The sequence below is a fragment of the Herpailurus yagouaroundi genome, unplaced genomic scaffold, assembly GCF_014898765.1.
Source record: "Herpailurus yagouaroundi ecotype Mexico unplaced genomic scaffold, PumYag 182, whole genome shotgun sequence".
NCBI classification, from domain to species: Eukaryota; Metazoa; Chordata; class Mammalia; order Carnivora; family Felidae; genus Herpailurus; species Herpailurus yagouaroundi.
In genome coordinates, this window is record NW_024412413.1 from 6,371,113 (window position 1) to 6,441,505 (window position 70,393).

Sequence of the window (70,393 nt, forward strand, 5' to 3'; positions counted from 1 at the left end):
GCCGCCTTTCTCCTACGCTTTGCCAAAGGTGAAGGAGCTCTTGTGTTCCTTTGCTCTTTGGGGAGGCTCGTTTCTCTTTGGAATTCAGTTTACTTGGTGGCTTTGCAACCTCAGCCATCCGACTGGCTTGAGAAAAGGTATGCTTTTGTCGATTATCCAGTCTTTTCTCATGATCGTGTTGGGAGTGGCGCTCTTTTCAGCTTCCTACCTTCGAAGTCTATTCCGCACATATTTCGTGAATGTACACAATGTGCCAGGCACGTTCTAGGTGCGGGGGACAGAGGCAGAGACAAAACAGATCTGACCTCAGTAAACTTATATGCAGTCGAAGAGAGGCAATCTGTAGTATTACAGACCGTAGTGTTAGGTGCTAGTAAGTTCTATGAAGGACACTTAAGCAGATGAAGACTAAGAGAATGATGCGTGTACAAATGGTGGTTTTCCTTCCTTTATACCCCTGCCTATCAGCGTAGACACGGCACTTCACTGAATGGCTTTTTCTTCTCCTGGGGGATCTCTATGCCGTAGAGCAGATAATACTCCGAGTCTGATATGTAACTTGGTAAGTAAGATTTCAGTTCCAAAGAGTAAACAGTCCCATCAGAAAAGATAGGACAGCTCCTCATAAACGTGCCGGGTGTTGTGTGTAGGGCCAAACAGGTATTGAGACAGGGACCTGTCTCAATTGAAACAGGAAACTGAAGGGACCTCGTTAAAGCAAAAAACACAGGGCGCCTGGGTGGCGCAGTCGGTTAAGCATCCGACTTCAGCCAGGTCACGATCTCGCGGTTCGTGAGTTTGAGCCCCGCGTCGGGCTCTGGGCTGATGGCTCGGAGCCTGGAGCCTGTTTCCGATTCTGTGTCTCCCTCTCTCTCTGCCCCTCCCCCGTTCATGCTCTGTCTCGCTCTGTCCCAAAAATAAATAAAAAACGTTGAAAAAAAAATTAAAAAAAAAAACAACGAAAAGCACAAAAACGCTTTTCTGCTCCTTTTCCTACCGGAACCTGCACCCCTGTCTTGCGCATGCCTTCATGTACATCCTCTTTGTAAAGGTCAAGGAGTTAATGATTTATTGAGAGCCTTCCAGCATGATAGAAACATCCAAGGAGTGACCAAGCAGGATCGTCAGGTACATTTTCCAAGACCACAGACTCCAGATACCTCGATGCCAAGACCCGGGGCTCCAGGGCTTCTGGAGGACACCTGAGCACCTGTCCTTGTTTTGACCAGTCCTGAGATGCCTAAGTCATGTACACCAGACCACGACCCTCCATTAAAACCCCAGACCCTCCGGGTGCCCAGGTGGCTCAGTTAAGTTAAGCGGTTAAGTGTCTGACCCTTGATTTGGGCTCAGGTCATGATCTCACGGTTGGTGGGATTGAGTCTGTTGGGCTCTGTGTTGACAGCATGGCTCCTGCTTGGGATTCTCGCTCTCTCTTTCTCTCTCTCTCTCTCAAAAAAAAAAAAAAAAAACAAAAAAAACACGTTAAAACAACAACAACCCAGACCCCAAGCAAAGGAGAGACTCTCTTCTTTCCTTTCCGAGTCTCCCAGACGTTCCGTCTGCTATGTTGTATCACTTACGCTATGTAATAACCTTTGCTCTCACTTCCTCTCCCACTAGGTTGGGTTTCTGTCCTGTGCAAAGCCAAGGGCCCTCTTGGCTGGTCCTGCAGGACTCCCTCCAGGTCCTCTGAAGGGCCAGCCTGCATCAATACCAAGGGACAAAGAGTACAGGAATATCTACTTGGACTCAATAGAAGGAAGAACTTTCAGTCACAGCTATCTGCAAAAGTAACTCACTGTTCTGGAAGGTCATGTTTTCCTTCCTTGCGGAAAAGTTCCAGCCCTGGGTTTATCTGAGTCCACATCCCAGCAAGCTGCCAACTTCCCCCGAGGGCATCTAACCACACAGGTTGAGTGAGCACTCCTGGCTTCTAAAAGCAGAAAGGAACTGCCAGAGCCTTTTCCAGGGATCCCGGGGGGGAAGCTGCTTCCGGGGGTGCCCTGATTCTTCATCTCCGGCCCCATTGTACAGATGAGCAAGCCAGGAGTCAAGGCGACCTGACCAAGGCCACAGAAGAGGAAGTAGCGGCCGAATCAGGCTTGGAGCTAAGGTTGCCCCGTTTTCCCTGCACGTGCATGCACCACCCAGGTGCACCCCAGCCTCAGGTGACAATTTCCCAGCGGCTCGACACCCAGACGGTGAAAGAGGCACCTTTCTCCACGAGTTTATTTATATTTTTAAAAATTTACTAATTTCTGTGTCTCCCTCTCTCTCTGCCCCTCCCCCATTCATGCTCTTTCTCTCTCTGTCCCAAAAATAAATAAACATTGAAAAAAATTAAAAAAAAATTTACTAATTTATTGAGAGAGTGGGGTAGGGGGTGGGGGGGGGGTGGTGGAAAGCATCCCAAGCAGGCTCCTCGCCATCAGTGCAGAGCCGGATCCCGGGCTCGATCCCATGAACCGTGACATCGTGACCTGAGCGGAACCCAGATGCTTAACTGACCGAGCCACCCAGGCGCCCCTCCTCGAGTTCAAACCCTCTGTAACGTCAGCCAAAGGGTGGGCTGCAGCCCGGGGCGCTGGGGAAAGTCGCGCTGCTTTTCTGGTCTATTCACCAGTTGGGGCTGAGCCTCAAGAGAACGGCCCTCTCTCGCTGACCCGATACCCAAACAGATCCTCTAAGAAATCCAATTTTCGGGCGATGAAAGCTTCCCCACCCCAGGGGTCGGCTTCACCTTAATGAAAAAAAAAGATTTTTTTTTAAAGGAAGGAAGGTGACAAGCGACAAGCGTCGGGAGGTGGAGGGTCGGCCCTTTGCCATCACGTCTCCTCCTCTGCCACCTGGAGGGACTGGTCCTGCGCCCTCACGAGGACGAGGTGAGAAGACCTCGGCCAAGCACGCAGTCGGCCGTCGGTGGACGTGGCGATCCACCAGCCCGAGTGGCGGCGGGTCCCAAGCGCCAGCGCGCGGGAACCAAACCCATCCGCGCCCAGCTTCGCCTCGCACGGCCCCGAGCAGACGGCGGCCGGAAGAAGGCGCCCGAGACTCCTGCGCACGCGCGGACAGCGCCGGGGCGGGGCCCGAGCGGGCGGAGCCAGCGGCGCTGCCGAGCGAGGCCGCGAGAAGAGAGCGGCGCGTGAGCTCCGGTTGTGGGCGGGACAGGGGGCGTGGCCTGGGGGCGGGGCCTAGCCGTCACGCTCAGCCCCGCCCCCCTCGGCCACCGTCTGTCTCCCGGAGGCGGCAACCGCTCCTGCTTGGTCCTTCCCGGTTGGCCGGGCCGGCGGCGCCTCGCTTCTGTGGTGACCATGGGGGACCCCAGCAAGCAAGACATCCTGACCATCTTCAAGCGCCTCCGCTCGGTGCCCACCAATAAGGTAACGGCTGCCGGGCGTGTTGAGGCTTGCTGGCCATCGGCGCCGAACCCCGCGGGCGGCCCCTGCTGCGGCAGTGGCCGCGGCCGCGGGAGGAGGGGCCGGCCCGGCCTGTGACACGTCGCACTTGCGGCGGCGCCTGGGCCTCGCTTGAGTCCGGGCCGCGCGCCGCCCCCAGCCTCAGCAAGGGAGAGGGGGAGGGGGCGCACACCGGGGCCCCGGGCGGGGCGGGCACTTAGGGGTCTCGGGGGCCGGGGGGGGGGGCACAGACCTTGTGGTTCCTGACACCGAGCGGGGGAGCACACACGGGGGCCAGGGTGGCGGAGTGGACCCCGTGAGTTCTGGAGAGAGCTGCGGGCGAGCTCGGGGCCCCGAGAGAGGGCTGGGGGGCATACACAGGGGCTCCTGTGAGCGGGGCGGACACCGCAGGCCACCTGTGACCCAGCTGGGACGCATGCACCGGTTCGGAAACTCCAGCTGGCAGCGCTGGGCGCGTGGGGAAGCTCGTGCGACCCCACTCCCCACCCCGCACCCCCCACCCCCAGCCCCGCACACTGGAGCTGACCGCTGAAGTTCCTGGGGTGCCTGTTGGAGCCTGCTTGGTTGCCCGTGGGTTTTGATGGCAGCCTCAGTTTCCCTGTCTGCTAAAGCGGCCAAGTGGTGTGTGTTCAATGGCCTCTTTTCTCTTGCTAAGAAGGCCCACCATACACCCCCTTCTCTTTCTTCCCTTTGGGTCTCTCCAAAATCTTTGGAGAGTTTGGAGATTGGGGTTTTCCTTTTTTTTTTTTTTTTTTTTTTTTTTGGTCTCAGAGGTGGTTTTCTCCTCTGACTTTTACAACTTTTCGCAACCGGCCGGAGATGTTGTGATGACACATCGCGCTCACGTGACACCCTCCCCTGAGGATCACAGGTCAGCGTGGAACCTGGAGAGTGCAAAGGGCTGTCGGGGCGTCAGCGTGGACTGTCCCCTCCCTTCCCGTGGCAGCAGTTTGTCGGGCTCCCCACTGTCACCTCCAAAGTGAACAGCTGTTAACGATCATGGTCGTGAGCTGGGGCGTTCCAGCATGGAAAGATCCCGAGTTTCGCAAAATTAAGACGTCTTTGTCCTAAGCCTTGGAAGGGAGCCTGTATTTTTACAGACTAGGAAGATGAGAAAGGAAACGGCTTATTGGAGGGATTGTCTGATGAATGTAGGGAAGTCGGAGGAGGAGAAAGGCTCCGGGAATTCTCGAGTGCCCATTTCTTGGCCGTTTTCTTGATTTTCAAATTTAGATTCATCTGTTATTACAAAGAGTGGTTGCCCTAGAGCTAGACAAGGTTAGGGTCTGCGCCTGGCAGTGTAGAAGTTACACTTTTTGTCTGCTCTATCTCCGAAACAGTGTGTCTTCTCTTTGAATTCATTGAAGGGAAGGTGCCTTCTTCTTTTTTTTTTTTTTTTAATTTTTTTTTTTTAACATTTATTTATTTTTGAGACAGAGAGAGACAGAGCATGAACAGGGGAGGGTCCAAGAGAGAGGGAGACACAGAATTTGAAACAGGCTCCAGGCTCTGGGCTGTCAGCACAGAGCCCGACGCAGGGCTCGAACTCACGAATCGTGAGATCGTGACCTGAGCCGAAGTCAGACGCTTCACCGACTGAGCCGCTCAGGCGCCCTAACCGTAAGCATTTTTAAGAAGGGGCTGTAATAGAGAGAGCTGTAAGATATACAGACGGAAGAGGTACTTCAAAAGAAACCACGTGGTTTACTTTAAGACTATGTTATCCGATGTCTCCTGCTCGTGTGCGACGAATATTTACCGTGGATCAAGGTTTTAACTCAGAAGGGTCTGTTTTCTAGTTTGAGAAGTCCTTCCCGGTCTCTCTGTGTTTTACTGCTCAAGTTTTACTGCTCGATTGCTTGAGTTGTTCCGCCAACAAGTGTCCGCTGGGCGGCTGCGGTCCACAGAGCGGTGGGGCACACTGAGGGATCCAGAGACAGGCTCCTGCCCTCAGGAAGCTTCCAGTCTGGCGGGTGGAAGACAGATAAAGGACAGCCTGGCCTGTGAGAGGGCAGTGTGGTGAGGGGTGAAGAGTGAGCCCTGGGGCAGACTGCTGGGGGTGTAGAGTCCCCAAGATCCCGCTTCTCAGCTGTGATACTTCACTTCGTAATTCCTTAGTTTTCTCTAAAATGGGGGTGAAAACCCACACCAAGTGCTTTGCGGAGAATACGAAATGTGCAAGATGAAAATGCAGGGCCCTTGTTTAAAAAGCGTTGGAAATTTCAGGGCCCCTGGGTGGCTCAGTCGGTTGAGCGTCCAACTCTTGATTTCCACTCAGCTCATGATGTCACAGTTGGGGTTCGTGAGATCGAGCCCCGAGTTGGGCTCTGTGCTGACAGCGAGGGACCTGCTTGAGATTCTCTCTCCCTCCCTCTCTGCCCTTCCCCCACTCGTTCTTTCTTTCTCTCTCTCTCCTGAAATAAACAAATAAACTAAAAAAAAAAAAAGAAAAAAAAAAAGAAAGGAAAAGAAAAAGAAAACTATATCTCAGTTTTGCTGTGGGACTGCATATCACAACCAAGTGCAATCCCGCTCTCAAAGCCGCCTCCCGCTCCAGCATGTGTGAGAGCCAGACTTGCATCGCTAACTGCCTGCTGGTCTCACACCCCGCAGTACCTGATCTCAACCGCCCCTACACACTGTCCAACAACCTGTGTTTGCATTCAGTAGGTGCCTACTTGGTGCCAGGCTCCGTGCTCAGCTCGGGTGCACAAGATAGGACGCCTGCCCTCACGGAGCTACGTTCTGGCAATTTCTCATCTTAGCTGCTGGTCACGAGGGTGCTGAGACCAGCCTGTTAGAAGCCAGTCTGCGCTCTCCCCAGCCACGCGACAAGCCCACATCGGGAAGATTCTCAGTCTTGCCCGTTCTGGGCCGTGCACCATCTCCCTTGTCACCTCCCTCGCGGGGCGTCTCCTCCGCAGGCTGTTGCCGCTTATTGTGCCTTAAGATTCTGTTCTTGAGAGTCCAGTTGCCTCTTGGGCGCTGTCTAGAAAACTTTTTCTCTCTTGTCCTTGCTTACTAAGATTCCGCCTGTAACTAACTGTCTTGCCTGCTGACTGTGGGTGCATGTGCGGGCTCCACGCGAGCAGACTCTTCCTGAACCCCCTTCGGATGTCTGCTTCCCGTGTTTCTGGTCCTTATTTGGTAGTAAGTGCACAACTATTGGTTGAGTCAGTGGGGGACTACGGGTGGCCTCTTGCAGAGGGACAGCGCCATTGGCAGAATTGGTCACACTGTTTGGGGTCCCACGGAAGGGGATTCCTTACTCGACTGGCTGTTACCACGGGGCATCTTAATTTCTGTGTCCTACCCTCCCCCTGCGCAGTGAGCTCCAGAAAGGCCAGCAGGTGGCCTGGCAGGGGACAGGGACCCAGCAGGTGTTTGTGGAATCCGTTCCCAAATACCTTAGTGCCTACCATGGTGTCTGGCATACAGCAGGTAGTCAGTAAACACTGGAGCGGACCGGCACCTTCCACGTCAGTTGTCACTCTAACCCCATACTTCGTGTGAGCCCGTCGTGCTGAGGGCCTTTGGAAAATCCGCTCGTGTTCTCACTCTCGCGTTGCCCTCAGAAGGCCAGAAGCCAGATCTTTCTTGATGACTGTAGTTGGGACAAACTTCCCATAGGCGTCTCTGTCTATCAAGTGTATTTAAAACCTGGGACTCTTATTCTGGAAGAAAAAAAATTTTTTTCTCTTATTAGTGGAGTTTTTGCCATTCTGTGGTTCTTTTTTTAATTTTTTAAAAATGTTTTTATTTTTATTTTTGAGACAGAGAGAGACAGCATGAGCAGGGGAGGGGCAGAGAGAGAGGGAGACACAGAATCCGAAGCAGGCTCCAGGCTCTGAGCCGTCAGCACAGGGCCGGACGCGGGGCTCGAACTTATGAGCTGTGAGATCACGACCTGAGCCGAAGTCGGACGCTCAACCGACTGAACCACCCAGGCGCCCCGTGCCCTTCTGTTGTTCTGACTTTAATTAATTATAAATATTAAATCCCGTGACAAACTCTGGATATTTTAAAGTCGTTTGTATGCTCCTGTTGCCAGATGCTCTCAGATGAAGACTGTTTGACCTCAGTCAGTGTTGAGGAAGGAGGGCCCTGGCTCTCTCATAAGGGTGCCGTCAGGCCATCTGCTGGGGCTGCCGTCTCTCCAGGCTGGGATTCCCCACTCTCAAGCTCGGTCCTGAGGTGCTCCGCCGGCCCCTGCTCCTCACCGGCTCGTTGCACTCGGGGCGTCCGTCCCTCACCACTTTGAGCCTCTCCCCTGGGCCGCTCGAGTGTCCCCGAGACCTGCCAGCTAGCCTCCCCCAGAGCCAGTGCTCCAGGGGAGAGAGGTGGCAAGAGACAGAAAGGAAGCCACGGCATCTTTTATTATCTAATCTTGGAAACTTCTGCCTTCTTACTGGTCACAGGTCACCCCGCGCAAGTGAGGGTGGCTCCCGTCCCCTCCGCCTCAGCTGGCTGGGGGCCGGTGGAGAGCCACTGGCTGGAAGGCCACGAGGCCACAAGGCCTTGAGTGTTCCCACCAGGGGGACGTCCCTGGTTAGTGTTCATTCGCGTGACTGGTAGGGAGCCCTGCTGATGCCTAATTAATACATAATTATCTGTAACGTAATAATAAAGAGATTGAAAGTTCAGGGTTTTTTAAAAAAAATTTTTAGTTGACTTATTTATTGTGAGAGAGACAGTGATAGGGTGAGTCAGGGAGTGGCAGAGAGAGGGGGAGAGAGAGAATCCCAAGCAGGTTCCCCACAGAGCCTGACGCGAGGCTCGAACTCCCGAAACTGTGAGATCGCGACCTGAGCCGAAACCAAGAGTTGGACACTTCACCAACTGAGCCTCCCAGGCGCCCCAAATGTTGAGGTTTTTTTTAAAAAAAAAAAACCAGGTGAGATATTTTGTACTAACCCGTTTCAAATTGTGAACGTTAAGCAGCTTTCAAGCTCGATCATGTATCGCAGCCTGTGAGATGGCTCATTTAGCTGATAGGGATGAATTAATAACTGAGTTTTGAAATTGTCTTCCAGGTGTGTTTTGACTGTGGGGCCAAGAACCCCAGCTGGGCGAGTATAACCTACGGGGTGTTCCTTTGCATCGACTGCTCAGGGTCACACAGGTCACTCGGGGTCCACTTGAGCTTTATCAGGTGAGTGAGTCTGTTTTCGTCATGGGCGGGAGAGGCTCTTTTCCCCTTTTCTGCTTTACGTTTGCTTTGCCGTCAGGTAGAATGAGAGGCCGACGAGGAGTCGCGGGGATCGAAATCTTTATAGTTAGGTAACCTGGAAGACGACTTATTTTCCGTTCGCTGACTGTTCCGTAGAGCTCTGTGTCAGAGATCTGAGGCTGTGGTGCTGCAGACAGAGTCAGGAGGGAGGATCTGAGACCCTCTCCCCTTCCCTTTATCACCTTCTAATAACCAGCAGATCAGCGACAGCAGGGGGTTGGGGTGCTACGGGCCTGGAGGAGAGCTGATACAAAGGGCGAGAAGCAGGGCGCCTGGGTGGCTCAGTCGGTTGAGCGTCCGACTTCGGCTCAGGTCATGATCTCCTGGTTGTGAGTTCGAGTCCCGCGTCGGGCTCTGTGCTGACAGCTCGGAGCCTGGAGCCTGCTTCCGGTTCTGTGTCTCCCTCTCTCTCTGACCCTCCCCCCATTCATGCTCTGTCTCTCTCTCTCTCTCAAAAATAAATAAAGATTGAAAAAGGCGAGAAGGCTCGTTATAGCACAGGCCTACAGCTCTGGCTCCCAGGGCCGCTGACCTCACGAAGCCTGAGTGAATGATTGTGTTGGGAGTTTGAGTGGCAATTTCATGTGCTTGTAAAAAGAAAGTCTTTTTTTTTTTAATCTGCAGACGTGGGCTGCCATTGGCTCCCTCTGGGGAGTACATATCTTCTACTCTGGACAGTCTGGTTGCAGCCTAGATGGGGCTTTTGCGTGTGGCCCCCTTGGACACAGCCCCACAGTCCGGTGGGAGGCTGAAGTGCCCTTGTGTGAAATAAAATAATCTGAAATAATAAAAGGATCCCCAGGCAGGCTCAGCACTTGGAACTGAGCGAGGCTTGCTCGTCAGCAACCCCCCCTCCATTCCTTATGACTTAAGGAACATCGATATAATACTATTACTATGAAGAACATTGGTTCCTATAAGATAAATCGATTATTATTTGTAATGAGACATTTTCTATGATGGCACAAAAACTACATAGTAAAAATAATATAATTTTCTTTTAAAAATATATTCACTTAAAAAAAAAAAAAAAACAAACATTCCTGATGTACTTTCGTGAGTTCTTTTTTCCGGAAATCAGTTTGTAGAGGCTGATGGGCTAAATATTTATAGCCACGTAACTCCGTAGGCAATTACTTAGAAAAGGGAGTTCTTTTGTGTTCTTCCTGGTTTCAGAGTATCTATCCATTTCTTGTCTTTTTGTCTTAGATGCTGCTCCCAGAATATTTTGAATACACTGTCCTGTTCTTGTCCTTTTCTTTAAATGTTGAGGGATTTACTTGCCCGGGCAGGTTTCTTTTTGGGGTACTTCCCTCCTCTCCACCGGGGGTCGGGGGTCGCACGTCCCGGATTGGTTGTTACCGGTTACCATAAGGTGAGCTGCTCTGCCCAGAGCTCATGAAGTCTGGACTCCATTGGTCTTCCTTTCTGTCTTCACTGTGTTCTGTCCCTCTTCCTCTGTGCCAAGTCCCGCCCTTGTAATCTGGCCCTCCCTTTGCCTCTCCCGCAAAGCACACCTCCAGTATAAACCATTCCAGGCAATCAGGCGGTCTTCTGACGCGTTCCCTGGTGAGGGGAGGACTGACCCAGATCATAATGAGGCTAGACAGCAGGGTCTGTCTGGGCTGCTGTAGGTTTAATGAGTAGCCTTTTAAAAGTCAGATAAATAGAACTATGAATCGCAGTGTTTATAAATGATTCAGAAACAACTGTCCAAAAGTCCTATACAACTGGAGGGCAGCAGTCTAGGATTTGGGCAAGATGAAGTCAAGGAAGGTGAGAGTACTCAGCAGGGTTTTTGTTTTTAAGAGGCGGAGGTTTGCTCGTTAAAATTTTTTCTTGGTGGGAAGAAATTACAAACACTAGGTCATTGGGAAAAAAAAAAAAATCCAAGCAGTCCCAAAGTTCATAAAGTAAGTGAAAAGTCCTTCCTCTAGAATCCCTTGCCCCTCTACACCCTCTTCCCCTGCCAGACGCACGCACCGCCCCACCCCCCCAACAGTCCCACCTCCCAGTCACGAACAGATGAACAATTTGGCATGGATGGAATGTTTATTTAAATGGAGGGTTTTTTTTGTTTGTTTTTTTTTAAGTAGAATTTCAAGTCAACAATTTTACAAAGGAAAAAACCTATGAACTCTTGCCAACCAAAAAGGGAAAGGCGGGTTAGGCATCCACGGAAATGGCCAGCTGCCTCGGAGCTGACTGCAGAGGATGTAACTGTATTGGCCCCTGCCCACCACCTCCCGGCTTGAACTCCGGGCCTCAGCTCCTGGGGCATCTGCGCCTCCCCGTGCTCCTCTCCCTCCAGCTCTGTTTCCTCTCAGGTTCACTGTTAAGTATTTCATGAGCTTATGAAAGGTGAATGGAATCCAGTAGGAGGGTAGGGACAGGCTTCAGTACAGCATGAATAAGAAGATAGACTGTAGGGGCCTGGGTGGCTCAGTTGGTTAAGCATCCTACTTCGACTCAGGTCACAATCTCACGGGTTGTGGGTTCGAGCCCCACGGAGTCTGTGTCTCCCTCTCTCTCTCTGCCCGTCCGCCGCTCACACTCTGTTTCTCTCTCCTTCACAAGTAAATAAACACTAAAAAAGTAAAATTAAAAAAAAACCAAAAAACAAAAAGATAGACTGCAAAGTGCCCCATAGGACGTGAAAACAGCACTGCCTCTACTTCCGGTTGGAAAGTCAGTCCAAGTGGACCACGGGGTGGTAACATTTGCGATGAATTTCGAAGTTTTGGTGAGATTTTGATCATGGAAACAAGGCAGGGGCCTGGGTGGCTCAGCCGGTTGAGCTACTGACTCTTGATATCGGCTCAGGTCATGATCTCAAGGATGTGAGATCGAACCCAGCATCCCTGCTTGGATTCTCTCCCCGCCCCCGGCCCGCGCCCCCCCCCCCCCCCCCCCCGCCCCCGGCTTACGCATGCGCGCATGCTCTCTCTCCCTCTAAATAAATAAATAAATAAATATATATATATTTTTTTAATTTTTTTTTCAACTTTTTATTTATTTTTGGGACAGAGAGAGACAGAGCATGAACGGGGGAGGGGCAGAGAGAGAGGGAGACACAGAATCGGAAACAGGCTCCAGGCTCCGAGCCATCAGCCCAGAGCCCGACGCGGGGCTCAAACCCACGGACCGCGAGATCGCGACCTGAGCTGAAGTCGGACGCTTAACCGACTGCGCCACCCAGGCGCCCCTATAAATAAATAAATATTTTAAAAAAGTATAGAGGCTGGAAAAAGTGAACTGTTTAGTAACTACTTTTTTTTTTTTTTTTTAACATTTATTCATTTTTGAGACAGAGAGAGGCAGAGCATGAACGGGGGAAGGTCAGAGAGAGAGGGAGACACAGAATCTGAAACAGGCTCCAGGCTCTGAGCTGTCAGCACAGAGCCTGACGCGGGGCTCGAACTCACAGACCGCGAGATCATGACCTGAGCTGAAGTCGGACGCCCAACCGACTGAGCCACCAGGCGCCCCAAGTAACCACCTTTTTAAAAAAATTTATTTATTGTGAGAGAGAGAGAGCGCAGGAGGACTAGAGAGAGGGAGAGAGAGAATCTCAAGCAGGTTCCTTGTTGTCAGCACAGAGCCCGATGCAGGGCTTGAACTCACGAACCTGGAGATCATGACCTGAGCTGAAACCAAGAGTCGCGTGTTTAACTGACTGAGCCACCCGGGGGGCCCCTAGTAGCTCATTTGTCTAGGCAGAGGAAAATGAAGAGACAAAGGATTTCAAGGGGAAGATTTGGGGGACATTGTGGAGGGTCTTGACTGCCAGGCCAAGAGCCTGTACTTAACTGCTGAGACCTTGAGGGGCGAACGCAGGAAGGCTGACCTGGGCCCCCGGCGCAGAAGGTGCCCACAGACATTGGCCAGGCGGTGCTGGGCAGGCGTGAGGAGAGAGGGCACTGTGCCTGGCTGCTGGGGGCTGAAGCCCAGCACCACCCCGACTGTTTCTGGGTGTGCTGCTTCCCTCTCGGTGTCTCTGTTTCCTTCCCTTGGACGTGGGGATGAGAAGCCGGGGAGTCACCGTAGAGGCTTTGGGAGAGGAAGGCGGATGAACCCACATAAAGCCTGGCACATGGTGAGTCCCCAGCAGAGGCCGCCAGCGATCAGGTCTGAGTCGTGTGTGTGCCCGCCCAGCGGATGCCGGAGGAGAAACGTTTGTGACGTTCGTGTAGGAAGGCAACGCCTTGCGTGGTGGCCTTCAATCGAGCAGCCAAGCCAGTTAGCAACAGGCGGCTCCTGAAGCTGTTCCCGGGCTTGTCTGTGAGCCAAAGTCTAGATTAACGGTGCTGGATGGATGAAATTCCATTTAAAATTTTTGATTACGTGATAGCTTTGTCATGTTTATTTGGTGAGATTCCTTCTGATTTCTAAAATCTATTTAAATGTGCTGCTTACTGACTCTGGCAGCCACTAGGGAAGCTCATTCATGCAGTTTTGGGGAGGTTATGCTGGACTCATGTAAGGATTACAGAGGTTGTGGGAAACGTCTTTTCTCATTGACTTGGCTGTTAACAGGAGCCACTTTGTTAAAGTGTCACTGATTCTTCCACTTTTCTTACTGCCTCTGCTTTACTTTTTTCTTAGCGCTGTCACAGACTGTCAATTACCTTTCGTGTCTCTCAATCTACATTGGAGGGAAGAAATCGCCTACAGTGAAGTCACCTCCTCGTGTAGGAATGGGCACTCGTGAGCAATTAAGTTTCCTCTAAAGGTTGACTAGTTTCAGGCTCCACAACCCAGTTCAGGAACAATTCGTTTTAATCTTTTTTTCTAAGGAATATATAGAGTAATATTTGGAGAGAGAGAGAGAGAGAGAGAGAGCGCGCGAGCGAGCACGAGCCGGAGAGGGGCCGAGAAAGAGGGAGACAGAGGATCTGAAGCAGGCTCTACGCTGTCAGCACAGAGCCCAGTTGGGACTCAAACTCATGAACCGAACTGTGAGATCACGACCTGAGCTGAAGTTGGACCCTTAAATGGCGGAACCGCCCCTATTTTTTGTTTTTTTTTGTTTTTTTAAGATCGTTTTTTAAAGATCGTTTTTAAGATCGTTTAAGACCAAAAGTTGAGGCTGATTAGCAAATCCAAAAAAACTTGCAGTCTCAGTTTTAGGACCTAATTAAGTCAGCCCAAATTCAGGTACCTGTTATGTGCCTGTTGTAGGAGTGTGGCAGAAAAACGTGGGACATTCCTGTCCTCCGGAGCTCGCTGCTTCTGACCTGACACAGCGTGACAGGGTTAACATGATCATGGTGATGGCGATGGTGAGAATTTTAGCCATATGGGATTTACCGCGAGCCAGGCACTTTCCAGATATTAGCTTGTTTGATTTCTGCAAGAGTGAGATAGATAATACTGTAATTATCACTGCTTTGCACATGAGGAAAGCCGGCACAGAGAAGCTAAGTAACTTCTCCGAGGTCATCCAGCTAGCCATGGCAGAGTTGAGCTTTGTTCTGTCTCAGTCTGTCTCCAGAGGCTGTGCTGTTACCTGCCATATCCTCTGACAGCGTGGGATGGGGGTGGTACCTGACTCCGTCTGATGCAGAGTCGTGAACATGTGGCTAAGATCCATCAGAAAAAGGATTTCAGAACAAGGTGTATCATTTAGTCACACTGCCTGGTCATCAAATTCTAAAAGATTTTATTTTTGTCTTTGGGAAACCTGCTGCTTATAAAGGGTAGATTAAATTTTGCTTTTTATGTATTGACACGGAGTGGATTTGTTACAGGTGCAAGTAATGATATGTATTAGTGTTGTTATTTTAGGGTAGCTGTTGGCTTCAAAATAACATTCTAACGTTTACAAAGGCTAATAAGCAATACAAATAGGCATAGAAATTGGCAAACAGGAGGGCAGTGTAAAAGGAAAAAAGGCATCTTTTCTTTTTACCTTCCTATTTTGTACAGGTACTCCGCCTACACCCATTCAGAAATGTCCACGTTCCTTTACAGTTAGTGGGGGACAAGCTGTTGCATATGGGACAGCCTTGCTTTTTGCTCTTACCTACGGATTTAATGTAAAGGCTTCTGACATTGTTGGAATATCACACCTTGCTTTACAGTGATCGCTTGGCGAATTGTTATTGTTGGGAAATACAGTTATTGCCTTTACCTTGCCTGGATTTGGTCTCAGGTTGCAGAGGAGAGCACGAGGTGTGGTAGGGGAGAAGGCCCTTCCAGCTTTCACGTCAGGAGCACTAAATCCTGAGTTTTCTCCCCTCCCTGATGGCGGTGGTGTTGGTCAGGTCCCTTCTGCCTGCTGACGAGACTGTGAGCGTCCCCGAGGCTCCTGTTAGAGGTCGGACTGGACAAATGCGTAGCTGATCTGAAAAATCAGAGGAGCACATCTGTTTTGAGCAGAGAGACGTTACCGATTTTTAGATCATAAGCCACTGAGAATGGGAGGCGAGGGAGGAGTCACAGTGGTTCCAACGGCCCAGGAAGCTCGTCTTGTCCCTGAGCCCCAGATGAGGCGCTGTCTGGAGCAGCGGAAGTGCTCCTGGCCTGGGGCGGCCCACCTGTGGTCACGCGTGGAGGGGAGCGTGTGGCTGGGCCACCGGAAACATGGCTGCCAGGAAGGATGAGAGGGGCCGGGAGCTGTTTGCATCACTATCACAGGCTCTGCAGACCCAGCACATCCCCTGTCACTGTTAACACAGACCTAGAAGTCTTCAGGATGCTGAAAATCAAGGGAACTCTTGCTTCCAAAACTTTGGTGGCTCCGTTCTGGGGGAAGAACGTGTTAACATTTGAGAACATTCTCCCCATTTAGATCTACTGAGCTGGACTCGAACTGGTCTTGGTTTCAGCTGCGATGCATGCAAGTTGGAGGAAATGCTCACGCAGTAAGTTCATCGCAGACCTGCTGTCTCCCTTCTCGCTATCAGCGGGGAGGGAAGTTGGGTATTTGCACGTATGAGTTTGGGAGGCCCTATTGAGTAGCTAAGACAAGACGACGGGCCTGGGAGTGGATGGCCCTGGTAACTTGTCTATCCCCAAATCTTTTAAATACCTCGTAAGCACAAGGCTCTGGGCTGGGTGCTGAGATACAGTGCCGAACAAGACAAAGGAGATCCCCTTTCTTAGTAACTTCTGCGTAAAACATAACTTCTCAAGTGTCCAATTAACTTATAGTTTTAAAAGAGCAGGTCTCTTTACCCTCCCTGACAAACCTAAATAAAGAGCCTCAAATATGTTAAACTTCATTTACAAACCCGGTATATCTGATGAATCCAAGGGTCAATCCAAGGATTGCTCACACAGGTTTCTAGAATGCCTGCTTTCATTGAGATATGAATTCCGACCCTTATGAGGTGGTTGGAAACAGTTTCCTCTGACTGTTGAAACATTTATCTTATCTCGTGCTTATGCTGTGGTTTCTGTTCACGAAGAAACCGCACTAGACAAGGTGATGGTTGGCGTGGCCCCTGCTAACCAATTTGTCAGAAATTCCAAGTTAGAGGAATTCAAATTGAAATGCATTTCTCATGAGCTAAAAGTAGTCCAGAGTGGAAAGCGTCCCCCCAAATAACAGAATAATTCAGAATGACCAAAGTGGGTTGACGGAGAAATGAAGGGTCACAGCTTTGTCATTTTGTACCATGAGCCTCATGCCCGGTTACACAAAAATACCAATGTTCAATGTGTGGAAAGCATTCCCTTTTACAAGGAGGAGTTGACTTTAAATTAGGTAGTACGAATTCTTTTTGTAAATTATGTGGTTTAATTACTTTTGTTTTCACTAGTATTTCCCAAAAACTCCTTCATAACATGAAGTAATGTTTTCAGTCACAGGTGACATTTAATGCCGCATTGCTATTAATTCATGCATTTTCCTCTGTAGTCTTCCTTTTTCCATCAACACGGCTGTGCCACCAATGACACCAATGCCAAGTACAACAGTCGCGCTGCTCAGCTCTATCGGGAGAGAATCAAGTCGCTGGCCTCCCAGGCAACGCGGAAGCATGGCACTGATGTAAGTCACGGGTGGGTTGGAGCGCCTCCGGCAGGTGAACATTCGTTTCAGTACAAAAAGTGGTTTTGGGGGCTCCTAGGTGGCTCAGTCATTTGAGCGTCCGACTTTGGCTCAGGTCATGATCTGACAGTTCGTGGGTTCGGGTCTCGCGTCGGCTCTGTGCTGATGGCTCGGAGCCTGGAGCCTGCTTCGGATTCTGAGCCTTCCTCTCTCTGCCCCTCCCCTGCTTGCACTCTGTCTCTGTCTGTCTCTCAAAAGTGAATAAAAATGTGAAAAAGAGAATTTAGGGGCACCTGGGTGGCTCAGTTGGTTAAGTGTCCGACTTCAGCTCTGGTCATGATCTCGTGGTTCATGGCTTCAAGCCCCATATTGGGCTCTGAGTTGACATCTCAGGGCCTGGAGCCTGCTTCAGATTCTGTGTCTCTCTCTCTCTCTCTCTCTCTCTCTGTGCCCCTCCCCCACTCGTACTCTGTCTCTCTCATAAATAAATAAAAGCAGTAAAAAAAAAAAAAAAAAATTTTTTTTTAAAGTGGTGTTACCTATCCCAAACAGTAAAACCTTCTAGCTGGATTCTCTTGCAAGGAAACCATGTGTAGTCGATTCTTGAGGTTCATGGAAGTGATGCACTGAATGAGTAAATGCAGAAACATCACTCCTAGGAGAGATAGAGGGCTAGGTTCCTGTGAGTGTCTGGTCACAACATTCCCATCAGCTGATCAGTACATAACCTTATTTTACATGTGATACTATTTAAGGACACCTTATTGAATATATTATTAAATTTTTAAATTAAAAAAAATTAAGTTTATTTATTCTGAGAGAGAGAGAGGGAGTAGGAGGGGCAGACAGAGAGAGAGAGAGAGAGAGAGAGAGAAAATCCCAAGCAAGCTCCGCACTGTCAGCACAGAGCTCGATGCAGGGCTCAAACCCACGAACCTTGAGATCATGACCCGAGCCGAAATCAAGAGTAGGATGCTTAAGCAGGCCGAGCCAGCCAGGCTGAATATATTATTAATTTGCAATTAAATATATAATAATTAATAGTATATTGATATATATATCTATATAATATATATATCTATAGATATATCTATAGATATCTATATATTTAGATATATCTATAGGTATATATATAATATTTAATATATCATTAATATATAATTATTGACTCATTAACATTGAACTCACTGTCCACAGCACTGTAACTCATGCCCAGGGGTGGGGGGTGGGGCTTACCTCATTCTGTGTTTTCTCTATAAGGCACATCACAGCCTTCCTGTGCTTGGGAACACAAGGTAGGACTTCGGCACTGGGCTTGGTAACCAATGAAATCACCAACAAAGCACAGCAATGTGAAAGATGTGTCGCTAAATCGACCACAAAAAAGGACACTTACTTACAGTTTGAGCCGAAACAAGGAGACAGAGCGTCACCTTGTTCAGCCTCAGCTGGGAACGTGCACCTCGGGGTGACCTACATTCTTTACTGATCCACACATGTCTATGAAGGACCGCAGAAGTGTCTTAAGTCCTGACTTGGGGGTTACAGATAAATTGTGGCAGGTAGGTGAATTTGCAAACATGGAATCCACTAAAAATGAGGACTGATGATACTCTAGATACAATATGCACTTGGATATTAAGCCCTCCGTCTTTCCTTTTCAGAAACGGCTTGTGAACCTGGTCTTGACATCCTCAAGGCTTGGAAGCAAAAGTTACTGGGTTGATACATAACCAAAATGTGCTCAGGGGCCCCGTGTAGGCCTGTTAACTGATTGTATAATAGCGGAAAGTACCAATCATTAGCAAACAGGTCTCTAGAAAGGGAGTGAGAGTATTAAAGAAAAACTTTTAAAGCCAGGTGAAGGACTCAGCACACACTTTATGTTTTTGCTCTAGCTGTGGCTTGATAGCTGTGTGGTTCCTCCTTTGTCCTCTCCACCAAAAGAGGAAGATTTCTTTGCCTCTCATGCTTCTCCTGAGGTATGTACTCTGCTTTATATAATTTTAAAGAATGCTTACTCTTACAGTTATAAAGGGCATATATTGAAATGTTTCACTTAGGATCCAAGCTAAGCCGCTGTGATAAACCCGAAATAAGTCACTTTACACAAGATAGAAACGAATCTCCATCAGCAGTTCGGAAGTCGCCTGTCCAGGACTGACCGAGGGATTTATTTTGCTCTTCTCCACGTACTGGCTTCTATCTCACAGTCCCAAGTGTCTGCCCCAGCTCATGACCTTTCGCAGCAATGGCAAGGGGGCAAGCATCTAGGGAAGCGTGTGCCCCCTCCTTTTACTAGAACAATCTGGAGGCAGTGCACATCACTTCCATTCATATCCTAGTGGCCAGAATTTGGTTACAGGCCCATGCCCAGGATCCAGGGGGGCTGAGCAGTTATTACTGGTGGTGCCATGAGTCAGGTCACAGCTATGGAACTGACCAAGAATGAAGACAGGTTTTTTTTTTTTTTAACCAAATTTTAATAGGGGTTTGAACCTCCTTGTCCCTGTTTAGTCATGCCCATAGAGCATACCGTATCTCAAGGCTGTTGTTAAGAATGAAGTCAGTACAGATGCAAGGAGTTAGGAGCTGGCACAGGGTGAACAGTCAGTAAATGCTATCAGAATAATGATCTTTGTCGTCGTGGTCCGACAGGAGCCAAGAACAATCCCCAGATCTCTCAGGTCAGGGAACGTGAGGCCTCCAAAGCCTAAAATATTTACGGAGCTGTCCTGTGAGGAAACGTAGGTGGACCCCTGGCTCAGAGCCTCAGATGTCTGTTCACTGCCCTGCCTCTTCCCAGCCCCACTGGGGAGGGAGCATTGTTTGCTTAACCCGTTCTGTAACCAACTTCAAGTAAAAAGGTGGAAAGGTGTATAAATTGCTAAGCCTTGATTTTTTTGTTGTTGTTATTATGATGTGCACATACACGTTCATTGACATAGTTAACAGTTACCAGAAACAATTCTCAAAAAAGAAGAGAACAGGGGCGCCTGGGTGGCTCGGTTGGTTAAGCGTCCGACTTCGGCTCAGGTCATGATCTCACGGTCCGTGAGTTCGAGCCCCGCGTCGGGCTCTGTGCTGACAGCTCAGAGCCTGGAGCCTGTTTCTGATTCTGTGTCTCCCTCTCTCTCTGCCCCTCCCCCGTTCATGCTCTGTCTCTCTCTGTCCCAAAAATAAATAAATGTTAAAAAAAAAAAAATTTAAAAAAAAAAAAAAAGAAGAGAACAGAAAACAAAAGAAAAGAAGGTGTTCTGTCATGATCTGTGCCTCTTTAATATAGAATATAGTTTAATATAGAACAAGATCTAGAACGTCCAGGACTAGTAGCCGAGAAGTGTTAGGAATAGAAGTGACAGGCTGGAAGGAGGAGACAACAGTTTGGTGCCTAGTGTTGGAATTCGTGTGGAATTAGCATTAACGTGAACTCACGTTTGTTTCAGCGTGTCTCTGTACGCACACTCACGCACGCACACACACAGTGGAGCACGATGACAGGTAGTGGAGACACATGGGTCAACAGAGACAGACACGTGTATTACCCGCCTCTGTCCACCAAGAGGCCCAGAGACAGGGACGCTCCGGTACACAAGCACACCCAGCACCCACATCTTGGTTTCTAATTGCCAGGAGGACCCGGGGCTACCTTCAGAGAAATGGCCGATTCTAGGGCCCGGGCCACTGGGGAGCCTGGAGTGCCCTGGAGTGTCGGAAAGTAAGCAGGTGCTGGGCGGAGCAGGTGGCAGATAGGGGAGGGCATGTCTAAAAGACTCAGGAACCAACCGGAAAGAGGTCCCAGTGGTCAAAACTGGAATCATTCAAGCAACAAAATAAATAACGACAGTTTGGATTATAATCCAAAGAATGAAACAAATATCCACGAGTCCCCACTAATAATGATGAGATGATTGGATAAATAAGTGGAGAGAAGGGATGATTTTTCTTAGAGAAAAATTCAGTCATATCTGTAGATAGTCTGCCCCTCCACAGATGGAGCTTCACCCCCTCTCCCCTTGAGTGCAGGCCAGACTTGGTGACTTGTTCCCAAAACTAGGGAATGGGAAGGGGAAAACAGTGACTTTATCAGAGAAAAGCCTGGCAGTCACCACCTTAACCAAGGGATCAGGGTCTGCATCGCCCACGTTCAGGGAAGCTGACGTGTGGCAGTGAGAAGGGTACCGCAGCCCTGTGCCATTCTTCCCCCAAACTGAGGCTAAGCACGAGAAAACATCGGACACACCCGAACTGAGGGATATTCTACAAACTAGCCGGTCACTACCCTTCAGAAGCTCGAAGGTCGTGGAAAACCAGGAAAGACTGAGCAGCTGTGACAAACCGGAGGAGACTCAGGAGACACGACCGATGCAGCATGGGAGCCTGGAACGGATCCTGGAACAGAGAAGAGACGGGGGTGGGAAAGTGGTGAAATCTGAATAAAGTCTGGAGTTTAGCTAATAACGATAGCTAAATCATTGATCCCTCCGTGATAATTCTTAGTTTTGGCAGACGTGCCGTGGGTACTTTACCATCAGAGGAAGGTGGGTGAAGCGTATATGGAAACTCTACTATCTTTGCAGCATTTTTGCAAGTCTGAAGTTATCACAAAATAAAAATCTGGTGGAGGAAAAATAAGGAATTGGAGCCTTAAAACAGAGACTTAAGAATATACGTGTTTTCGACACCATTTTTCAAGGAACTGAAACAAAAAAGTCCCAAAATCTGTGTGGAACCACAAAAGACCTTGAATAGCCAACGTAATCTTGACAAAGAAAACCAGAGCTGGAGGCATCACAATCTCAGATTTCGAGATATACCAGAAAGCTGTAGTAATCAAAACAGTATGGTATCGGTGCAAAAATAGACACACAGTTCGATGGAAAGAATAGAGAGGCCAGAAATAACCCCACACTTACGTGGTCAGTTAATCTACAACAAAAGAGGTACGACTCTACAATGAGGAAAAAGTCTCTTCAACAAACGGTGATGGGAAGACTGGACAGCGACATGCAAAAGAGTGAAACTGGACCACCTTCTTACACCCTACACAGAAAGAAACAACTCAAAATAGATTAAAGACCTAAATGCAAGGCCTGAAACCATTAAATTCCTAAAAGAAAACATAGGCAGTAATTTCTGTGACATCAGCCACGGAAACCTTTTTCTAGCTATGCCTCCTCAGGCAAGGGGAACAGAAGCAAAGTCAAACTCTTGGGACAACACCAAAATAAAAAGCTTTTGCGTCGTGAAGGAAACCATCAAGAAAAGGACAAGGCAACCTACCGAATGGGAGAACGTATTTGCAAATGATATGTCTGATAACGGGTTAATGTCCAAAATACGTAAAGAACTTGTACAAGTCAACACTGAGAACAGTAAATAATCTGATTACAAAATGGGCACAGGAGGGGCGCCTGGGTGGCTCAGTCCGTTGAGTGTCCGGCTTCGGCTCAGGTCATGATCTTGCGGTCTGTGAGTTTGAGCTCTGCATTGAGCTCTGGGCTGACAGCTCAGAGCCTGGAACCTGCTTCAGATTCTGTGTCTCCCTCTCTCTGTCCCTCCCCCACTCATGCTCTGTCTCTCTCTATCTCAAAAACAAATAAATATTAAAAAAAAAAAAAAACGTAACTACCACAAATAACGAGAAGGGACCATTAAGATGCTGCTTTCAGGGGCGCCTGGGTGGCTCAGTCGGTTGAACGTCCGACTTCGGCTCTGGTCATGATCTTGTGGTTTGTGAGTTCGAGCCCCGCGTCGGGCTCGGTGCTGACAGCTCGGAGCCTGGAGCCTGCTTCGGATTCTGTGTCTCCCTCCCTCTCTGCCCCTTCCCTGCTCATGCTCTCTCTCTCTCTCTCTCTCTCTCTCTCTCTCTCTGTCAAAAATAAACATTAAAAAAAATTTTTTTTAAATGGGTAGAGGGCCTGAATAAGCATTTTCCCAAAGAAGACATCCAGATGGCAAACACACAGGAGAAGATGCTCCACATGACTCATCATCAGGGAAACACAAATCAAAACCACGGTGAGCGATCACCTTACACCTGTCAGAATGGCTAAAATCAAAATCACAAGAAATAATAAGTGTTGGACAGGATGTGAGGAGAAAAGAACCCTCACGTACCATGGGTAGGAATGCAAATTGGTGCAGCCACTGTGGAAAACAGAATGGAAGTTCCTGAAAAAATTTAAAATAGAATTACCATATGATCCAGTAATGCCACTGCTGGCTATTTACCCAAGAAAATGAAAACACTAATTCAAAAAGATCTATATCCCTGTTTATTGCAGTATTATTTACAGTAGCCAAACTCTGGAAGCAGCCCAAATGCCCACCATAGATGAATAGATAAAGAAGATCACACACACACACACACACACACACACACACACACACACACACGCAGGAATATTACTCAGCCACGAAAAAGAAGGAGCTGTTGCCATTTGCAACAACATGGATGGACCTAAAGGCTATAATGCTGAGTGAAATAAATCAGACAGAGAAAGACAAATCCGATGTAATTTCACTCACATGTGGAATTTAAGAAACCAACCAAAGAGACACATAAAACAACAGACTCTTAAATACAGAGAACAGACTGGTGGTTGCCAGAAGGAAGCATGGGTGGGGGGGTGGGGGAAGGGTTGAAATAGGTTAAGAGGGACAAAGAGCACACTTATCTTGATGAACCCTGAGTAATGTATGGAGTTGTTGAATCTTTATATTGTATACCTGAAACTAATGTGATACTGTACGTTAATTATACTTCAATTAAAAAAAAGAAAAAAGAATAGACATGTCTTAATATTATCTTTCCTTGCCGCTAACCCAGGTACCTGGAAGGTGACCGTTCCATTATTAGCTTTGGTTTTTTTTTTTTTTTTCTTGCTTTGCTGACTGGTGAATTTTCTCACCTTCAGGTGAGTGGCACAGGCTGGACATCAGCACAGCCAGAAGCATCTTCTTCGTCACCAAGGAATGTGGAGACCACTCCAGCTAATAATGAAGGTAATCTTCAGAATTGTCGTGTGATGTTATCCTTTGGTTCAATGGCTATGAAACTATTAGAAAATAAGGTCCTGTGGGGCACCCGGCTGGCTTAGTTGGTGGAGCACGTGACTTTTGATCTCAGGGTTGTGAGTTTGAGCCCCACGTTGGTGTAGACGTTAGTTAAAAATAAAATCATTTTTGGGGCGCCTGGGTGGCTCAGTCGGTTGGGCATCCGACTTCAGCTCAGGTCACGATCTCGCGGTCCGTGAGTTCGAGCCCCGCGTCGGGCTCTGGGCTGACGGCTCAGAGCCTGGAGCCTGCTTCGGATTCTGTGTCTCCCTCTCTCTCTGCCCCTCCCCCATTCATGCTCTGTCTCTCTCTGTCCCAAAAATAAATAAACGTTAAAAAATAAATAAATAAATAAATAAATAAAATCATTTTTTATCTTTTTAAAAAAAATTTTTTTTTAATTTTTATTTTTGAGAGAGACACAGAATGTGAGCGGGTTAGAGGCAGAGAGAGGGGGAGACACAGAATCCGAAGCAGGCTCCAGGCTCCGAGCTGTCGGCACGGAGCCTGACGCGGGGCTCGAACCCGTGAGCCGTGCGATCATGACCCGAGCCAAAGTCGGTCGCTCTACTGACTGAACCACCCAGGTGCCCCTAAAAATAAAATCTTTTTTTAAAAAAAAAGGAAAGAGAAAATAAGATCCTTGTATTTCATGAAGGAAAGATGCCCATGGTACATTATATAGTGGGGGGGAAAGATATTACCAAACAGGAAATATGATCTCATTTTTGTAAAACACTGAAGCAAAAACATATACACACAGAAAACATTCTGGAAGGTACATACCAAATTGTTAACCAGAGAATAAAATTACCGAATGAATTACTTTTACTTTCAACTTGATATAGTTTTGATGTGACTGAACTTTTGTAATGTGTCTCTGTTACTTCTACGGTCAGAAAACAAGATTTCCATTTTAAAACCGATTCTATGAATAGTTGGTATCTAATGATTTACCTTTGGTGACTTTATTATAGGATTGTATTTATCGTACCTGTACTTATGTCCGTTGCTCGCATTTAAAAACATCACTTATGTGATAGGAATAACAAGGATCAAGATGTCAACTTTTCTGGTTTAAGACTGAGCATCTTTTGTTAGCCGGAAGGCTTGAGCAAATTAACAACAAGGTGACATTTGACAGCTACGTGGGCACCCTGGAGCGTGGCCGGAAGGGCTGGCTCGCATACGCCGAGCCCGAGCCCGGAGCTGCTTTGGGGAACTTGAGAGAACCTCGTGAAGTAGCAAAGACCAAACACTCCACCAACTTTATGACTGAGAGGCTTACTCGAGAAACTTCCTGGCGAGGGTTTTGCTGGAGGGTTGGAGAGAGTGACTGATACTTATCAAGAAGAGAGTCCTGGGAGAGTGGCCACTCAGGTCTCTGTGAGTGGGGTCGGGAGCTTGCTGTGAGGAAAAGTCACTTCGTTTGCACTGAAGTGCAGGTGTAAGGGTCGGAGTGTCTGAGATTGCAGCAAACTGCAGATTTTAGGACGCCGGTTTTTCATTTTACTGGTCTTAGGAGTAGACCTGTCAGTGAACCAGGACGGGAACCCTTTGCATTCTGGGGAACAGTGGATGAGTTGGGACAAGCGTCTAGCATTTTGGATAAAATATTACAGTAAAGTAGAATTCCTTCTTTACTCTTTATACCAAACAAAATGCCGGTGGGTCAAGGATTTAAATATAAATCATGAAAGTATAAAGGTGCTGCAAGAAAACGGATGGAGGTTTTCTGTCCTCTCAGAACCGGGGAAGCCTTCTGTGCATGTTCAAGCCTCGTGAAAGGAAGAGATTAACGAATCTGTCACAAATGCAACATTTCTGTTCTGAAGAGATGCTTTAAAGACAGGTGATAAGCGTTTTGCAATTCATATATAGACAAAAAGCTTGTTCCCTTCATATGCAAAGGATGCTGGCCTGGCTGGGTTTTGTATGATTTGCAGTCTGTGATGTTTTGGCACATTTCATTTTTTGTGCCTGTGACCCTAAGTGTCTGGTAAGAAGACAGACACCTTTCTTTTTTTTTTTAATTTAATTTTTAATTTTTTTAAATTTACATCCAAATTAGCATCTAGTGCAACAATGATTTCAGGAGTAGATTCCTTAGTGCCCCTCCCCCATTGAGCCCCTCCCCCCTCCCACGACCCCTCCCAGAACCCTCAGTTTGTTCTCCATATTTATGAGTCTCTTCTGTTTTGTCCCTCTCCCTGTTTTTATATTATTTTTGTTTCCCTTCCCTTATGTTCATCTGTTTTGTCTCTTAAAGTCCTCATAGTAGTGAAGTCATATGATATTTGTCTTTCTCTGATTGACTCATTTCACTTAGCATAATACCTTCCAGTTCCATCCACATAGCTGCAAATGGAAAGATTTCATTCTTTTTGATTGCCGAGTAATACTCCGTTGTGTATACATACCACATCTTCTTTCTCCATTCATCCATCAATGGCCATTTGGGCTCTTTCCATCCTTTGGCTGTTGTTGATAGTGCTGCTATAAACATTGGGGTGCATGTGTCCCTTCAAAACAGCACCCCTGTATCCCATGGATAAATGCCTAGTAGTGCCATTGCTGGGTCGTAGGGTAGTTCTGTTTTTAGTTTTTTGAGGAACCTCCATACCATTTTCCAGAGTGGCTGCACCAGCTTGCATTCCCAGAAGACAGACACCTTTCTAAGTGGCGCGTAGCAATTCAAGTCCTTAGACCCACACTGCCCTGTAGCCGCACTGGCCCTTCGGCCCTGTTGCTTGCAGTGGGAATCTGTCCTCGGTTGTCATGTTGCCGCCTCCTTCCTGGAGTCTCTGCGCGAACGCCTGTCCTCAGAGAGGCTGTGTCCACCCCACGGACACTCCCAGTCACGACCACATTTATGTGTGGTCTCCCTCTTAGCTCAGCTCGGCCTGGTTCTGGGAATTACCACGTCCGTGTGTGTCCCTTCCCTGGGCTGTGAGCCCCTCCAGAGGGGGATTGTTTTTTAAGAGAAGGAATCTACCTGAGCCATCGACAGGTTTGTCATTGTCCAAAAGGACAGAGGAGAAAAAATAATCCCGACGCTCTCCTGGCTAACACAGAGACAAGGCGAGCGTTGTACCTTCTGAAAGTACCGATGGCGATTTGAATATTGTTACTGTTACAACTAGTTAGCAGAAGAGGCCTTTGGAGGTTGAAGCGTACGGGGCCCTGGAGGTGTCCCTGTGACCTCTGGAGTCCAGGTGTCTCCATTTGATTTGCTAACAGGAAACTGAGATAACTACATGCAGAACAAGATTCTGTTCTTGTAAATATTTTAAACCCTGCATTCTTAGCCACAGAGTTTCTCCAAAAGGTTTTATTGTTTAGAATTCCACCTCCCCCTGGGGGCGCCTGGGTGGCTCATCAGTTAAGCATCCGACTCTTGATTTCCTCTCAGGTCATGATCTCAAGGTTTGTGAGTTCAAGCCCTGCGTCACGCTCTGTGCTGACAGCGTGGAGCCTGCTTGGGATTCTTTCTCTCTCCACCCCCCTCTCTCTGCCCCTCCCTGACTCTCTCAGGTGCATGCTCTTACTCTCTGTACATAAATAAACATTAAAAAAAATTTTATAGGGGCGCCTGGGTGGCTCAGTCGGTTGAGCTCAGGTCATGATCTCGTGGTTCATGAGTTCGAGCCCCGCGTCGGGCTCTGTGCTGACAGCTCGGAGCCTGGAGCCTGCTTCGGATTCTGTGTCTCCTTCTCTCTCTGCCCCTCCCCCGCTTGTGCTCTGTCTCTCTCTGTCTCTCAAACATAAATAAATAAATGTAAAAAAATTTTAAAAAGTTCTTGTAATGGTAAAATAGAATAGGGAGCTAAAAAGAAAACCAATAATCGACAAACTTGGGTAACACGTGGTACCGAGCAAGTTGAATGTGTCGTATATTCCAAAGCACATTTAATGAGTATATTTTCTGCATTGATATCAATATGTTTAACTTTCAGGTGGACCAGAACAAGGACCAAGTGTGGAAGGTCTTAACGCACCAACAAAGGCTGCTCTAGGTAATGTGCCTACGACTCCATATTCTGATTCAGACAGTGAGATTCGTTAAGAGAGAAAGATGAATCCTGGCTTTCCATTCTGCCTAGAATGTGTAGAGTAATCCGGCATCATGATTACTAATCTATTAATAAGATTTTTATCGAGCAAAAATGCCGTTCCCCTTTAGGACCAGCCTGAGGCCCGTGAGTGGCGGCAACCAGTGTGGGGTCCCTGGCTGAGCTGCTGAAACTGTTGATTTGCTCATCTGTGTTGAACTGGGTTATGTTCCCAGCATGAGCAGAGGGCAGAGCGACGTCTCCTAGAGTGTTCTTCTCTTTCTGATTTTACCAGGATCTTTAATTTTTCATCATCAGGGAATTATACTCTGAAATGAGCGCACATTGCATGGCATTAATTGGAAAGCAAGTACTTTGGTGAAAAAATAGCTGAACTATTAGAAATGTTCCAGATATTTTCATCCCGAGTTAATAGCCTCGTAGGAGGTTGGGAGCAGATTATGTGAGTGCTTTAACATGGATCCAAAAGAAAGTGATGGAAAGAAAAACTTCCATAGATACCTTTTTCATACTTGGCACGTAATGATGTTATTCTCTCGTTAGGGCTGAATTTGAATCTTTAGTTGTGTGTGGTTTTATGCTGTCTTTTCTTATTTAAAAAATTTTTTTTTAATGTTTATTTCTGAGACAGAGACAGAGCATGAGTGGGGGAGGGGCAGAGAGAGAGGGAGACACAGAATCCGAAGCAGGCTCCAGGCTCTGAGCTGTCAGCACAGAGCCCGACGCGGGGCTTGAACTCACAGACCGCGAGATCATGACCTGAGCCAAAGTTGGTTGTTCAACCGACTGAGCCACCCAGGCGCCCCTATGCTGTCTTTTCTTATTAAAGCACATTCTCATCTTTGTAAGAAAAAAGTTAAAATTTTATTCTTACTGGGTCTCTTAAACATAATTGTAGAAACAGAATGTGTAATCTATGATTAAAGTTTACCCAGAAAACGATTTTTAAGAAACTTTATCTTAAAGCCTCATCTGTTTTTGTGCAATTTAGAAAGCCTTGCTACTCAAAATAATGGAATGCTTTGTAATTCTCATTGATTAATGTGATAAATCTGTATACAAGTCAGGGTGAAAAACCATACCACGCTTCCGTTGTGTGCATAATGCCTGGCTAACTTTATATCTTAAAATAATTCTAAAAGTTTTGAAGAGCAGAGCTTAAGAGGAGAGTTTGTTCTAATGTATTTAAGAAATGCTCCGAAGAGAACAATGAATGGGGTGGGGTGGGGTGGGGTGGGGTGGGCAAGGCCAGGCTCTTCATTTCTCTCTAGTGTGGTGTGCACAAAATGTTTTCTGTGAGCTTGGATCCTACGTAGAAGTGCCGAGAAACTCGATTTTAACAAAGCTCTCTTAATCTGCAATACACTCGTGTGCTTGAATGTTCTGGGTGACCAACTAAGGTGGAAAATGTTACAGTCTCTTACATAATATGTACAATATGTTAGAATTAAAAAAAAATACGCTAGAATTAGAAAAATTGCGTATTTCTATTGGTCTGACTCTCTACTTTTTATTTTTTGACAGAGGTGTCCTCTATCATAAAAAAGAAACCAAATCAAGCTAAAAGAGGAGTAAGTATTGCATATAAATATCTGGTAGTTTGGCTTTAAAATAGCCTATGTTCTCAAGAAAGCCACCTTTGTCGTTAAAACATTTTTTTTAATGTTTATTTATTTTTGAGAAAGAGAGACAGAGCGTCAGTGGGGGGAGGGGCAGAGAGAGAGGGAGACACAGAGCTCAAAGCATGCTCCAGGCTCTGAGCTGTCATCACAGAGCCCAACATGGGGCTTGAACCCACGAACCATGAGATCACGACCTGAACTGTAACCGACTGAGCCACCCAGGCGCCCCTGTCACTTTTTTAAAATTTATTTTGAGCCATGGGGCGCCTGGGTGGCGCAGTCGGTTAAGCGTCCGACTTCAGCCAGGTCACGATCTCGCGGTCCGTGAGTTCGAGCCCCGCGTCGGGCTCTGGGCTGATGGCTCGGAGCCTGGAGCCTGTTTCCGATTCTGTGTCTCCCTCTCTCTCTGCCTCCTCCCCCATTCATGCTCTGTCTCTCTCTGTCCCAAAAATAAATAAATGTTGAAAAAAAAATTTATTTTGAGCCATATTGTAATAATAAATGTGACTTTTTTTTGGAAAAAGAGAGAGAGAGCGCATGCACACGAGCTGGGGAGGGGCAGAGGGAGAGGAAGAGAGAGAATCCCAAGCAGGCTCCATGCCCAGTGCAGAGCCCAACGAGGGGCTCGATCTCAGGACTATGAGATCATGACCTGAGCCAAAGTCAAGAGTCAGACCCTTAACCGGAAGAGCCACCCCAGTGCCCCATAAATGTGGCTTTGATAAAAACCTAGGTTTTGTTCCATGAGGTGAATGTTATACATAGTGAGGATTTTCTAGAATGAGTGTTCGACAGCATTTCTTTTGCTAATGACAGAATTCTAAAAAATCAGGAGAGGCCCTGTGGGAGTTCCTGTCGTGTTTGCGTTTCTAATAAGGGATGCTGTCACCAGGGTGTGATTCCTGATGTCCGTCATCTTACTGGCTGTGTGATCTTGTTCAAGTCAGTTAACCTGCACCAGACTTGAGTTCCTCAACTAACCTGGGGATAACAGTAGTGCCAACTTCACAGCGTTGTGAGGACTAAGCGAGAGAACAAATATGAAGTGTGGGTTGCACTGCCTGGCGGGTAATAGACCTCAGAAAGTGTTAGCCGTTAGCTGAAGCTTTCAAACAGCGTGGGTCGAATCTAATCTTCTATATCTCCTAGCTTGGGGCCAAAAAAGGAAGTTTGGGAGCCCAGAAACTGGCAAATACATGCTTTAATGAAATTGAAAAACAAGCCCAAGCTGTAGATAAAATGAAGGAACAGGAAGACCTTCTGGCCAGCGCGGCACCTAAGGAAGAATCAATGTAAGTTTGATTTAGTTATAGTAGCATGTGTTTAGTGAATAAGGCTATTAATCAAACAACTCTTGAGATTTGCTTTCAAAATGCCATTTAATTTTTTTCAGTGCTGGGGAGGGGGGAGTTGCCTGGATTGGTGAAATTGGAATGATAATGTGGGGTACCTTGAAGTCAGGCCAATCGTTTTGATGAAGGGGGTGTATTTTGGAAAGTGAGTTTGGTGATGAGATTAGGAAACTGGAAACCAGGAAGCCAGTCAAGAGAATTGTAAGTAGACATTTCAGGCTCTTGAGAGGTTTTCGTTTGTGTTGGAAACAGAGGAGCAGTGTGGCCGCCTGGAAAGTGCATGTGCTGGGTATAAAAACAATCGTAAGGAGAGAAGAAAGCAGAGTGAGCACAACACCTAAAGGAAAGGCAGCTTGGGTTCCTAGTTCTTATGTGTGCTTATTTTATTTATTATTTTATTTTATTTATTTATTATTATTATGGCTTGAGTTACTATGGACGGCATAATGAAGAAAATAATAATGCTTATTTTATGAGGCTTAATGCTTTGAGGGTTAACTTAGTTAACGTTTATTAAAGTGCATCAAACAGTGCCTGGTAAAGAGTAAGTGCTCAACCGCTGTGATTTCTTGTTATTCATGCTAGCAGCTTGCTAAGGGATGGATGTTCTAGTTGGTAAATCCAGAGAATTGGAAGTTGTTGTTTCTCATTGTCATTTAACTCCTAGAACATAGGGGGCAGCACTAAACTGTAGTTAGACTAAACGTGGTTTGAAATGCTTTATGTAAAATTTGCTTTGAGCTGTGGTCACAGACTTCACTGTAATTTCTCTAAGCTGGGATCCTGACCCTGAAAATGGGGGGAAGGTCCAACCTGAGGTTTAGACTGCTTCTCTTGGTGTTTGGGAGTGGGCTCTGTGCAGATTGTTCATGCGTGGTTTTCCTGGAGCGTGTACAATCTAGAGCCTGATCAGAACAGAAGACACGGAACACGAAGCACCTGCTCCCTCCCTGCAGGGGGGGTGGATGGAGATTAGCGTATTGTTCGAGGCAACACCAGCCCTAACTCGAATCTTTCACTAGGACGGTTCAGTACAGTGTATACGCAAAGATGCGGGCCATGGGTGTTTATGAATTTGATTTGGGACCTGCTTTGACAGCCTTCCTGGCCGTGTTTAGGACAGCCACGCCACTGTGCCCAAGACACTGTCCTCCCTCTCAGACCCGTCGCAGCCCCATCCCGCCAAGCCAGGGCTGCGCCAGCTCCGGGAAAGCACACATGTCTTATCCTAAAGACGCAACAGCGTTATTTTTCTGCAAGTTAATTTTTTAACGGCTGTAAATAGAGTTATTTTCAGTTGAGTAAACTGTCAAGGAACGGCATTTTTCTCTGTCTTCAGCCTGTGAAACTCTAGCTGTCTGTCCTAGTCCTCACCTGCTGGCGGTTCCTGGGCCCGCCCTCAGAGGAGCCTGCGCACAGTGGGTGGGAAGATGAGGGAGAGGAGAGCCGCCCCGGAGCCCCTTCCCTTGCTTGGCCTGAGCGGCTTGGGAGCCTCCCCTGAGCAGGGCCTGGGAAACACGGAGCCCTGACTCCTTCGTCCTGTGGGCGTTGCCAGCCCCGCGTTACGGGAAGCCCAGGTCGGAGAGCAGGTGCTGTTGGTGGCAGTAGCCTCGGTCCCAGCCAGATGCTGAGAAGGAAAGCTCTCCCATCTCACATCTTCCCAGTGGAACGTTTTCTTCCCGGCCGTTCATCTTCTCCAGAAGAATCTGCCGCTCCGGTTTTATCTGTTCGTGGTTTTCGGGAGATCTGTGGTCTTCCTCCAAAAAGTTGACGCAAGAGTATCATTTATTTTCTGAGTGATAAAACTGGGGACGTGGTCAGACCCTGCTCTGTAGGAATAATGGTAAAGAAAACAAAACTACCAGATTAAAACAAAACAAATCCTGACTAAGGAAGGAAACAGCAGCAGTGTTATTTTTTTTTTCTGTTTTCTGTTCTACTCTTTTTTTTTTCTAGTAAGAAATTTAGTTGTCATTCCCTGTTACTACAGGAAAATGTATTTATATTATTATGGAATTTACACGGTGCCTTTCTTATGAGAAATTCATGAGATTTTGCACAATTTTATGAAACAGATAATAGCTTAGAATTCCTGATAACATGGGTATATCACCTTTCAGGGCCCCCAAGTTTTGTTGCTGTCTTACTAATATAAAATACTCTTGTTATTGCATAGTTTTCTTTATGAAAAATTAAGTATTTGTAACGTTTTTAGGAATCTGAGAGCAAGGGACAGTGTTGGATACCTCTTTTTACCCCTTTGGTACATCATTTGTAACAGGTATTTGATAAACAGATGATTAGTGTCTGACTAGTAGCACAGAAGGAAGGTTGGCTAAGAAATGAGTGCTCTTGGAAGCCTGATTCTATAGCGGTCCTCTGAAGAATCTTTTGCAATTAAGTAACTCCGTCTTAATTTATATATTTGGTTTTTTAAAATGCTTATTTATATTTGAGAGAGAGAGAGAGAAAGAGAGCTCAAGCAGGGGAGGGGCAGAGAAAGAGGGAGACAGAATCCGAAGCAGGCTCCAGCCTCCGAGCTGTCAGCACAGAGCCCGACGCGGGGTTCAAACCCACGGACCGTGAGATCGTGACCTGAGCTGAAATCAGACACTTAAACCGACTGAGCCACCCAGGTGCCCCTTAATTTAACTACTTGTAAAGTCAAATATATGTACAAACCAATGCAACTAACCTCATACTTTTGCTATGTAATGCAAAAAGTATAAATATTAGCTCAAGTAAGAAATTCTGCTTTTTACTGTCCTACGTAGACTTAATCTTAACATGTATTACGTTATTATGCGGCAGGTAGTATATGATGATGTGATGATTAATATATGATGATAGGTGATATGAACTAGAACAGTAAGGTAGGGTCAGCAGCAACCAAAAAGCAGGTGTAAACTCATTCAAATTTTCTTGAACATCTACTCAAAAAAGACCTTTAGGGGAAAAAAAAAAAGCCAACTCGCCTTCATAGTTGTTAATTATGGAAAGAAGCACGAAGCTCAAATTATCAGTGACGTGTTTAATTTCACTTAGTGTTTTAACTTGAGAACACAGAATTAAAGCTAAATTAAGGAGCCTTTGGTTTTCTGGCAGCGTTTCATCACTGCGATTAGCCTATAAGGATCTTGAGATTCAAATGAAGAAGGACGAGAAGATGAACATGAGTGGCAAAAAAAAGATAGAGTCAGAGAGACTCGGCATGGGGTTCGGAAACTGCAGGAGGTACGTGGCTTCCAGAATTTAAACGTTGCTAATCGTGCATGGATTTTCCTTATTGGCGTCAACTGGGAAAGTATTTTCTCATGATTCCTTCCTTTCTTCCATTGTTTTACTCCTCTCTAGTATTCAACCTAGCATGAAAAGTTCCAAAGTGAGTCAAAGCAAAAAGGAAATAGGCCTGACTCATTGTTAAGCGGATGCTGCAGACAGAACTAATATGTGTGACTGCATCTTGTGTAATTAGTTCCAGTCCTCACAAAGGCCCAGTATTTTTCGATGCTTATGCCAAAAACTATATATGCCATTTTTATTGCTCATGTTTTTTTTTTTAACATTTATTTATTTTTGGGACAGAGAGAGACAGAGCATGAACGGGGGAGGGGCAGAGAGAGAGGGAGACACAGAATCGGAAACAGGCTCCAGGCTCTGAGCCATCAGCCCAGAGCCCGACGCGGGGCTCGAACTCACGGACCGCGAGATCGTGACCTGGCTGAAGTCGGATGCTTAACCGACTGCGCCACCCAGGCGCCCCATATTGCTCATGTTTTTAATCCCACTAACGTTTTTGTTGAAAGTATAAAACGTTTATTCTTTGGTGAGCACAAGTGTCTTCCTGAACTGATATAATTCCTCTCCATTTTATTCTCTGTTTTCTCCAGTGGTATTTCACATTCCGTGACTTCAGATATGCAGACCATTGAGCAGGAGACGCCGATCATAGCAAAATCAAGAAAGAAGTACAGCGATGACAGTGGTGACCCATATTTTACTTCCAGCTCAAGGTAACCCACCCCAAATCAGCCTTAAAGCGTTGTTTTAGAAAGTGGTCATTAATGTGGACCTACTCGCTTATTTGCATTAAGAGCAAATACAAATCAGTTTACTTTGTTGCTTTTACAAGCTTTGGCTGGAGTCAAGGGTGTCCTTTGGAAAATTATTGGGGAAAGATTCATAAGTGGACAATGCCTGCGAGATGTTTATAATAAAATCAGTGACCAAGAGTTGAAAATAAAGTAGGAACTTGCAGGGCGCCTGGGTGGCTTAGTTGGTTGAGCATCTGGTTCTTGACTTTGGCTCAGGTCACGACCTGAATTCAAGCCCTGTGTCGGTTAGCACAGAGCCCGCCCGGGATTGTCTGTCTCCTTCTCCCATTTGCCCTTCCCCTGCTTGCGTGTGCTCTCTCTTTCTCTCTCTCTCTCAAAAATAAATAAACTTAAAAAAAATAAGAAGTAGAAATTGTGTTTATCTAAGTGTGAAATTGGAGAACAAGGCAAGAGCCCAAAGGTCCGTATCCTTTAGTTTCAGAACAAATAGCAAACACTATTTGTGTGTGTGTTATCAATTCATGGAAAACACTAGTACACTCTGAAGGCTCTCAGGGTCAGCTAGGTGCTGGTCCTTCAGCCTCCACCATCAGATTGGGACCAGTTGCCTAACTTCGGTGTAAAGGCAACCGTGGCAAGTACCACGGTTCAGGTCCAGGGGCCTGAAGGGCAGGGAGAACAAGTTGAGACTTGAACCGACTCACCATGTGAGGTTCTTCCAAGAACCTGACCCATACAGGAGAGTCCTGCTAAAAAGGCACCATGTAAACCTGGGCTGTGAACTGGAGGTGAGCACCAGCTGAGAACACAGGGGTGAGAGTGTAGACCCCGGTTCAGACGGTCTGGATTTGAATCCGGGCTGGGCCACTTAGTGACTGTGTGACCTTGGCCAAGTCGCTCAACCTCTCTGTGCTGCAGCTTCCGCCTCTGTAAGTTAGAGATGCTGGGGTCTGCCTCACTGTGTTGTGCGATGGTAAATGAGTTGATGCAAATGGAGCACTTAGAATAGCGCTTGACTATTTGCGTGATGTTTAGCTGCGTTTATGACATAGGAGTTCAGTTCAAGAGACGTGACTCAGTCTAAATGTGTAATTACTGTGGTTAGATTCTTAACTACGCCGAGGGCCACCTTCAAGTTTGGAGCTCGGGAAAATCGAGTGTGTGTCCATCAGTCATGGGCGGTGCGTTGAAGGAGGCACCGTGGCTCACGTCTGGAAGGCCATTACTGTCATCTGGCGGTTACTTACGCAGGCTTGAAGCGGTTTCGTATCTACATGGGCTATATGTTTCATATACATACGAGATACACATACATGTTAACTATTAACTGGAAGCTGATTGTGACATACATCCTTTCAAAGTTCATAGCTTAGTACTCTGCCTAAAAAATTCTACTCACACTGCTTCCCATTCTGTCAAATCCAGACATTTTACCAAAAAAAGTTACTAGGTTAGTGGTGTTCCCTGTCAGTTACAGGGATGGTTTTGCACCTGTTGTGAGTCACTTGTATAACACACCAGGTGTAGTTTACACAGAGGCAACCCCCCAATCGTGCCTTTCAAAAGTATTTAGGGGCGCCCGGATGGCTCAGTCGGGTGAATGTTTGACTTTGGCTCAGGTTGGGATCTCGCGGTTTGCGGGTTCAAGCCCCGCATCGGGCTCCGCGCTGTCGGCACAGAGCCTGCTTGGGATTCTCGCTCTCTCCTCTCTCTGACCCTCCTCCACTTGTGCTTTCTCTCTCAAAATAAATTAATAAACTAAAAAAAAAAAACACATAAAAATATCTACATAGGGGCGCCTGGGTGGCTCAGTCGGTGAAGCGTCCGACTTCGGCTCAGGTCATGATCTCGCAGTCCATGAGTTTGAGCCCCGCGTCGGGCTCTGTGCTGACAGCTCAGAGCCTGGAGCCTGTTTCAGATTCTGTGCCTCCCTCTCTCTCTGCCCCTCCCCCGTTCATGCTCTGTCTCAAAAGTAAATAAATGTTAAAAAAAAATTTTTTTTTAATTTACGTATATTTTCTACAGGATAAAATTAAATTTCTAACTTGATTTAAAAGCTGCATGCATGTGAGATCATTTCTGATTTGCTCTTTATTTTTTTCATTAATTTCTTTAATGTTTATTTATTTTTGAGAGAGAAGAGAGTGAGAGACAGAGCGTGAGCAAGGAAGGGAGGGCAGAGAGAGGGAGGCACAGAATCCGAAGCAGGCTCCAGGCTCTGAGCCGTCAGCACAGAGCCCGATGCGGGGCTTAAACTCACAAACTGCGAGATCGTGACCTGAGCTGAAATTGGACACTAACTGAGCCACCCAGGTGCCCCGTGAGTGCCTTTTCTAGCTTCCTTGGTTGTGACCACTGCTGGTAGAGAACAAGGGAGCTGTTAGTACTCTGGAGACTGACGGATCGTAAACACAGCCTCCAGGAGAGCCAGCCTATTAGCTCCGTGAGCAGCCTGCACTGCTTCCGAATTATTCATTAGTCCTTTAGAACTTGAACATTATAAATTATGAAATAGTGCTGTTTCTATGAAAAATAAAATCCACTATATCTGGGATTTTTCAAATTGAATTCCATTATATTCAGGATATAAACAGTGTAATTATATACAGAGTACAAAATAATGAAACCAGAGTGATTTGCTCAGCCTTATATAAGCAGTCAGCGTGGCCTTCACTGGGTAGACGGTCGTCTACAGCTGTAAATCAGATATGCACTGTTGGGGTACCAAGGGATTGCAAGGAATGTCCTCAGGGTTGGATGAAGACAGAGTGAGAGCAAAAATACAAGTGAAGAGCATTGAGAACCAGGATCTAGAAACCAGAACATTAGAAAGTCAGTAAAGGGACGCCTGGGTGGCTCAGTTGGTTAAGCCTCCCGACTTCAGCTCAGGTCACGATCTCACGGTTTATGAGTTCGAGCCCCATGTCAGGCTCTGTGATGACAGCTCGGAGCCTGGAGCCTGCTTCAGATTCTGTGTCTCCCTTTCTCTGCCCCTCCCCAACTTGCGCTCTCTCTCTGTCTCTCAAAAGTAAGCATTAAAAAAAAAAGTCTGGAAAAATGTGGAAATCAAGACTGCTGTGTTTCTAAGGTCAGGCAAGTGCCCCACAGCCATCAGGCATCAGTTAGCCCATTCTTCCAACCGATGGGACAGCTGTCTGCACCCCCAGGGCTGCTGCTCACCTCCCACATCTGTCAGAGCACAGAGAGCCCACCCCCCACGCCCACCTGCCCCACACTTAGAATGCTGCCCAGTGCTCCTGCCGACCAGTAGGATCCGAGCAGCATGGCTTTCTTTCTCCTGATTTTTGTTTTTTTGTTTTTTAATTTTTTTTAATGTTTTTTTTTTTTAATTTATTTTTGAGACAGAGAGAGACAGAGCATGAGCAGGGGAGGAACAGAGAGAGAGGGAGACACAGAATCTGAAGCAGGCTCCAGGCTCTGAGCTGTCAGCATAGAGCCCGACGCGGGACTTGAACTCACAGACCGCGAGATCATGACCTGAGCCAAAGTCGGACGTGCAACCGACTGAGTCACCCGGGCGCCCATCTCCCTCCTGATTTTTGAATAATCCAGTCATTGAAAAAATCCGACACGCTTATATTCCAAGATGAGCACTTGGACTTATAAGAATGAAGAATATTTCCTTGGAGTGACACTAAATCTGCAAAATCCTAAGTCCCAGCAGCTCAGAGTTGCGAAGAGCCTGGAAGTTCCAACCACCCCCTGCCCGGTCCTTCCCACCCTCATGCCCCCAGCATCCTCTTGGTGAGCATCCTCCAGGGGACCATGCTGCCCCTCTCCCCACTCCACTCCTCTTCCTCCTCCTCCTCCAGGCAGCCATTCTGTCCTGGGGCAGCTCTGTGAGGAATGATGCCTTTACTTATGTACCTTGCTGGGTTTCTGAGCTCGGATCAGCCAGGCCCGTGAGAGCAGGGGCTGGATGTGTCTCCTTGCCCTGTGTCCCCATCTAGCAGAGCACCGGCTCCTCCTCGTAGATGCTTGCTAAGTTGTTTCTAAATTCCTCATCGACTTGGTCTTAACTCTCTCGCTTGGACCTTTACAAATAAATCTCTTGAATGATTGAAGATCACTTTCAGGCCAGTGTGCCTCCCACATCGGGCAAGCCCCCTTTCTCTGAGCCACTTAAAAGTCTGCTTGTCCAGGTCTCTCCTCCACAGGGACCGCTTGTCCCTGCTCCTCCAGGCAGAGCCGGGGCTCGGGCCCACCTGCCCATCAGCCACCAAGAGAGCCTGGCCTGTTTCTCGCTGAAACACGGATCTACTCTGAACCTGTGTCTTCCTTACACGGAAGAGAAGCCTAGCGGAAGGAGATTTGTTCTTCGGGACCACCTCGCCAGAGAAGGCAGAGCCCCTTCTGGAAATTGTGCTTTCTCTCTATTATCCACGTAAAGCCACAGCATCTCCTTCAAATAGCAGGTTTATCCCTTTCGCCTTTTTTTTTTTTTAACCCAGAAAAAGTATGTTTGTTCTTAGCATTTCCAACCCCCCAACTCTTAGCTCATAGGGGCCCTTGGCCTATTTTTTCCTACAGGTTCTTGCTGCCCTTTTCTATTCATCTTTGGTTACAGGCCCCTCTGACTGCCCAGGCTCTCCGTCTTTGTGCGACTTCTTGTGACACCCGAGCTCGGTGTTCACCATGTATCCCATGCACGTCTTTTCTTACTCTGCAGAAAGCCAGGTGACATTTTTGAAAGGAAGCCTCTACATTATCTTCCATCATCCTTCCTTTCTCAAGACCTAAGCCTTGGAATCTGCCTCTGCTGAACTTCTTTAACTCCACATTTAAGGAGTGGGGGGCGCCTGGGTGGCTCAATCTGTCAAGCATCTGATTCTTGATTTTGGCTCAGGTCATGATCTCACCATTTGTTAGATCGAGCCCTATGTGGGGCTCTGTGCTGCCAGCACAGAGCCTGCTTGGGATTCTCTCTCTCCCCCCACTCTCTCTCTTTCAAAATAAATAAATAAACATTAAAAATATAAATAAATAAAAGGAGTGTGTATCTGGCAGGGCTCTTTTCCATCCTAAGCTGTTGTGAATTCTGACAAAGCATGGTCACTTCTTAAGGCTCTGGCACATCCACCTCGCCTCTGAGTCTCTGTCCTGTTCCAGGCAAACCCTGCTGCTTGTGGTCAGAGATTTTTCTGTCACCGCGCAGGACAGGAAGCTGCCGTGGAGCTTTGCTCTCTGAGCAAGGCCCGGCTCAGGGGTACTCGGCTGGTGAAAGAGTAAACCCACCTACAGGCTTACAGATCAAGTTCATGTCAAGCCCCAGGCTGGGAAAGCATCCGCACACTGGTCCAGCCATTAGCCATCCATAGCTTTGTATCTGACTCCGCCAAGAGGCTAATTAGCACCATTTACATTAAGTGGTCAGGGCTGTCGCCAGGCTTACCTGGCAGGGACTGCCAACAGGGAGCTCCTCGAGTGGGGTTTTTGTTGCGACTACCTGATTAGGCAGAACTAGACCCAGAGAAAGCAAAATACGTAACCTGTGGTGAGTAAAGACGCTCAAAGGCATCGTGTGCTATCCAAATGGGCTAGGTTATACTGCACTGACAAGTATCCACCCCCCCGCCCCGGCCCCCAACCCCGTCTTAAAAGCTTAACACAACAACGGTTTATTTCTTGTTCAGCTGAGGGTACAGGTGATTGTCCAGATTACCTGTCCTTTGGGTAACGCCTTGATCTTCCAGATGGATGGAAGCTTCTCCTGCCTGAGGCTGGAGCGCCTGGAAAACCACCTTGTCTTTCATGTGGCACAGGAAGAAGGGACTGGTCGAGTTGAGCACAGGCACTTTAAAGGCCTTGGAAATGACTCTCCTCACGCCTGCTTCTGTTTCATTCGGCAGCTCTCGTCACATGGCCACTCCAACTGCAAGGCCCAGGAAGTGTAGCCGCCGTGCACCCCATGTGAGCGGACATCAGTAAGGTCTCCCAAGTCACCATGTCCCTCTTTTTCATACAGGTACTTTGACGAGCCGATGGAGTTAAGGAGCAGTTCTTTTTCTAGCTGGGATGACAGTTCAGATTCCTATTGGAAAAAAGAGACCATCAAAGATACGGACACTATCCTGAAACCCACGGGCTATTCAGACAGGTATGAACAGAGAACAGTGGGATTGTAAATATTGAGGCCATGGGTCTCCAGGGAAATTCTCTAAGACTAGCGAATGATTTTATTCTACTGTTTCAAGAATATTCTTTGCATCCTGGTCTGTTTTCTGACCTTACAATCTTGCCTTTCCCAGAACGTCCTATAAATGGAATCATACGGCAACTGGCCTTTTTAGACCGGCTTCTTTGACTTTTCGTAGTGCATGTGAGACGCTTGTCATGATGTTCCTTCCTCTTCGTTGTTGAGTTGTTTGTCCGTTCACCTGTCGAACAACTACCTCCAGTTGTTGATTATGAATGAAAGACTTTACAATCTCCTGTCCAAACCGGACAAAAGTGCAGGGAGACCTAGTAATACGTTGGGACAACAGGCACAGCCTGGGATTATGCTGGGTGACTGCAGTCTGTGGCCAGCTTAGTCATTTTGTATCCTGCGTGATGCAGAACGGTGTCTTCCGTGCATTGCAAACAGTGCCCTCAGTATTCACCAACTTACCTCCACAGGGAGCTGAAGATCAAAATGCTGGGTCTGTTTAAATAGGAAAATTCCTTTAAATGTCGGGGGCTTTGGATATTTACTCATGTTTTTTTAGAATTTTCAGGCTTTTTTAAATGGCCTGAAATCCTTTTACAAAATTCCTACTGTCAGCTTTTTAAAAAGTAAAATGGCATTAGTATACATTATAAATGAGAAGTGCATTTGCCTCACCTCAAATTAGTTTAACCTATTTGGGCTGGGTTTTTTTTTGTTTGTTTGTTTTCATTTTGTGTGCTGGCAACACTTAAGATCTGTACTCCTAGCGAATTTCATGTATATAACAGGGTATTACTTTCTCTGGTCACTCTGCCTACTTTACATCCCCAGAACTTACTCATCTTGTAAATAGAAGTTTGTACCCTCTGAACATCTGCCCATTTCCCCTACCTTGAAGGCTGTGGGAAAGAAACACCATTCTACACACTATGAGTTTCACTTTTTTTTTTTTTTTTTTTTTTTTAATTTTAGATTCCACCTATAGGAACAAAATCGTGCGGTATTTTTCTTCTTTGTCTGGTTTATTTCACTTGGCATGAAGTCCTCCAAGTTCATCCGTGTTGTCACAAATGGCAGGAATGGCAGGATTTCCTTTTTTTAGTGGCTGAATAATGTTCCACTGTATATATATTTTCTTTATCCATTCATCCATCAACAGACATGTATCTTGGCTATTGTGAATAATGCTGCTGTGAACATGGCAGAGATTTCTTCGAGATACTGATTTGTTTGTGTCAGATACAAATCCAGAAGTGGGATTGCTGATCAAATAGTAGTTCTATTTTTTATTTTTATTTTTTTTAATTTTTTAATGTTTATTTTTGAGAGAGAGAGAGAGACAGAGCGTTGGAAGGGCAGACAGGGAGACACAGAATCCAAAGCAGGCTCCAGGCTTTGAGCTGTCAGCACAGAGTTCGATGTGGGGCTTGAACTCACGAACCGCGAGATCATGACCTGAGCCGAAATCAGACACTTAACCGACTGAGCCACCCAGGCGCCCCTCTGTTCTTAATTTTTTGAGGGACCGACCTCCATACTGTTCTCTGTATGGCTCTGCTAATTTGCGTTCTCACCAACAGCACACAGGGGTTCCCTTTTCCCCAGTTCTCCTCCATACTTCTCTCTTTTGGTACTTGCCATCCAAACAGGTGTGAGGTGACATCTCATTGTGGTTTTGACTTGCATTTCCCTGATGATGAGTGATGTGGAGCATCTTTTCAGATACCTGGTGGCCATGAACTTCCTTTTTAGAACTGCTTTTGCTGTGTTTCATGAGTTTGGGTGTGTTGTGTTTCCATTTTCATTTGTTTCAAGATATTTTTTTATTTCCCTTTTGATCTCTTCATTGACCCACTGGTTGTTCGGGAATGTGTTGTTTAATTTCCATATATTTGTGAACTTTCCAGTTTTCCTCTCCAATCACTGATTTCTACTTGCAACCATTATGGTTGGAAAGGACACTTTATATGATTTCAAGCTTCTTAAACCTAACGTATGATTTAAATTTATTTTGTGACCTAACATATATTTGTCCTGGAGAATGTTCTATGTGTGCTTGAGAATGTGTGTTCTACTGCTATTGGATGGAGTGTCTTGAATGTGTCTGTTTGTCCATTTGGTCTAAAATGCTGTTGAAGTCCAGTTTTTCTTGATTTTCTTTCAGGATGATCTGTCCATTATTGAAAGTGGGATACTGAAGTCTCCTATGTGATTACAGTACTATTTCTCCCTTCTGATCTGTTAATATTTATATCATATATTTAGGTGCTCCAATGTTGGGTGCATATATATTTATAATTGATCATAAATGTGTGTGTGTGTGTATATACACACACACACACACACACACACACACATACACACACACACACACACACACACACACACACATTTATATAGTTCTATAATGACCTTTGTTCCTTGTTACAGTTTTTGGCTTAAAGTGCACTTGATCTGATATAAGTGTGGCTATCCCTGTTCTCTCTTGGTTTACATTTGCGTGGAGTATCTTTTTCAGTCCCTTTACTTTCTGCCTATGTGTGTTCTTCAAGCTGAAGAGAGTCTCCTGGAGGCAACATGCCGTTGGACCTTGTTTTTTAATCCATCTGGCCACTCAGTGTCTTTTGGTTGGTGAATTTAGTCCATTTATGTTTAAAGCAACTATCAATAGGTAAGGATTTACTAATGCCATCTTAGTAATTGTTCATTGGCTGTTTGGTGGTTCCCTTGTTCCTTTCTTCCTCTCTTGCTGTCTTCCTTTGTGAATTGATGACTTTCCATAGTGGTATGTTATTATTTCTTTCTCTTTCTCTTTTGTGTGTATACTATAGATTTTTGCTTTTTTTTTTTTTTTTTAATTTTCTTTTTAACGTTTATTTATTTTTGAGACAGAGAGAGACACAGCATGAATGGGGGAGGGTCAGAGAGAGGGAGACACAGAATCTGAAACAGGCTCCAGGCTCTGAGCTGTCAGCACAGAGCCCGATGCGGGGCCCGAACTCACGGACCGCGAGATCATGACCTGAGCCGAAGTCGGCCGCTCAACCGACTGAGCCACCCAGGCGCCCCTAGATTTTTGCTTTATGATTACCATGAGGCTTACATAAAACATCTTATAATTATAGCAGTCTATAAACAGCCTATAGCTGTCAGCACAGAGCCCGACGCAGGGCTCAAAGTCACGAACTGCGACATCATGACCTGAGCTCGTCGGATGCTCAACTAACTGAGCCACCCAGGCGCCCCTATAACAGTCTATTTTAAGTGGATAACAACTTAACCTAGATTACATACAAGAATTCTACCCTTTTACTCTACCCCCTTTACATTTTATGTTTTTGATGTCGTAATTTACCCCTTCTTATATTGTATATCAAGTAATAAATTAATGTAGCTGTAGTTATTTTTACCATTTTTGTTTTTTAACTTTTATACAGAGGTAAGTGATTTATACACCACCATTGCAGCATTCAAGTATTGTGAATTTGACTGTACACTTACCTCCATCAGTGAGTTTTATACTTTCATGTTTTTATGTTACTAATTAGCATTCATCAGTTCAGCTTCCAAGACTCCTTTTAGGATTTCGGTGACACAAGTCTCTTGGTCGGCAGGGTTTGCTTGTTTGTTTGTTTTTCACTTCGAATATATCTTTCCCCTGTCTCCTGGCCCTGCTAGGTTTCTGCTGAGAAATCTGCTGATGGTCTCCCAGGGATTCCACTGTACATGATGAGTTTCTCTTCTCTTGTTGCTTTAAAAATTCTTTTTCAGGGGGCACCTGAGTGGCTTAGTCAGTTAAGCATCTGACTCTTCATTTTGGCTTGGGTCATGATCTCACGGTTTGTGGGTTCGAGCCCCATGTGACAGTGTGGAGCCTGCTTGGGATTCTCTCTCTCTCCCTCTCTCTGCCCCCCACCCCCTGCCTCAGAAAACAAAAACAAAAAACAAAAAAACTTAAAAATTCTTTTTTTCCCCCCTTATGCTTTACCTTTATTCCCATGACTTACTCATTTCATAACTGGGGGCCTGTATCTCCCTCTCCCCTTCACCCATTTGGCTCCTTCTCCCACTCCCCTTTTGTCTGACAACCATCATTTGTCTGTGTCTATATTTATACTTCTGATTCTGCTCTTTTTTTGTTTGTTTATTCATGTTTTTTTTAAGATTTCTTTTATGAGTTGAATCGTATGGTATTTATCTTTCTCTCTTTTTGTCTTTGATTTTTAACAGTTTTATTGTAATGTGTCTTGGTAAAGATCTCTTTGGGTTGAATCCCCTTGAGGACTTTTGAGCTTCGTGTACCCGAATGTCCATATCTCCCTCCAGATCTGGGAAGTTTTTAGCTGTTATTTCTTGCAATAAGCTTTTCGCTCCCTTTGCCCTCTCTTCTCTTGATGGGCCTCCTGTAACGCGTAAATTAGTTTCTTACGGTGTCCCATATTCATATAGGCTTTCTGCACTCAGTTTTATTCTTTCTTCTTTTTTTCTCCTCTGACAGGATGATTTGAAATGACCTGTCTTCGAGTTCACAAATCCTTCTGCTTGACTCAGTCTGCCGTTGATGTCCTCTGTTGTATTCTTCAGCTCCAGAGTCTCTGTTTGGTTCTTTTTTGTGATTTCCGTCTCTGTGTTGAACTTCTTATTCTGTTTGCGTGTCATTTTCCCGACTTGGTTGAGTTGTGCGTGTTCTCGTAGGTTGCTGAGCTTCTTTAAAACAGTTATTTTGAAATCTTTGTCAGCCGATTCTTTGGGATCGGTTATTGGAAAATTACTGCGTTCCCTTTGTGGTGTCGCGTTTCCTTGATTTTTCGTGCTGCTTGGCGTCTTGTGTTGCTGTCTTCGCATCAGAAGAAGAGTCACCTCTTCCTGTCTCTACCGACTGGCTTGGGGTGAGAAATGCCTTCACCAGCAGCCCTGCTAGGGATCCTGAAGCTTTCTCAGACCTTTTCTATGGAAATACCACTCTATACTACTCGTTCCCTTTTGGGGCTGGAATCTTCAGATGAATGCCGTCTCTCAATCCCACAAGGCCAGGCCAGGTGCCCGAGCCTCCTGTGTACTCTCCCTTGGTGCCCGGAGATGCTCCTTTGTGTACTTCCTCCCAGTCCCAGAGCGGGCTGGCTTTCTGCACACACTCAAAGGCTTGTCCTCGCCGTCTGTGGGGGCTTGTGCAGGGAGCCGACTATGAAGGTGGGAGATGTGTGGGTGAGGTGCACAGAGCGTTGGAAGGCATCCATGGGCCAGCGGGGGGCTCCATGGGCAAAGTGTACCCAGCTGCTTGTGAGCAGGCTTCCTCGTGGCGTCCACAAAATGGTCGGTGGGACCTACGTGCCTTTGAGTTCTGAGCCCCGGCTGCTGTGCTTCCAGCCTCTCCCAGCCCCTAAGCCATGCAGATCACCTCAGTACTCCGGATGGGGTGGGAAAGAAGGGGCATTTTCTGCAGTGTCCCACCCAGCAGGGGAAGTCGGGCTCCCACTCACCAGCCTCTCACTTTCCCCCATGGGAGATATTGCAGGCCAGGGGGCTCTCTCTTGGTACTGAGCTGTGCCGCCCGGGGAGAGGGGTGACTCAGGGAAGGTGAAACTGTGCCTCTTACCCTCTTTCTTGTGCCCAGTCTTGGATCATTTTACTCCCAACAGTGTGTTGGAATCTCTCTGCTGCACCCCTGCGTCCTGTCTGTGGACAATTGTCAAAATCAGTGTTCTGTAGGGGGACGATGGTAGAAAACTCCCTACTTCACCGTCTTGCTGACGTCGCTCCTGTTCTGCCTGTTTTTAATTATAGACCTACTGCCCGCCGTAAGCCAGACTATGAGCCAGTTGAGAACACAGATGAAGCCCAGAAGAAGTTTGGCAATGTCAAAGCCATTTCATCAGATATGTACTTTGGAAGACAAGCCCAAGCTGATGTAAGTGTCCAGAGAGTTTGTGTGTGAGCCCTATTGAGCAGGAAGCGAGCAGGGACCTGAGAGCCAGGGGAGGAGGTGATAGGCACAGAGTGGGAGCGACTCAGACTGTGAGAGGCCCCTGGGCCCAAGATGATGGGGGCGGGACTCAAACCCAGGTCCTCCTGACTCCTCCCCCTCACTGCCCCAGCTGGAGAAGAGGCTAGAAGGTAGGGATCGTGTCTCACGTTTCTCTGATTCCTTTCTCAGTGTTTTGAACACACATCTATTTAATATGTTTGGGAAAAATTTCAGGCGATTTTTGATACAGCTGTAATTTACTTAACTTTTTAATTATTATTAATGAAGTTAAATGGCTTATATAGATATGTTCGGGGAGGGTATATATGTTTATTTTCAGGTTGTTGCCTCTCGCCTTAGAGGAGTCTTGCTACACAGAAGGATCATACGGCAATGGAGAGGCCTAAGGTTTTTTCTAATGTCGGGGTGCTGGTGTGCTTTTGCCAAAGCTCTCGGAGGCGTGCATCACTGCCAGGTTTCTTGGGCGACACAGGGAGCTGCTTCCTAAAGGCACTGAGTCTATTTCGTAGCAACAGAGCTTTGCCCGGCACTTCAGGAGCTTAGAGTTACCACTTGCTCTTCCCACCCCCTAAAAGCTGCCTTATTTTTTTTTTTTTTTAATTTTTTTCAACGTTTTTTATTTATTTTTGGGACAGAGAGAGACAGAGCATGAACGGGGGAGGGGCAGAGAGAGAGGGAGACACAGAATCGGAAACAGGCTCCAGGCTCTGAGCCATCAGCCCAGAGCCCAACGCGGGGCTCGAACTCCCGGACCGCGAGATCGTGACCTGGCTGAAGTCGGACGCTTAACCGACTGCGCCACCCAGGCGCCCCAAAGCTGCCTTATTTTAAAGCTGGCAACATTTAAGTCTACTTTGAAAGTCACAGAGCAGAGCCCATGTGGGCAGCCGTGCAGTGGCCTCTGCTGGCCGCTGGTGGGCACAGCGCCGCGACAGAGGTGCCCTGCTGCTCTCTGGTTCCCCTGCCCTGAGCAGCTGTGAACTGACAGCTCCTCGCTGATTCTTTTTGCAGAATTGCTCACAGCCTTTGGAGGCTGATGTTTCCTATTCCTTGTCTTCTCTAGTATGAAACCAGGGCTCGGCTGGAGAGGCTTTCGGCGAGTTCCTCCATAAGCTCAGCAGATCTGTTTGATGAGCAGAGGAAGCAGACGGCAGGTAATGGGGGGGCGGGGCTGCCAACAAGGTTGGTGCCCGCTGTGTCTACAGCATGAGTACGTTTTCTCTGCATAGAACTTTTTACTTTTCCAAGATCATCCGCAACCGTCACGTGATGCTCTTACCCCCTCTGTGAACAGAGCAGAAGTTACCGTTTCAGGCCTGGCGTGTGAGGAGACCGGGTCAGGACATTTAAGCGACATCCCCGGGTTGCCAGAGAAGTCATCTTCCTGGAACGTGTTTCCTGGTCCAGTGCAAAGGCCGTGTCCGATTTGTGTGATATCACAGCCCCGCGGGTGGACGGCCCTGGGCTCCTAGCTGTCACTGACCGCTCCCTGCCTGAGACCTTGAGTGTTTCATGTCATTTTCCAGTCTTCCCAGACTCCTGCTCTGTGAAGCGGGTAGATACTACATCCCGCGCAAGGTGGCACTGAGGCTTAAGTGAGGTACTATGTGTGAAGTGCCACCTGGGTGCCTGGCACCCAGGGGAGGCAGAGGCAGGTAGAACAGGGGACTTCACCAGGCTCAGTCTTCGAGGGAAGGCAGAATGTGGCTGTGGAAACAGGCAGGTGCAGAGGAATCTCCTGTCTCCCCAGCCCTCTTAGGGTGCAGACCCCATGGACGAGAGATGCCTGGGAGCCCCAGGGAGTGCACCTCAGAGCATGGGCCCATCCTGGACGTCCAGAGCCGAGCCGGTCTCTGCTTGTGCCTCTGGGTCCCTGAGCCATGACTGAGTCCTACCCAGGCCTCAGCCTGGCCAAAGGCGACGGGAAGGCTGTGTGTTCTTCCTTCGTCACAGCTCGCATTAAAGGAGCGGTGTCCTATGAAGTCACTTCAGGAACCCACTCGGCGGGAGAGCCCAGGGGGAGGGGACCTCCAGAGCCAAATGCTCCAAGCCCAGGACCACCCGCTCCCCCTCGTCCCCAAACCTGGAGGAGCCAGGCCTGGGCACAGGTGACCAGCATGGGCAGCTGCAGAGAACAACTGTTTTCTGAGTACAGCGAGAAACAGCCTCAAGAGAGAAGGTCGTGGGACAGACCCGAGTGCCTGGAACCTTCAGTGCTGGGGTGTGGGGGATGCTGGAAGATCCACTGTGGCCCTCAGGTTCAGTAAGCACACCAGGCTGCGTGCTGCCGTGGGAAGGAGCTCTCCACCCAGGGGATGCAGGGCCGCAGGGGCAGGTGGGGGCCAGGGCCTCAGCTGCTGCAGGGAGCCCACCAGGCAGGGGTGCTCGGTGGGGCTGCGGCTCTCGGGCCGCTCTCTGGGCTGCCTTCTGCACCGAGTCCGGGTGGGGCAGGGTGGCTCCTGGACTTGTATTCTTATCTCTTGTCGGGACTTCCTCTTGTGGCCGCCTTCCCAGGTGGAGGGGTGCTGGCCCTGCGCCCTTCGGAGGGGAGCAGGGGAGCATCCCCACAGCCCGCCTCCCCCCGCCAAAAGGGTATCAGGTCAGCCCCTCAGAACCTCAGGTGTTGAAAGTCGTCCCCCCCCAACCAGCTGTGTGTGATTTTGTAATTCAGGTTATTGGAAGTTTCACTCTGAAACCCTGTTTGTTTAAAAAAGGAAAAAAAAAAACATTTGGAGATCAAATGAAAACTCTTTCCAATTGTTGAAGGAAAATTGTGGCCGGCCCATGTATGCTTTCCTGTCCCCTTTCAGAGAACAAAGGTTCTTTAATTGTTTGGGCCCTGTGTGGGTCCCAAACTCAGGGTCACAGAAAGGGTGCCACCCCCCGCCCCCCCGCCGGCCTTCGTGCTCCCTCCTCCATCCAAGCCCACGGCTCAGACCATGGTCACCCTCGTTCGGCATCTTCCATCAAGTGCATCATAAAAGTTGCCTTCGGTAACGACCATAAGTGTAAGTGCATTGAACAACTCTTATTAAATATTTACTTTTTGTCAAGACTGCATTTCGGCAAACAGCAAAAGCTGGTTAAGAGTCTCTTCTGGGTTTCTTATCTTACAAGCTTTCCCATCTGTGAAATCTCAGTCATTGAGGAGATCATGGTATACTTTATAATTTCATTGCGGTGGGGGGACTGGGGAATGACTCCAGATTCGAAATGCCTCCTGGTGAAACAAAATGCTTCCTGGGGATGTGTTTAATCCAGCAGCCTGGACATTTGTCAAGGGCCCTTCCCTTTCAGGATACCGGAAGGACCAGATGAAAAACACACAAAAGCACCCGCCGCCAGCCTGGCGTAGCGCCGGACCCTGTGGCCACCCTCCCAGAGCAGGGTCAGCTGGGGGAGGTGGGACTGCCATCACCTGGGTCCTGTGTCGGGAGGCAGCCACTCAGGGCACTGAGTGACAGAACAGAGGCAGCTTTGGGACAGCAGAAGCTCCGAGCCCAGTCTGTCCCCTCGGGGTTTTTCTTTTGAGAAAATGACTCTGGTTATTTGAATCTGAGCGTGTCCACCGGGAGGGCCAGAGGCGCTGAGGCCCTTCTCTCCTAGGCCCCTTACTCAGGCCCGCAGTCCAGGCATGTGACCTCTCCGGGGCCTGCAGATCTCCGAGCACTGGCCTCAGTCCGCAGCCACGTGATTTTGTTTGGTCAGGCGGTGAATGTGTTGGTCACAGCTGCGCCGTGGCGTCGCCGACCCGGAGTCGGCCGCCGGCCGGAGTCTCGTCACTTGGGCACAGGGCTGCTGTGCGGGCGGCAGAGAGGTCACCGCCGTGCTCTGTTTGTTATTAAACTCGTCACTCGTGTCATGTTGGAAACCCTTTCTTTTCTCCCTTCGTCCCCATTTCAGGGAAACGGGTACATGACCGTCTACTGAAAATCGATTGTTTGAGGAGCTGGGGCACCGTCCTGGGCTCCTCGGGCTTCTGCAGCGCCGCCCTCCCACCTCCTGCAGCTACCCCTTCTCCCTTCTCCGGGCGGATTCTACCCAGAAGTCTCTGGTCGGCCCAGGTTTCACATCCTGCCCTTGCTCCCTGCCGCTTGGCTCTCAGCTCCTGTGGGCCTTTCCAGGCTCAGTTCCCAGCGTTTTCCTGCTCCAGCCCTGGGTGCACGCTCCGGGCATCCTCTGCTGTCACCAGGGTAGAGGCCATCTGATGACCCCCCCCCCCGGACTGGACCCTAAGCCCTTCAGGGACAGGACCTGTCCGTTTTCATCTCCGTCCCCTGGCAGCTGGCATGCCTGGCACAGGGAAAGCCCTCAGGATGTGTCTTTTGAGTGAACGAATGGACGGGTAATGAAGGAGCCCTGGAAGCAGGGGTGCCGGTCAGCGGGTCCCTCAGCCAGCTGAGCGTGGGAGCCACGGTCCTCACTGTGCTCGTGCCCCTTCCAGCACACACAGGAACGTCCCCTGCCCCGGCTGTGATGTCACGTGGCCAGTGTCAGGCGCCGTGTGCACATTGCCGTGGTTCCTTCTGTGCGGAGGTGGCCTCCGAGTCTTCCACCGAGAGACGGCCCCATGGGTCCCCATCTTGGGTGACTGTGCAAAGCACACCCCCTGCCGGCCCGTGGCGGGCACAGTGAGGTGCTAGCACGGTGTCACTTGGCCTTCCCAACTGATACAGGGCCTCCACGCCAACCACTTAACACGGCGTGGCTCGGCTGGCCCCGGCCCCCGGCCTGGACACTCCGGGGCCTCTGTCTCTGTCTTGCCACCTTTTCGGTTGCTTGAGCCAGAAACCTGGGAATCAGCCTTAATTTCTCTCTTTCCCAGCCCCCCGCTGCCAGTTGGTCCCTAAGCCTTCTCGGGACACTCAGACTCACCCACCCCACTGCTACTGGCTTCGGCTCGGCCGCAGCCACTTGTGCCTGGACTGCCTCGGTGGCCTCTAACTGCTGGCCAAGCTCTCCCGGTGCTGTTATCAGTTGATTGTCTGCCTTCCCCAGTAGGCAGTAAGCTCTGGAAAAGCAGGTTTGTGATGATGTCCTCAGCACCAAGCCCGCTGGGGGTGTAATGGGGACAGATAGATAGCAGGGAGACCGGGCACCTGACCTAGACCATAGGTCAGGGAGCCTCTTCCTGAGGAAGCAGTTTGAGCCGTCATTTCCTGGAGCCCATTGTGTAGTCTGAGCGCACTGGGGCTCTGCTGCCCTGGGCGGCCCTCAAAGGAGACACGGCACCCAGATACGAGAGGAGGAGGGAGACCTCACAGACCCGGGAGACCTTCAATCAGCTTTCACAGGTTTGCAGGCAGCAGACCTACAGGCGGAGGGTGGGAAGCCACCTCCCTGCCAGAGACCTGACACCCGCTCCGGAGTTGGCAGGCTGCTTACACTCCCAGGACTTAGATGGATAGTGAGGATTAAGTAAGGAGTAAAGGTGCACCATAACAGAGGCTAAATCAGATCTGAGTTTGTTTCCCTCTTACATGGGACTCTGGGGGGGCAGTTCAGGACATGTGCTATGTTCCCAGATGCCAAGGACCTAGGCCCTTCTCCTCTTGTTGCTCATGATCTCCTCTCCATACTTCACCTCATGCCCAACATGGTTGCTCCAGCCCTAGCCATCCCATCTGCATCCCGGCTAGCGGGAAGAGGCAGGGAAAAGGGCAGGCCTCAGCCCTGGATGGCACTTCGGCTTACATCCCATTGGCCAGAACCCTGTCACCTGAACACACCTTGTTGCAAGGGTTAGAATTTGGGAGCTCTGTACAGAGAAGGGGAGGAGAGGAGAGGAAGGACTCTAGGGGACGGGCCGCCATCTCAGGGCACCTGGGGACTGTACCTAGTCGGTGAGGGATCATGGTCCCAGAGCTGTCCCGCCTTAGCTGTGCTGTCTTCTTTAAGTGCTTCTCAAGTTGGAGGGGCGCCAGGGTGGCTTTGTCGGTTCAGCCTCCCGCTCCGGCTCAGGTCACGATCTTGCGGTTCGTGGGTTTGAGCCCCGTGTCGGGCTCTGTGCTGACAGCTCACAGCCTGACTCCTGTGTCAGATTCTGTGTCTCCCTCTTTCTCTGCCCCTCCCCTGCTCATGCTGTCTCTCTCTGCTTCTCAAAACTAAATAAACATTAAAAAAAATGTAAAAACTTTCCCAAGTTGGAAACTTGTAAGTGGAGGTGCTTCTGCTAAGGTTCCCCCCTGTGACCTCTGGTCCAGACCTACCCAGCCACTGTGGACCTCTCCAGGTAGTGGCGCAGCCGTGACCCTGCCTCTGCACACTCAGGATCTCATACTAGCTTCCTGTTTGCTATGAAGACCCATCTGCAGGCCAGTAGCAACACTGGTGAGCGGCTGTGCTAGGATTTGAACCCAGATCCAGCGTCCAGGCTGGGCCTCCACTCTTTTATTGGCCAAGGCCTGCAAAACTTTAAAAAGTCAGCTGGAGGGGTGCCTGGGTGGCTCAGTCGGTTGAGCATCCGACTTCGGCTCAGGTCGTGGTCTCGGCTCATGGGTTCGAGCCCCGCGTCGGGCTCTGTGCTGACGGCTCGGAGCCTGGAGCCTGCTTCGGCTTCTGTGTCTCCTTCTTTCTCTGCCCCTCCCCTGCTCACGCTCTGTCTCTCAAAAATAAAATGTTTGAAAGAAATAAAAACAAAATTAAAAATGAATAACAAGTCAGCTGGAGGCAGAGAGGGGAGGAACCCGCACCGGCGGCCCCTCCCTGCATGGTGGGCACAGGAGCGGTGCTGGGGATCCACACTGTCCCTTCTGGGCGGCGTCCGTGTGGAAAGATAAACACGTCCATTCCGTTTTTTCTTGGAAAGGGAACTGGCTTCTGTTGCTTAAGGGGCAGGTGGGTGCGGCTGGGTCGTGCAGGGGTGGCTGGGCTTGGCACCCTAGGACCTGCAGGGTTTGGGCTCGCTCACCGTCACGGGGCCCCTCCAGCTTTCTGTCACACCTCTGGGACGGAGCCTCAGCCCGAAACCCTGGCTGTCTGCTCCGGAGCTGCCGCCGCTCAGGTGCGACACCACCCATGCGCTTCAATTGCACTGGTGGAAATAGGCTGATGTTTCCGCCGGCCGCCAAAGCCGAAGCAAAGAAATCCCACTGGTTCTGGCCTCAGGAAGCAAGGTGGGGGGTGAGCTTGGCTCCGGCTCGGAGTCAGAAAAGCCTCAGAGAGACACCTGTGCGTTCGGCTCCCCTCCCTAGTGAACCTCGTTCTCCTGTCCTGCAGGCTTCCCCTGCCCTGAGTGGCAGGTCACAGAGACAGCGGCCACTGCGGTGCCTTATCCCCACCGGCAGCCCCAGAGCAAGCAAAGGCTCCTCTCCCTGAGAGATACAGGAGTCCCAGGAAGGCTCTGATCAGCCAGGCCTGGGTCACACGCCCACCCCTCTGGATGGAGTCCACGGGGCTCCCCAAGAGAAGGGAGGAGGGCTTGTACCAAAAGCGCGGGGGGGGGGGGGATGTTGAGCACTCAAAACCTAGAGATGTCCGCCCATCTGCCATTTACTGAGTATTTACCTGTCAGATCTTGTGTTCAGAGGAGGAACCAGGAGCCCAGAGAGGGTGAGAAAGCTCCCCAAAGACACACAGCTTAGAAGAGACAGTGCCAGTATTTGAACCCCTGGTGGTCCCAAGACCCAATACAACATCTGCTCTCGTACGGGGTCTTACAGCTAGTTCAGGGTGGGGCTGGCACTGAAACAGGGTCCTGACCCCACCGCAAGGTTCTTCTCCCTTCCCCCCAGCTGCTGCTTGCGGGAAGCGGGAAGCGGGAGGGGAGGGGATTCTGTGCCCTCTAAGGTCATGGAGTGCCCTGGGCACCGGTTGTGCCGCCTGTCGCCACGGTCCAGTGACAAACGGCATCTGTTCTGTGTGCAGGAAGCTACAACCTCACGAGCGTGCTGCCCACTGCGCCTGACATGGCCCAGTTTAAGCAGGGAGTGCGATCCGTTGCTGGAAAGCTCTCGGTCTTCGCTAACGGCGTCATGACTTCCATTCAGGTCAGTGCCCCGGGGGTGACAGGAACGGAGTGGGGTGGTTGGTGGCTCCGGCGTGGAAAGCGCAACTTGGACCGCTCTTCACCTGCTGGCAAATTTGATTTCCTGTTGTTGATTTATATGTTTGCTACGGTGTAACCCGGGGCGTCGAAAACCAGAAACTGGGCTTTTATTTTTGCTTAAATGTTCTCGTTGATGACTCTAGAGGAATTGTTACAGGAATTGATGGTATGCTGCACTTCTTTCCTGTGTTGGAACAGAGAAACAGGAAGAAGAAAATAAAAACTGCCCATGATCCCAAGGACAGCTTCTGTTACTGTTTCGGCATATTTTATTTTAGTTCTTGATTTCTATGCACATCTTCTTAGAACTCAAAAGGGTTAGGCTGTACAGATGATTTGACATTCTCCGTGGTGCTCTGCTGTGAGCATTTCTGTGTAATTCTTCAGAAGCTACCTTGTGCTGAGCGAAAATGCAGAACATTTCTTTAACTCTTCCCTAATTTGGGGATTTACGTGGTATTTCGGTCTCCGAAGTAAGGCAAGGTTGGGGCATCCTCGCGTACCACAGCGCAAGGCCATCTCTTAAGGCTTATTTCGTGAACCTTCCGGTGTACGTCCTGTTGTTCTAGGATGCTGCTACTAATGCGGAAACGTGGCCACGGGCGGTGGGACCTGATCAGTGCGGCCTCGGCGCCTCTGAAGGGGCTTCCCCGCTTGGGGAGGGGGTGGGGCGGCCCCCACTGAAGAGAATCCCCTCCGCCCAGAGGTTCCTGCTGTCTTGGCTGCTGTCGAGAACAACCTCTGGTTAGAATTCACGGGGCTCTTTTCACGTCCCTGAGGTCAGCTGAGCCCCCATCAGTCCTGCCACGTAGGTGACATCCACATTTTAGGAAGGTCATCCCCCTTTATTTTATAGATGCAGAATCGGAGGTACGGAGGTTAAGTTGCTTCTGCAGGATCGCTCAGCTGAGCCAGAATTTCAGGGTTCAGACTCCACGTGTGCTACACCTGCCTCCCAGAGAGAGGCTCCCCACTTGGCTCCCCACCCCCACCCCCCAGATGCTTTGCGCCCCTCCCCACAGACCCTCCCACAGCGCGGGAGCCGCAGGTGGCCGCGGGGCTCAGGGACAAGATGTCCTCCTGTCCACGGCCCACGCAGACCTCGGCATCAGGAAGCCCCGGCTGTGGCCACGCCCCTTCCAGTTACTGGGCTCTTTGAGGGGATGGGGGGGGTGGGGGGCGGCGTACGTTCCAGATGCCAGACAGACAGTCGGTGCTCTGTGTTCACTGCGATGTCAGTTTGGGAACGCTGAGCGTTCGGTGCGCGTGAGAGGCAGAAACCGGCGCTGAGCGCGAGCAAACATGCGTCTTGCTTCTCTCTCGCCAGGATCGCTACGGTTCTTAGCACCCACGCGGGGTCGCGCGTTTCCAGAAAGGCCTCTTGACGTGAACCAGTGAGCACGTCGCAGACCGCAGTGAAGACCGGACAGTTTTGCAGATTTTTCTGCTGCTTTTTCACATGGTATACATGCATTCCTGATTTCTAATATTTCCTTTGAGAAATTCTCATTTTTGATGTAGTAGAAGCTCTATTGTAATTTCTGTTTTGCGTTCCTTCCTGCCCATGCGCTCCTTTGGGCATATCTGTGTGTAGCCTTGCTTTATTTGTGTGGAATCTGGTTCCAGCAGCTGGGGGTCTGGAGACAAGGGCTTCTCCCACCTCTGGGGGCTGAGAGCCTTCGTTCCGGGACTGGGGGAGGGGGGTCTCAGTGCCGTGTGACCTGTGGGCTAAGGGCTACCCCAAGCAGTTGATGCTCCAGGGGCCCGGAGAAACCAAATTCACCAACACACGTTTCATTCAAAAGGGAGCAAGGAATAAAAACAACAGACCAAAAATGTCTAATTTGGCAGGTTGCTTCATTTGTATTTCCACATGTTACAGTGATTTCAAAATAATGTTTAAAGCCGTCTGTCCCTTTGTATGATCTATAAATTCAAAAATAATTTACAGTGAGCACTTTTAACAAGGCTAAGCTTCTGCATTGCCAAGGGAATTAATCTTCTGACACGGTGTTGCTGTTTGAATTTATGGGAGATGTCAGCTGAGAATCTCCTGAGTGTGTTTACGAACCGACATAGTGGACAGAATTTAAAATGAATAAGGTAAGAAGACAGACCCACGGGAAATATCTCAGTACAGGGGAGAACAGTAGTTGTAACTGGGTAGTTTTGTTAATATTTTTTATCTTAATCTTGGTTTTCAAAAAATTACAGAATGTGTATAAATGAATAAAGAAAAATAATTTGGCTGTGTTTTAGACAGCGTTAGAATATATTGTTCAGCACAGTAAAATATATTTGAAATCTGATGAACCAGAAATGTGGTTTCAACTGAATATTTTGTGAATTTTTCTTAAAAGATCAAATTTGTAGACTTCTAAATATAATAAACCCTTGCAGCAGATCGTGTTGCCTATTTTTTTTTTTTTTTTTTTTTTTTTACAAAAGCCTTTGTAATGAATCTTGTAAATCAGGGCTCATGATATAACACTGGCATGCATTTGAACTATGATATAATTAGAGATGGATCTGTTTTTCATGTACGTTTGGGGCCTGATGTGCAGCTGTCATTAACTGAGGTGTTGTCCCCAGGGCAGTGGCAGGTGGGGTGTCCTTGCTGAAAGTGAGGATGTGCACAGTGGCATGTCCCGAGCCCAATGTGTTGCTGTAACAAGATACTACAGTCCGGGGGCTTAACGGCTCTGGAGACCAGAAGTCCAAGACCAAGGTGCCATCAGGGGTGACTTCTGGAGAGAACTCTCCCCCTGGCTTGTGGAAGGCCACCTTCTCTTCTCTGCCCCTCATACAGAGGCTGGGCTCTGTTCCTCTCCTTACAAGGGCACCGTTCCTGTGGGATCTGGGCCCCACCCTTCTATGCTCACCTAACCTCAACTACCTCCTTAAAGGCTCATCTCCACGTAGAGTCACATTGGGAGTTAGGGCCTACACACACGAATTTTAGGAAGACACAACTCCGTCCCTAACAGTGTCCGTAAGAAATTTCCACACTGGGTTAGCCCTGCTCCAGCCAGGCTGGGGCCTGGGCTCATTCCACATCCAGGAAATCCTCCTGGATTCCTGCCCAAGGTGGTTCCCTTGCTCTAGATCTGAAAGTGGCTTTTCCTTGAACTGCCTCACAAGGAAGGGCCTCTGCAGCCCCGCCCCCCAGCCTGGCTTGGGTGCCTTTTCAGGGCCTTCTGGACCCCCTGTCCCAGGGATTCAGAGAAAACATCTCAGTGCCCGACACCTTCCCCAGCACGTGTGAGTGTGCATCGTGCGTGTGCAGGTGTGCCTCCTGCTGCACGTGGGGGGTTTTGTTCGTGTTCCTGGCCCGTTTATCCTTGGGCCTCGGTGTTTGTTTTGTTTCATTAGCAGTGTGAGTGCTTCGTATATAGTAAGGATGTTGTTAATAACCGTTCTAACAAAACGTGTTTTGGACCTATGGATTAAAAAAGAAAATGGAAATAGGCCGATCCAAGGGTCTGGTGGAAACCGGCCCAGCCTGGGCTGGGGGGTTAAGCCGTGGTGCTCTGCAAAAGGGGTTTATTGCGCTTTCATTCTTGGGAGCAAAGCCGGTAAGGACCGGATGACAGTTCTGAGAAATTGAGAAGGCCAGGGGGCGGGGCTGGTTTTACAAAGCGTTTGCCAGAACAAATTCTCCTTGGAAATGCAGAATTATTTAATCACCCTGGAGAGCGGCTGGGAACTAGATGTGAACCGAGCTGTGGGCGCGCCCCGATTGGTTTCCCTCCCCCGCGGGGCGGAGACCCAGGGGCTCCCGGGAGGGCGAGGAGGCGCCGGGCGCGGAGCTCCACCTGCTGGGCCCGGGAGCCCGGCCTCGGCCGCTCGGCTCCCACCACCCCCCGCCCGCACGAGTGAGCTCGGCACCCCTGCCCTGCCCTGCCCGCCGTGTCCTCCTCGCCCTTCTAGGCGCTCAGCCTGCAAACCCGGCGGTCAGAGGTGACCTCCCGCCCGCAATTCCGCGGCCCCACCCCCAGGCGCACCTAGAGCCTGACGCGCTGCGGGCCGGGTCTGCTCGCTGGTGGTCCGCCCATCCCCGAGCACAAGCCCGGGTCCTCTCCCCTGGCCCCTCCCTGCGCTCCCCCTGCCAACCCACTGTGCCCCTTTCTCCCGCCCCAAGACCTTACCCCCAGATCTCTTACCCCAAGTGCAGTCTGTGCTCAAAAGTCACCTTCTCCATGACCCTGATCTCCCATTTGAAAACCGCAGCCCAAGCCCGGGCACTTCTTGTCCCCCATCCTGCTTTCTACTCCTTCCCGGAAGGTTTGCCTTCTTGTCACTCCCTCCTCTGCTGTGTGTTTCCTGCCCATTTGCCTTCCTGGCTCTGTAGAAACATCAGCATCCTGAGGGCAGGTTGCTGAGGGCCTGCCCGCTGATTCCCTGGTGCCTAGAACGGTGTCTCTCCCACGGAGTTTGGGGGAATTTTGTCCTGCCAGGGCCACCCCCGGGGGGGGTGACAGGCTGCCCTTGTTAACCCCCGGCGCTACTGTGTTAGGCCATCTCTTCCGCCATCACCCATTCTGGTTTGTTCCCAGCCCTTTCCCTGCCCACACCCGGCTCCCAAGGCCCACAGAGAGCGCCAGGAGCCCAGCTGCTAAGGTGCGGAGGGGTGACAACCCCCAGAAGGCATGGTGGCCAGTGGCGTTGAGGCCAGATGAGGAACCAGGTCCGGGACCCCGGGTGACTGTGACCTCCAGGGTCAGACACTGAGGACCCGCCCCGCCCCCCCCCCCAACCAGCTACTCCGACCCTTGGGATGTGGGGTCACCGGCCTTCCTCCCCCTCCCCCGCCCCCTGCAAACTGCGCATCTCTGTGGCTACGAGGCTCAGGTACCCGTGTTTGCTCTGTGTCCTGTGATCGGTTTACAAAGGCACACACAGGCTTCCTCCCTTTCTTTCCACTCCCGGTCCATTTTCCTGTTTGTAGTTCTTATCATTCTGCTTGTCCGGGTCATTTGTCTCACCTGAAACAAGAGCACCGTGGCAGGAACACCGGCTGTAGGCCTGGCACGGACAGATGGATGGACAGACGGACGGAGACAGGGACGGCGAGGGAGCAGACGCCAGGGGACTTGCTGGTTTTGCAAACAGGCTTCCAGTGCCTGATCTCCCTCCCCCCGTCTGTGCTTCTCCCTCTCCTGCGCCTGTCCACCCCCGCCCCCCGCCCCGAACCTGGGTTTGGGGCGGAGGTGAGCCCTGCTGAGTTTGCCAGCTGTTGTCCTGAGGCCCCGATTCTACCTCCTCCCCACCGCTCGCAGGGGACACCACCTCAGGCGCCTACGCCCTCAGTTCCTCCCTGTCACCCTCTGACCTTACCGTCGCCCAGTGAGCCGCACCCTTGTCTGCAGCACACACAGTGGGTGTGAGTGCTGGCGTGTCCCCCGGGGCTGTGCCCCAGCAGGTGCAGACGGCCCAGGGCACTGCTTAGGGAGGGCGCGCGTTTGCTTGGCACCCGGGGCTCAGTCTGAGTTTAGGCCGATACTGAGGCATTCCAGTTTGGCTCTGGATGTTCTTATGATACCCCTCCCTCGAGCCCCAACAATGCAGGCAGCCTCCTCCCTCACCTCCCCCCAACCTGGTCCTCCAAGGACACCCGTGAGAGGCAGCACCTGCCCGCTGCTCCCACTTTGTGCCAGCAGCCCGTGGGTCTGTGGGGCCTACTTCCTGAGTGTCCCCAGCCCCACGGCCTCCGCTTGACCCACTTGACAGGAGCTCCTGCTGTCTCTGGCCGGGAGCACTGCACAGCCCAAGGGCCCCTCCTCTGGCCGGGCCCCAGCCACCCCCCTCTTGGCCCTGTAACAACTCAGGGCTCCCGTCTTCCCACCCAAGACCACCCGGCACTCTTTTCCCCTCTGAGTCCTATACTCCTCGGTGTTGTCCAGGGACCGTGGGTCTCGGCCCCTGTGCCTCTCACAGTCCCGGGGCAGCCAGGCTCTGGGTCTCCTCCGGGCCTTTCCGCGGTTGTCACCTCCTCCGGGAAGGAGCCCTCAGAGCATGTGACCAATAGTTGGTCCAGCAGGCTCCCAGGGCCCAATTCTGTCCCCCGAGTGCATTCACCATTCGGACCTCTGTCCTGCTCACACCCTCACGTTCCTCAGGCTTTTGAGGGGCAGGTCTGAGAGGCCCAAGCATGGCCCAGAGACCTCCTCTCTGGCTCCGGTGTAGTAAGTGGAGGGAAGGAAGTTCTTTTTCCTTCTACCCTCTTAGGCTCTGGCTGGGACGCTGTAAAAGCAGACTGGTGAGGGGCGCCTGAGTGGCTCAGTTGGTTAGGCGACTGACTTCGGCTCAGGTCGTGATCTCGCGATTCGTGAGTTCGAGCCCTGAGCTCTGAGCTGACAGCTCAGAGCCTGGAGCCTGCTTCGGATTCTGTGTCTCCCTCTCTCTCAGCCCCTTCCCTGCTTGCTCTCTGTCTCTCAAAAATAATAAACATTGAAAAAAAATTTTTTTTTAATTTTTTTAAAGAAGCTCAGGACATCAGGGAACATGCCGGGGGCTGACCTCCGAATAAGCGGGTTCAGAAAGAGAGAACAGAGAGAACAGAGGGAAGGAAATCATCACAGAAACGATTCAAGGGCATTTCCAAGAAAAAAAGGACACGGACAGGGACACGAGGTACCCAACAACACAACTCTGCCCCGGTGTCAACGCTCTGTGCACAGAATCAGGGGGTTTAACCTCAGTCCTTCAGAAGAGGCAGGGTTGACATTTGCGTCTAATAGAGGAGGAGACCCAGGTTCAGAGATACTAAGGAAGGGGCTTGCTCAGTCACGCTGTGCCCAGACCTCCTCCTTGACCCAGCCAGAGCCCCTGAGGCCTCCCTGCCCCTCCTGGTCACCTGCCGGGCACCGGGCTTGGCCTCGCTGGCTCCTAGACGGGACCCATCGTGCCCTGGGCTTCCTCCCATAACTGGGCCGAACCCACGCCTGAAACAAGACAGCAGGGGCCTCAAAGCCTCCCACCCTGTCCAGGTTCGCCCTCCCGCCACCCGTCAGGACCCAGGAGAAATGTGTGTCTCCCCCGCCCCCACCCCACCTTGTTCCACAAACCAAAAGGAAGCCTACAGAACAAGGCCTCATCCAGGCTTAAGACTCGAACACGGGTCTCCCGGTTTTTCCGAGGAAAACTTCTGTTTTCCGTGGCCTCTCACGGCCGAGCAGCTGTGTGGCTAGGTCAGATCATGGGGCTGGGGGTGGGGCGTGGGGGCATGAAATGCAGGATTGGAACTTGGATTCCTTGTATGTGACAGCAGTAGGGTCCCTGGGGGCCTGAGCCCCCTGTCAGAGAGTGGGGGTGGGGGCAAGAGCGGCCTTCGGAGGGAAACCGAGGAAGGACGTGAGCGAAGGCGAGAAAGGAAGGCAGGACTCAGGCTTCACAGGAGATCGGGGTGGGCAGAGAGACCCGGAGGGCCTGGCAGGGTGGTGTATGACAGGAGGCCCCGTCCCCGCATCTGCCCAGGAGAAGTCCCACTGCGGCGCACGCGTGCTCTCAGGGAGGAGGCGGGAAGAGTGGCTGGGAGGCGTCCAGGACTTTCCGTCGAGCTTTGACAGGGCTTGCCGGGCACCAGACACTATTAATTCAGCCCCTCCTCTAGAGGTCTGCGTGGCAGGCACAGTACCACCTGCCTTTATACACAGGGAAACTGAGGCACGGGGAGGCAGGTGCCCGGGCCAGGCCGCTGGCAAGTTGTGGAGTGTGATTTGGGGCCCTACCCGCCAGGTCCCCCACCCTGCGTCTCTGGCAGGAAGTGAGTCATGCAGCCGGGGGGGGGGGGGGAGCCAGGGGAGGGCGGAGGGTGAGGTTGCCCACCCTGGGCCTCGCTAAGCCTGGTTACATTCAAGGGCTCCTTGGGGCTCCTGAGCTCCCGGGCAGTGCTCGGCTGGATCGTGCATTAAATCAAGCCCCTTGGCGGTGAGCCAAAAGCAGACCCGCCCTGTGACCGTCAACAAGATGGGCAGAGACCCCCCCCCCCCGTGACCCTGGAGGGTCCCACATACCCTTGCATCTCTAGGGCAACGGTGACAGCTACTCCAGACCGGCAGTGCCCCTGCAGGAGGTGGGGGGGCAGCTGGACAGGAAGGGGACTGTTCGGATGCCTCTTTATGAGAAAAAAAGATGCGAAGCTGTGACTATAAAATGAGGTATTGGGGCCCCTGGGTGGCTCAGTCAAGTAAGTGTCCAACTTCGGCTCAGGTCTTGATCTCTCGATCCGTGAGTCTGAGCTCTGCGTCGGGCTCTGTGCCGACAGCTCGGAGCCTGGAGCCTGCTTCGGGTTCTGTGTCTCCCTCTCTCTCTGCCCCTCCCTTGCCCACGCTGTCCCTCCCTCTCTCTCAAAGATAAATAAATATTAAACAATAAATAAAAGACTTTATAAATTATAGATAGTTTTGACCAGGCATTGGTGACAATTTAATTCCCTGCATACACTTTGACCTGCCTGGCGTTTGGGAGGATGTTCCGGCAACCAGCTTCTGACTCTGTACATTTCAACCTTTGCTGAACACCGCACGTCGCATGTTGCTGACAGTTGTACGTTTCCCCCCCGTTACCCGTATGTCCTCTGGGCTCGGCCTGGGGGACACCATCCTATCGCCCACAGGACGCTACTTGGGTGGCGGGGACAGAGTGACGAGTGCAAACCACATGAAAGTATTCCACTTGACCCAAACCGTTATACACCCTGGACTCAACTTCTTTGTAGCTGGACTATCAAAACACTGTGCCCACACCAAAGCCAGCCCGGTGCCCACACCCAGGGAGAGACGGGGAAGGGCGTGGGGTCAGTCGGGGTGGAAAAACATGGCGGTCGGAACCACTCGCAACAGGAATGTGTCACTTCCTCAAATTTTACAAAAGAATTGTTGTGCGTGCCTTCTCGGGGCACCTGCGAGGGCTTGGTCACAAGGTTCAAGTTTTGTGGATTTTGCATAATTGCTCCTCTGGCTCAGCGCTGTGTGAAATCACTTGGTCAAGGAAGTTCCAGGAACTTTCCTGTAAAATCGTGGGCTGAGTTTAAACCAGAATAACCACACGTCTTAAGTCAAACTCTGGGAGACTGTAGGTGGACAGAAGACATGCTTGGGTCGATGACTCAGGCCTTCACCGAGGCCCCTGAAAGGCAGCCCCACCCGGCTGAGCCTCGGAGCCTCTGACTGGCCCTCAGGCGGGTCTCAGAGGCCAAACAGAGCGAGGAGGGGAGGCCTCGGTCACCTTTAGAACTAAGCCCCCCAAATGTCCCCACGTGACAGGGCTCAGAGGTACACTGGTGACAGATCACCAGGAAGGACTGGGGGCTCAAAGTCAGGAAGTCACGTCCCAGGGGCCCAATGCCCAACAGTTCTCAATAGGGACAGGCCAGTGTTGGGGCAATTGCTGAGAATCATGAATTTCTCTGAGACCAGAGAAAGCTGCAGCTAGCCCCAAAGTGTGATGGGGGTGGGGGGCCAGGGTGGAGAATCGGCCCTGGGAGGAGGTGGCCAGGGGACAGCAGTTTAGAAAGAAATGTCCCTAGGAAACCGGGGATTTTTTCAGAGACCCAGAAGCTACCCACCTTCTAACTTCCCTTGTCAGTGAGGCTAACTTAGGAAAAGGAGCAAGACGCAGCTGGCTATTGTGTGAGAACAAGCCCACATTTCAGGGGTGTGGTGGGAGCGGTCCCCGGGTGGCAGTGAGGCGGGCCCTGCGGACTGGCCCCCGCCGTCAGAACTCTCAACCTGAGCTTCTTCCCATGGGCAGGCTTGGCCACGGCCCACCCAGGCACCACCAGCCGAGTGCTCCGGGGCCCTGGCAGGCGGAAGACAAATTCAGGGACAAAGAGGGCTTCCCAGGCCTTGGAGGAGGGCACGCTGACTTAGTCCATTCATTGTGCAAGGCTGGGCATGACGTATGAGGCCTCACCCTGCGACCTGCCTTTCAGGAGCCAAGGGAGGGCCCAAGGGTCCAGAGCGTGGGGGTCAAAGACTCTGGGGAGACTGACCCCGACAGAAACAAATGCCACAGTCCCTAGAGGTTCCCCAGAGACTGGGCTGCCAGGCTGGGCCCCTTCCTGCCACCAACCTGCCCAGACAGGTTCAGCAGAAAGCACAGCCCCAGCTATTGGGGGGCGGGGGGCGGGGGGGTGGGTGGGTGCGGGCTGGGCCTCAGATGAGAGAAGTTTCTAGTGCCCGCAAGCACACCGCACGGTCTCTCTGGGTGGAGAGTCCCAAATTCCTCCAGGGTGGGGCATCTGGTGAAGAGAGAAGCCAGGTTCCTGTTTGCAAGGCCACAGGCGGTCACCTTGGGGGGGAACTCAGCCTGGTTTCAGTATTTGTGCAGCTGGGTTCCCGCTTGCAGATGTGCAAAGAGGAGGGTCTGGGGGTGCCTGGGTGGCTCAGCTGGTTGAGTGCCTGACTCTTAATTTCAGCTCAGGTCACGATCGCAGGGTGGTGGGATCCAGCCCTATGTCGGGCTTGCACGACATGGAGCCTGCTTAGGATCTCTCTCTCTCTCTCTCTCTCTCTCCCTGTCTCTCTCTGCCCCTCTCCCCAGTGGTGTGCACTCGCTCTCTCTAAAATAAAATAAATTAAAATTTAAAAAGAGGAGGGTCTAGACGTGGTGGGGGAGAGATCCCGGGTGTGTGTGGGCAGGAGCAGGGGTAGGGTCTGGAACAGACAGGGAAGATCAAACGGGAGACCGTGCACGGGAGGCACCTCACCTGGTGAATCTCCTGGAAAACCATTATTCAGCAAAGCTTGGGGGAGGAAGGCTGTGACAGGTGCCGAGGGTGGCCTGGGAGGTGGAGGTGCATGAGAACAGAGGCTGCCATGGGGGTTCCAGCAGACCCGATGGAGGGGTTGGGGAGTGAATCCGATGCTGGTGGAGGACGGAGATGCACCTTGGCCTCAGAGACGGCGGGAAGCAGGAGCGCCACCAAGGGCGCCCAGCCCGGTTCCCTCACTGCAGACTGTTGCCCGCAGCGGCAAGAGCAGCACGGCCGGCAGCTCTTGGACGTGACTTCCGGCCTCCGCCTCGGCCAGGAGCCCTACTGGCTCCAGGCTGGCGCAGACTCCCAAGAAAGGGCTCTGATTGGCTTTGCTCCAGCCAGGACCCGCCCCCCGACCAATCAGGAGTGGCCAGAGGGTGGTGTACTATAAGGACTGGGGCGCTGTGGGAACCACACAGTTGGGTGGGTAGGGGTGCCTTGGGAAGAAGGGGGAGGGTTCGGGGCAGCAGATTGGGGGGTGCCCTCCTGAGGTTGGGGCACATTGCCTGAGTGTCTACTTTGTGCAGAGACTTTAACTCCCATAAAATATTCTCACCGTCAATTCGCAGATGCAGAAACCAAGGCTTGCACGGGGTATGGGATGGCATAGTCGGTAAATGGTGGAGCCGGGATCAGAGCCCCGGTCCCCGCATGCCAAAGCCTGGCTGGCCCTGTGGCGCCTCTCCTTCGTCTTTACAAACTCTCTTGTGCAGAGCCGCAAGCCTTTTTGCGAGATGGTAAGGCCTCGGAGGCGGAGACCACACTGGATCGCTTCTCCCATCCCCAGGGCAAGGCGTTTCTGCAAGTTGAGTCTGGGCAGATCCCCAGATATCTGTCTGAGACCCCGAGGAGTTTGCGCCGGTAGAGAAAAGAACAACACACATTTGGTGACATAAATTTCACCAATGTGTGATGCAAGGTTGATAATGATGATTTTGCAGAAATCTCCCTGGTGCTCTTAATAATCATTGTCCTGGGGGCACCTGGGTGGCTCAGTCGGTTAAGCGGCCGACTTCGGCTCAGGTCAAGATCTTGCGGTCTGTGAGTTCGATCCCTGCGTCGGGCTCTGTGCTGACAGCTCAGAGCCTGGAGCCTGTTTCAGATTCTGTGTCTCCCTCTCTCTCTGACCCTCCCCTGTTCATGCTCTGTCTCTCCCTGTCTCAAAAATAAATAAAACATTTAAAAAAATTAAAAAAAAATCATTGTCCTAAAGGCTGCAGGTGAGCGACAAGGACTGTCCTGGCCCGTTCACCTCAGCCTGATGTATTTGCATATTATTTGCCTGTTAGAGTTTACATGTGTTAAGTTTGCATTTTCTTTATTACTATAGTATTGCATTATATCCCTCCAACTCAGAGCTGGAATCCATGGCTCAAAGTGACTCACTCGGGCCTAAGCGTGAGGGTGCAATGAGACATATAAATTCTAGAACTCCGAGTGATGAGGTGACCGTAAACACGGGAGCAGAACCATGCAAACCCAGTCGTCTGCGTGTTCTGGGCAGCAAATCCGCAGGTGTGATGCTTCCACAAAGCAGCTGGAAAAGGCAGAGGCTGATGGGCTGACAAGGGGGAGTAGACGCCAATTTTCTTGGACGCATCCGGTCCTGCCTCCCAGCGCAGTGGCTGATGAAGCTTTGCCAGGACGGGTGGCAGCTCGTTTTTTGAAGACGGCACCATGGCTTCTCCAGGTACGCCCCGGGTGCTATTTCTGGAACTAGCAGAAAAATCATTCTTTCCACTTCAGAACGGATCAATTTTGATGGCTAAAAGCAGAAGAGGTATCCAAACTATAGAGACACCATCGCACGTTCCAGCATATTCCACCAGAAACAGATCTGAGAGGGTAGGAAAACCTTGGGGCTAAATTGTGACCCCTCCACCCAGATTCACAAGTTGGAATCCTCAGAAGGCGATTGTATTTGGAGATAGGGTCTTCAAAGAGGTAATCACGTTAAAACAAGGTCAAGGACAGTGATTAAGGCGGGCCTTAATCAGTATGACTGGGGACGTTAGAAGACATCAGGGCACAGACACACACAGAGGTCAGGGAGAAGATGGCCGTCTACAAGCCAAAGCCATCAGAAGAAACCTACCTTGATGTTGGGCTTCTGGCCTCCAGGACCGGAAGAGCATGAATTTCTGGTGCTTAAGTGCCCAGCCTGTGGTGCCGTGACGGCGGCCCCAGGACACAAGTACACTGCCCAAGACAGACTCAGGTATTCCGTTCCGCAAGAACGAATTCCCTGATCCACATGGTTGGAGGTCACAGAATATCAGCTACATCCTGGGGGGGATGATAAGAAAGACCACGCGAGGGGACTAGTAGACATTTTTGTCGTTTGGGCAAAACCACCGACGTCTCCACTCTCGGCCTTTGTCCGACAGTTTGTAGATGAGTGAGAAGTGCTTGGTGCTTCTGTGTGTCACTGAGAACCCAGGCTCAGGAAAAGAGATGGGGTGTGTGTGTGTGTGTGTGTGTGTGTGTGTGTGAACTGCCCCCTCGGCTTCAAAAGAGGAAAAGCCTCATTAACACCAGCTTTGAGGAAGCACCAAACACACGTGGAATGAGAGGTTGTGCACAAATGTCTTTCCGTGTTTCCATTACTCGCAGAGGCCTCTGGGGGCTCAACGGTGCCCTCCTCCCCTTGCTTCGGTGGGGAGGGAGGTGGCGAAACACAAGGAACCAAACGGTAGCCGGCCATGATGCGTCTTTTTAGCAGGCTGAAATGGCGCCTGTTATAGAACTGGATTTCCACGGGCAGGTGCGAGCCTCACTCGGGAACTCTGGGAACTTGGGGTGGGATCCTTTTTCCTTTTTTTCTTCCCGACACCGTTAATTCCAGTAAAAAGCCATTTCCCTGATGCCAACTGATTTGAGAGCATGGCGTGTCTTGATAGTATGTCGTTTGCACGGGTCTGTTTTGTGGCCAAGTGTCGCCATTTTCACGGAAAGACAAGCGAAGGAGACGTCTCGAAGATAGAAGTGTGGTACGAACAGCTCGGTCGCTGACAGTCTGGCTCTTTCCCGAATAATCTGTTACAATCCAACCAAAATCATGATGATTTTCGCTAGCGTTTGGCAAGGACTCAACTACTGTGTGTCGTGCATTATTTTAAGCGCCTTGTATGTTCAGACTCGTGGGATGCTTAGAATGAGTGTGCGGGGTGGCGTTTTATCCAGATTCCCAGATGAGGTCAAGTGACTTGCCCACAGTCACACGGCTGTGAAGTCGGGACTCCGGAAGCACCGGCCCTCTACTTCTGGCCACATGACCACTACCCTTCGTTTTGTTTACCAGGCCGAGAATTACATCAACCATGCAAATTATTAGCTATATCTAAATATTGTGGCAGAGCGTGAAGAAACCCACCAGAGAGCCTTAGGAGTCTGCGGGCCCGAAACACCCACAGGCCAGGTGGGCGACATGTGGTCAGTATAGCATCTGGGGCCACACCGCAGGCAGTCTCCTGGGGAACTGTCCCCAGCTTCTGAGCCCAGATGTGACCCGAGCCCCCAGAGGGCCCCGTGTGAGTCAAGGTCTGGAACCCATAGGGCAGGCCCCCAGGAAGGGCGAGCAGGAGCCCTCGTGGGCTGGTTTCTTCTTCCTTCTGGAACCTTACTTTGGCTCTTAAGACCTCTCAGTTGAGGGGCGCCTGGGTGGCTCAGTCGGTTAAGCATCCGACTTCCGCTCAGGTCATGATCTCGCCGTTTGTGAGTTCGAGCCCCGCGTCGGGCTGTGTGCTGACAGCTCGGAGCCTGGAGCCTGCTTCGGATTCTGTGTCTCCCTCTCTCTCTGCCCCTTCCCCGCTCATGCTCTCTCTCTCTCTCTCAAAAATGAATAAACATTAAAAAAAAAATTAAAAAAATAAAAACCTCTCAGTTGATAGAATCAAGAATCCCCACTTCATCCAGGATAATCTCCTTTACATAAAGCCAACTGATTGCTGGCGTTAATCACATCTACAAACTACCTTCCCAGCAACAGGTGCATTAGTGTTTAATTCAATAACTGGGCCGGTAGTCCTGCCACGTTGACGTAAAACTGACTATCACAGGCCACAAGTCAACCCCAAGGGCCTATGGGATTTTCCAGGTTAGGGGGATTTTCCAAGATTCCGGGAATAATATGATCTAAGTAAGACTTAACATGCAGCCTACAGACGATACAGATGCATTTCGGACAAGACTGTCCACCCCGTCAGCTCCATCCCCCCCCCCCCCGGCTCACCGGGGAACAAGGATTTGGAGTTGTTTTCCAAATGATTACTGTTAATCGTATTTTTTATTTTTTTAAGTTTATTTATTTATTTTGAGAGACACAGAGTGCAAGCGAGGGAGGGGCAGAGAGAGAAGGGGACAGAAGATCTGAAGCGGGCTCTGTGCTGACAGCAGAGAGCCCGATGCGGGGCTCGAACACCCGAGCCAAAGTCGGACGCTTCACTGGCTGAGCCGCCCGGGCGCCCCACCGTTCCTCTTTTAAAGTAAGTTTTTGAATTAAAGTATTCCGTGACTACAACAGCCGCCACAGGATGAATTTTCACAACTGCTCCGTGAGCGGCGCCAGGAACCCCCCCCCATGGGCCCCTCGGTCACCATCTCCCCCCATGGGCCCCTCAGACCCCC

The 70,393-nt window shown here is 49.9% G+C and overlaps 1 protein-coding gene across 2 annotated transcripts; it reads left to right on the top strand.

The window, feature by feature from the left end:
* The first annotated feature begins 3,198 nt into the window (after window positions 1-3,198).
* ARFGAP3 (ARF GTPase activating protein 3) lies at window positions 3,199-57,413 on the top strand. Of its 2 annotated transcripts, XM_040490637.1 has the most exons (16): window positions 3,199-3,383; window positions 8,453-8,571; window positions 15,443-15,515; window positions 16,514-16,645; window positions 18,544-18,627; window positions 23,566-23,653; window positions 27,661-27,720; window positions 29,302-29,348; window positions 30,549-30,691; window positions 33,857-33,985; window positions 34,642-34,764; window positions 40,793-40,924; window positions 46,760-46,883; window positions 48,025-48,115; window positions 54,828-54,949; window positions 56,336-57,413. In XM_040490637.1, the coding sequence occupies exons 1-16, from the start codon at window positions 3,315-3,317 to the stop codon at window positions 56,351-56,353; spliced, it is 1,554 nt and encodes a 517-aa protein (XP_040346571.1). In that variant the 5' UTR covers window positions 3,199-3,314; the 3' UTR covers window positions 56,354-57,413. The 2 variants fall into 2 exon arrangements, with proteins under 2 accessions (XP_040346571.1, XP_040346572.1); XM_040490638.1 differs by lacking the exon at window positions 8,453-8,571 and having other exon boundaries at window positions 3,263-3,383.
* The last annotated feature ends 12,980 nt before the right edge of the window (window positions 57,414-70,393 follow it).

Bases quoted from the DNA above. Each gene is read 5' to 3' on its own strand.
- ARFGAP3 (XM_040490637.1), top strand. From the start codon at position 3,315: ATGGGGGACCCCAGCAAGCAAGACATCCTGACCATCTTCAAGCGCCTC. The intron at 18,628-23,565 runs GTATGTACTCTG...TCTCACCTTCAG, and splicing joins CCTCTCATGCTTCTCCTGAG to GTGAGTGGCACAGGCTGGAC. The intron at 40,925-46,759 runs GTATGAACAGAG...TTTTAATTATAG, and splicing joins CCCACGGGCTATTCAGACAG to ACCTACTGCCCGCCGTAAGC.